At 41.2% G+C, this 72,089-nt stretch overlaps 3 protein-coding genes and 1 long non-coding RNA gene across 4 annotated transcripts; all 4 read left to right on the top strand.

Moving 5' to 3' along the window:
• Positions 1–18,224: 18,224 nt before the first annotated feature.
• On the top strand, positions 18,225–21,542 carry LOC119732528. Its single transcript, XR_005271562.1, has 3 exons — positions 18,225–18,357; positions 19,324–19,513; positions 21,482–21,542. It is a non-coding gene; the product is annotated as an uncharacterized LOC119732528 (long non-coding RNA).
• Positions 21,543–22,639: 1,097 nt separating this feature from the next.
• Positions 22,640–24,321, top strand: LOC119732527 (galectin-3-like). The gene is made up of 2 exons (XM_038206083.1): positions 22,640–22,761; positions 23,895–24,321. Exons 1-2 carry the CDS (start codon positions 22,744–22,746, stop codon positions 24,207–24,209), a joined length of 333 nt encoding a protein of 110 aa, XP_038062011.1. The 5' UTR covers positions 22,640–22,743; the 3' UTR covers positions 24,210–24,321.
• An 8,398-nt stretch (positions 24,322–32,719) lies between these two features.
• On the top strand, positions 32,720–35,099 carry LOC119732354 (glutenin, high molecular weight subunit DX5-like). The gene is made up of 3 exons (XM_038205812.1): positions 32,720–32,794; positions 33,245–33,376; positions 34,809–35,099. Exons 1-3 carry the CDS (start codon positions 32,720–32,722, stop codon positions 35,010–35,012), a joined length of 411 nt encoding a protein of 136 aa, XP_038061740.1. The 3' UTR covers positions 35,013–35,099.
• Positions 35,100–58,356: 23,257 nt separating this feature from the next.
• On the top strand, positions 58,357–63,861 carry LOC119732353. Its single transcript, XM_038205811.1, has 5 exons — positions 58,357–58,413; positions 60,917–60,976; positions 61,631–61,732; positions 62,789–62,920; positions 63,395–63,861. Exons 1-5 carry the CDS (start codon positions 58,357–58,359, stop codon positions 63,671–63,673), a joined length of 630 nt encoding a protein of 209 aa, XP_038061739.1. The 3' UTR covers positions 63,674–63,861.
• The last annotated feature ends 8,228 nt before the right edge of the window (positions 63,862–72,089 follow it).

The raw sequence follows: 72,089 nt of genomic DNA, 5'->3' as shown, positions 1-72,089 counted from the left end.
GCATAGTCCCTATAGCCATGATGTGTCCCGAAGAGTGACGTCATGGTGACGTCATCAAGTGATTTATTATGGATTTATGAATAATAAATTTTTCTCAGAGAATTACTATGAGAAGGAAAAGAAATCGTATTTTTTTACGCCTGTCATTTGATTGAAAATATTCCCAAGAGTTAGAATAGCAAGTAATATTTTGTAAAAATGTTTCAGTTTAATTTAAAGGTACAGTTTTTCTGCTGTGGGATTTTTAACCTATTGACTTTTCCCCTTTTTTAAGCCACCATTTTCATAATTTGGCGATCTGGAATCGTCATCAAAGTTACAGCCAAGGAAGACCCTCATACAAAAATTATGCCAAGACTATGACGTCACGATGACGTCATCATCAAGTGATTTATTATTGGTTCATGAATAATTAATTTTTCTCATAGACTTTGTACACAGCTTTTTCCACAAGTCTTTTTCTATACAACACTGATATATCTTACTGAGTAGTTCTGAACTTCGGCCAAGAATTACTGTGAGAAGGAAAAAGAAATCGTATTTTTTACGTTTGCCATTTGATTGAAAATATTCCCAAGAGTCAGAATATCAAGTAATATTTTATAAAAATGTTTCAGTGTAAAGGCAAATCACGTATTAAAAGGTGCAGTTTTTCTGCTGTGGGATTTTTAACCCATTGACTTTGTACACGTTTTCAAGCCACCATTTTTATAACTTGGCGATCTGGAATCGTCATCAAAGTTACAGACAAGAAAGACCCTCATACAAAAATTATGCCAAGACTATGACGTCACGATGACGTCATCACCTAATTTTTTTATTGATTTTTGAAAATTTACGTACATAATTGTGAAGTCTTATATCTACAGAAATGTAAGTCCGATTGGGTTGAAACTTGGTATGTGGCTATACCAGGATGTGTTATAGATTAAAAATGAGGTGACGTCATGATGACGTCATCCTGAGATTTTATATGAATATTTATTTTTTGGACCTGTTAGCCATATCTCCCGCATGCAACATGCAAAATGCAAAATTCTTTATTGCATTTGGTCTGTTATGTAATAGCTATTCGCACAAAACTTGAAAAATGTGTGACGTCATCATGACGTCATCAAAATGCGATTTTTCAAAACTCATATAGGGAAAGGTCCAATTGTCATGAAACTTGGTGGGTCGGTAGTTAATCATACTAGTATGCAAAGTTCGAAATGACGTCACAGTGACGTCATCAAAAATTTAAAAATAATTGTCGATTTTCAAAGTGCGTTTTCGACTCTTTGCCAGTAATTTATTTAGATCACTCTTTGTTCAAGCAAAGACCTTGTACACACGCACATACATCGTATTGCCGAGGTTTAATATTGGGTTGATCAACCGTGTTTAAATTGCTGGTTGGGCACTGCATTCGATTAGATAGCGGTTCAACCAGCATTTGGAAGTTGAGGTCTACCACTGGCTTTCCTCCACTAACAACTCCGGACAACACTGGTAAATACATATTTCATTCAGAGCTGATTTGTCGATACATATGTCCGGTTTGGCCTTCAGATAATCTGAGGCTTGTTCACTGTAAACAATCGGAATACAAACTCAAACGCAAGCGCAGCCGTCGGTATAGTGGACGTGACCATGGAGCTAAAAACAACGGAGGTTTAGGGCGTGTCATGCGACCAACCTAGTACGCGCTGGACCATGCAGGGATGTAGGACTGTCGTTTATACAAGACCAAATGACAAAGTGAAACACTTTAAAGTAGGATGTTTTTGAGGCTTACGTGAATAATCCACTACTGCAGTAGCCACGCAGGCTATTTCCTGCCTTTAAGGGTGTACACTGCTTTTATTAAACAAGTCAGGTGTGTTTACAAACACAAATGCCCCGCAACCATGACTGTTCCCACGACATTACACCACTCTTTTAACATCAACTTATGTACCTTGGTCACATGGAACGTTCATTGACAGCATTAGTGTCTTCTGTAGGTTTTATATGAATTAATCCCTAATCCCTTTTCTCTCAGAATAAATACAATATTTCTATTGTTTTAGCCACTGTGACCTTGACCCTTGACCTTTCGACCCCAATGCAATAGGCCTATTTGGATTACCAAGAACGATCCACAAACCAAATTTGAAGTTCACATATTAAGTATTTCTCAAGTTATCGCGCTGACAAAATTCCTTTTGTTTTAGCCAATGTGACCTTGACCCTTGACCTTTTGGCCCCAAAGTGTCGATTTATCAGAAATTTGATTTTTAGCCAATGTCTCGGCCAATATTGCAGCTAATGTTGACAGAAGGGTTTTTGATAAGCAATAATGATCAACGTTTATTTTAAGCCATCATATTCAAAATAAACTGTAATATTGGCTGAAATTGAACATAATTTGGCTGAAAATCATTTTTTTGATAAACCGGCAATTTAGAATATACATATTTTCATGCCAAAGACACACATAGTTACTTCGTGAATGGTCTTCTAATGATACCTGACCCTCAAAACATGGGTTTAGACACCTTACTTGTGTAGTTAAGTGTAATATTGGCCGAGATATTGGCTAAAAATCAAAGAGCGGATACACCGACACTTTATTATTTACATCTTTTCATGCCAAAGACACACATAGTTACTTCGTGAATGGTCTTCTAATGATACTTGACCCTCAAAACATGGGTTTAGACACCTTACTGGTGTAGTTATGTGCTATATTGGCCGAGATATGCCAAAAACATGATTTTCCGGTATTAGCGGCACTAATTTGCATATTCCTATGCCACAGACACATGTGGTCACTTCCAGAATAGTTTAATTGTGATCTCTGACCTTGAAAACATGGGTTTAGACACCTAGTTCGTTCAGTTATCTGCAATATTGGCTGAGATATAATTAAAAATAGATTTTTCGGTAATGGCGGCACTTATTTGCATAAAAACAATACGTGGGACATTTTTTGAATTTCTTAACATAGCAAATCGTTTTCTACGCATTTTTTTCTGACCTAGAAACGTTGATTAGAAATTGATTTCCGAGGGTGCACGATACCCCCCTTTTCCGACTAAACTAGTAAATTTGTCAAATACATTTGTAAGAGTAATTTGTAAATATAAAGGATATAGTTCATTTGTCTTATTGTGAGAGTCCCGGCAAATGTGACAGTCAGGCTTTGAACATTCTTCTCCGTATTGTGCGTGGCGTTATTACTGAACACGAACAGAATGCATGGAAAGCACTTAACGATCCTTACCTGTAAGCCCGCGCACCTGACCTGGACTTTGGGATTGGTAGACAATGCAGTCGTATTCTATACACATTGCCATCAGCTTTTGGTTGCTGCCCACTTTAACTGTTTATATGTTTAGAGGAACAAAATAAAGACACTATAAGATAGGTGGAAATGGTAAAAGTGTACCAAATATCTCAGAAACAAGACAAGGTCAGCCCATTTGCCTTTGCAATTTGCCTTTCACTAAAGTATCCTTAAGAATGACTTCAAATTAACGTTTATATTTTTTGGGTATAGGTAGTTTACTATTCATAATCACTCTTGAAGGTCCATTGCAGTAAGGAGTGCACCAGAATCCTAAAACTGTAGTTTTCCATGATGTAACGTGGACAGAAAAGAAAGTGGACCCCAAATTAAGAATGAATCAATTAGGAAAACAAATATGGCGGTGATGAGTAAAAGTCATAGACCTACTCGTGTTACTTGGAAACTCGCATATCCCGGTTTTTATTGTACTGAATACATTGCATTTGTACTTTTTCGTCAGTTGTTATGTTGCGGATCTTCTTTTAGGGGAAACACAGGATTGTGACGAAAATGTCCTTAAAGGGAGTGTACAACATTTGCTTTTGCTTCAATTTTTAGAAACAAATGGATTTGGAGGATTAGTATGTTACAGCAAATATTGTTAAAATGACTTGTTTCACGTTTTGGGCTTGTAGATGCTGGAAAAACCAAGAAAATCATTCATTTTGTTTGGTTCCCTGACCCCACTTAAGATGAAACGGAGAATTTATAGACTTTGGGGGAATTCTAAGTTCAGAGAATCAGTCTAGCAGGCTTGTACCCCTTCACAGGTGTGTAATCAATTGCAAATAGTTTTTGCAGTTTTTGCAGTAAAGAGTTTGCAAGCAGTATTTGAAAAAAAAAACAGTTTTCTCCAACGCTGGTCGGCCGACCAGCGTTGGAAAAATACAATTTTTCTTGAAAATGTTTGCACACCAGGAGCCACAATTTTACAGGATGCTCTCATTCCCTAACAATCCAGTAAGTTATTTTGTGATTATTTGATCATTTGGTTTTGAGATGTTTGCAAATTTTGTATCTTCCCTTTAACACCCTTGCGTGCGCACTATAAAGATTAACATGAATTATTTTAATCATTAACCAAAAGGTTATCAAAGCTGCGCTGGTATAAAGGTAAAGGTTAGCTGTGACGCAGAATCCACTACGGTGCGGGAGGTATGTGCATGCGTTTAGAATTGGGGTGATCCACATTGCCAAAATTGCTGTGTTCGATCAGATAGTGGTTTCACCAGCATTGGGAAGTTGAGGTCCAGCACAGGCCTTCCTCCACTAACAACTCCGGACGTCATTAGTAAAACAAAGGCCTATTTCATTTACAGATGATTTTTTTTCCATCATTATATTATGTCCAGTTGGCACCTGGGATATTTTGAGCCTGGTTCACTATTTAAGCGGGGCACGCAGCTCAATAGGAATGTAAAATCATACGTGGCTATGTTCATGGAGCTAAAACAAGGGAGATATAAGCCCACCGCACACAAGAGCTACGTGCTAAGCAAAAAGTCATTCGAGGCCGTTTGCTCAGCACGTAGCTCACGAAATATCCCCGTGTGCGGTAAATTTTTGCTGAGTTTTCTGCCTCGCGAGGCCGTGACCCAAACTTCTATCCTGATTGATTTCTTTCGCCTCGCGAGGCGAAAAACTCACCGTGTGCGGACAACTTGAGCTACGTGCTGAGCTAAAAAGATTAACTAGCCAATGAAATCCCGTACTTCTCTGTACACGTGATTTTAAGATATTTTTGTGCAACTCTTCTAAAGCCTACTGGCGTTGATCCATATTTTTTTTAAATCGCGCGACCGACAAACAAGAATTATGTGCTTTCATTGTTTAGTTAACCCTTTTAGCTCAGCACGTAGATCCACTTGACTGCACACGCCGAGTTTCTCGTCTCGCGAAGCGAGAGAAATCAAACATGGGCCTTGCAAGGCAGACAATTCTGCACAAATTCACCGCACACGGGGATAGTTTATAAGCTAGGTGCTGAGCAAACGGCCTCGAATGACTTTTTGCTCAGCATGTAACTCTCGTGTGCGGCGGGCTATAGGGTGTGTCAGATCATGCGACCAACCTACGCGTAGGACCATGCAGGAATGGAAGACCGGTGCATGTGCATGACCAAATGAAAAAGTGAAACACTTTAAAGTACCATTTTTTTTAAAGCGTGACTATTCAAAGTGAGTGAGTCAGTTAATCAATGGGTCGTATGAATAAAAACTAGTACATGCTAGGAAGTTTAAGCAAAAAGTAAAAGCATTCACTTTGGAGTACAATCATTAAGAAAAAGCAAATGCTTGATTTCGTATGAATTCAAGTTTTCCTTTACTGTTCAGCATTTACTAGACAACAGGTAGCAAATGCTTTTTACTGTTGGATTGTTTTCATGGACGAATGATTGCCAACAAGAGGGTCTTGTATTTAAAAATCCGCAGTTTACACACAGCTTGGGATTACGGTGAGTGCTGAGCTCAAACGTTCGAGATGGCCGCCTACAAAGTTTTGATGAAGACGGTCGGAGCCATTCACATCGTTGATGGAATACTGTTGTCTATTTTTTGGGGTGCCGGTTTCGCCTTTCCCGATACATACTACAGTGCAGTCGGCGCACCAGTGTGGTGCGGTATCCTTGTAAGTATTCTAAAATCGGTACTTAAACCGACCTGTGGGGCGACCCGCAGGCCGACCCACCGGCCGACCCATCAGCCGACGCAACGGCCGACTCACCAGCCGACCCACCGGCCGGGCTGACTCTTTATCCGAACGCAGCGGATATAATCTCTTGGCAGATTGGAGTTATAGGGCCAATGACATAAACTTAAGTTGGTCACATATTTTGTGTAACTTTATTTCTACTCCTCTGAAATGTATGTATGTATGGGACCAGATCAACGTTGCTCCACATCTTTTGAGGACACCCACTGTTGGGTTAAAGAAAAAAAAGGTTCATGTAAAATATGTTGTATATGTACCCCTATTCAGGAGAATAGGCCCAATTTAAGGAGGGGGTAGTGTAACGGACAGTCTATGCACACTTTTGTTGTCATTGCTTTCTAGCACTAGTGCTCCGGCAAAGGGGCTCCGGCGGCGCGCACCTGACCTGGCTTTTGGTCTGGCTAGCGCGTGCTCCGGAAATAGGCTCTACAAATAGGTTGGCTAAGTGGGGTTCTTTTGTTCAATTGCGCGGGAAGAACTTGGCTGGATTCAAGGGTTGGGTAAAGTTGCTACATTTGTATACATTTGTTCAGATTGTGTGTATGTCTAAGCTGGGAATTGATCAGTTGCAGTTCTGGTAGCGGTGCAAGTTGCCCGCAGACTCCGCTTGGCCAAATTGCAAACATCAGTATTGATGAGCTTCAAATTCACAATGTTACTCACTGGTACAGTTACCCTCAGACTATTGTCCACCAAATGGAATCCTATAACATCTCCATACTATAGGCGTCACAGAAGCCCGACTAGTTGGTAGTGCTACTAACCAGTCGAAGGAGGCCACATTCTTGCACTCGGGCGGTTCTACATAGACAGACGGGGTAGGTCTCTTTATACAGCTATCACCAAATGGCAGGCTGTTCGAGAAAGCGTTTTGAGTCGATTCTAGGCCCTTTCAACTCTGGCACAATTAATGACATCTCAAAAAGGCTTCTCTCCTTCTATGCCTCAAAAATACCCATCACCGGTAGTTGGTTCCACCGTAGAAACGTCCATACAATGACCTGGATTGCCAATGAAGGTCGCACACAAAAATAGCTTGACCACATTTTGGTAAGACAACGCAGCATAGTCAAGTCCTACAGAGTTTACAGAGGTGCAGAAGCCCCAGTAAAACACAGACCATTAGCTACTCATTGCAAGGGTGGCAATCAGCCCATGCTTACACTCTAAGAAGCCTCCTAAGCCCCAGCATGACGTTGAACGTGTCACCCAGGACAAGACACTCTCATCATAAAAACTTTGTTGCAATCCATACTAAATTTCAAATCCTAGGCGACCTCTCAGACGATGTAGAATCTGCCTGGTCCTGCATATCCTCAAGCATCCGTGAAACAGCTGGTGTATTTATCGGGAGGAAAACAACGCCCAAACGAGGAAACCCTCCGAATCCTGGAAGATAAGTCAAAAACCAGATTGACAAATCGACACTCAGAATAAAGACGTCTCCGAGGGTTCTTCTGAGCTAAAGCAAAGCGAGACAGAGAAGTTTATCTCGAGAATCTCTCCAAGAGCATCGATAATGACTTCTCCTATCATAATCTGAAATCTGCATAACGAGTGATGAAAGAACTCCGCCCAAAATCAGTTCACAGCGTGAGTTCCACCATCATCAAATCCAACCGACGGCACTACTTGCATGTCGGACACAGAGACACTCAATAGATGGAGACAACATCTTGGAGTCGCTCTCAACCATCCGCCTGCTCCACCCTGCATAGCTATGGACACCCCCCCACAGACTGAGATATCTTCCAACATTGGAATTGGTGAAATCAGCCATCAGTAAGTTGAAGAATGGCAGAGTGGCTGGTCCTGGCAACATCCACCCGCAGCTTCATGAAGCTGCGGGTGGTCCGATCAGCTGATCCGATCAGCGCCGTCTTTCATGAGCTCTTTCTCCGTGTCTGGCATTCGGGCAAAGTACCAGAAGACTGGAAAGAGGGCTTCATTGTCGCTCAGTATAAAGGGAAAGGTTCTCGCTCTGAATGCAGAAGCTATCGGCCCGTCACCCTTCTCTCTGTGCCTGGAAAAGTCTTCTCCAGCACACATACTCCTGGCCGGCTAAATTCATTCTTAGTCAAGCACAGGCGACCAGAGCAATCTGGGTTCACAGCTGGTCGCTCTACAATGGATGCCATCCTCGCCCTCCGCCTTTTGTCTGAGCTTCACCAAGAGTTCAACCAACCAACCAACCATTATCCGTGGCTTATGTCTATAGGGCCACTGCAGGTTCAGGTATCACTATCGGCCAGAACACGTTTTCCGACCTGAATTATGCAAATGACGTCGCTCTACTCAGTCAAGACCGAAGGCCTGACGGATGCTCTCGAGTCATTTGAGAGTGAAGCTGCAAATCTCGGCCTTAACATCCCCTGGCAGAAAACAAAGATCCAAATGCAGAAGTCAAGTCACATGCACATCAACCCCCGTCCCACGTCTTGGCCAGTGGTCAACCTGTGGATTGCGTCGATGACTTCATGTACCTTGGCAGTAAGATCTCCAACTCAGGGCAAAGTGGACCTGACATCCTCAGACGGCTCGGTCTTGCATCATCTTCCATGAATAGCTTTCGCAGTGTCATGGAGGCTGAAGAAGCTGAAACTGACCACCAATTTCAGCAACTACCGGACGTGTGTCATCCCTGTCCTACTACACGGGTCAGAAACCTGAGCCCTTCTCAAAAGCGATCTTAGTCGGCTTGAATATTTCCATATGAGGTGTCAGAGATACCCTTCACCTACATTTTAGCCCAATTTACGGACACCTCGCTTTATCATTATTCACATGATTTTCTATAAGGTTTTTAAATAGGGTAACTGCACCAGTAAGCAACATGGTGAATTTGAAGTTCATCAATACTGATATTTGTCAAGACTACTTGATGGTCTCTGAAGAAATGCGCGCAACTTTAGAGTATAATAGTAGCCATTTTGGATTGCTTCTATGTCTTCATAATTTTTCAGTTACGTATATGCTTTAGAAAAATGTCACTGAAGTAAGGAAGTGTAAGTAGAATCACCAAAATAATTTTTTTTTTAAATATTATAATAAAAAATATACCCAAATATGGGAACAAATATATTACACGACAGGTATTAAAGATTTATGCAAATTAGGCATAAATTCCAATCACAATCCAGCTTGGTGTCCATCATTTTCGGATTTCCCAAACCTAGGTCAAATAGCTATGTTACCTAGCGAAAAACGCCGACACTATTAGGGGTTTTCTGATCCCAAAATATGCTCATTAAAAACATCTGTGAGAAAATCTGGCTCATTGGCTTACTGCAGTGTACTGACACAGCGACTAATCACTAAAGAAAAGAAAATTTTCGTCATCAAAATATCCAAAATTCTAGCAAATGTTGGTGCTGAAATAGCTGTAACGTTGAGATTTCTGCCTGAAGTGAGATCACACTTTTGCTCATGAATATTGAAATTCGCATCAGCAAAAAAACCAAAAAGGCACCGAATGCCCTTCAAAATGGCAATATGAAAATTGAAAATAAGGTAAAATGGGACAAAAAGGAGCATTTTCGTTTACTTGGGAAAAATACATTTTTCTTTGAAAGACGTTTTGAATCACTTTTTTTCACCCTCAGTTCTTCATTCCTGCCGGGATCCTTGGAATAATTGCGGGCAATACTGGCAACCGCGGAGTGGTAAATATTAGCAACAGGTTAACGCAACGTCGACATTTTTATGTGCTGCAATTGAAATGTTTGGAACAATTTGGTTCGGCATAACTTTCGAACGCCGGTCTCGACAAAAATTAAGCGTTGTTACTAGTGTGCAAAATTGGAAATAATGTCAAGATGACGTCATCGACTGATTGGTCACAAATGCTTAAAATTATATATTTTTGGCTACTAGCAAAATTTTACATAAGATGCACTTTGGACACGAAACTATCATTCACGTGTAAACTCATTGAAGAAATCATCATGCTGTCGAACAGACTCAAACCTCTAGTTTACTTCCCATTTCTTCTTTTTCTTTTATCAAAATCCAACAGACTTCATACATGTTTCATTCTGTGGTGCAATCTGCGATGAAATGTTAGCGTATGTAAAATACGTTTAAATGCTTTTACACCTTTGACAGGCGATCGCATCTCTGGTGCCCAACGCTATTGGCATCGTTGCCGCGATTATTGTCCTCATCTTCGGTGTAATGATTACCTACGCGGATCTATGATATCTGGACTATTATGTAAGTCATAAGAACAAAAGATCAAACATTTCTGCTGTTGAACTTCCAATTGATTTACAGGTACGGGTTTTTGAAATTAAATCGATTCAAGCAGACAGATTTGGGAAAGTTGTGGTCAAATATCAAGTATCTGATCTAGATTGGTGTTGGGGGTTGGCTTCCCCTCCCCCCTTCCCCGATTCAGCCGGTGACGTATGCTATATGATGCTAACAAAAAGAGGGGTATTACTAAAAATGATACTAATCAATTTTTGTATGTGTAAATTATTTTCCTTTTGCTGAAATATCTCTTACCTTTTTAATCCGTGAACAAAGTTACGAAACTATGTTCGAGTTTAAAAGTCCATAACTTGAAAAGTACATGGGCGATATAAACGATTCTTTTGTTAAGCAAAACATATTTATTGGGCTTTTACATCCTAGATCTTGAATGCGCTGTTGGCACAACTTCTTTCAAAGTAGGAGGCACCATTTGGGTTTCCTTCTCTCTTTTTTTTTTGGATTCACCCTGTATTGTGTTTTGTGTGTTTGTGTTCCGAGCAGTACGTCGGTGATGTGGCTCTGGACGTCCTTATCATTCTACTCGCTCTCTTAGAGCTCTTACTGTGTAGCGTTGGGAGTACGTACTCTATTCACATCATCCAAAAACCTACTGCAATGCAGGCTTCCACTGTGGTAAGTCATGTTGGTCGCGGCAGTTACGTACATATCAACTGATTCCCTTAAACCCCCCCCCCCCCCGCATTGGTTAAAAACCAATCTCTGTGACTAAAATCCTCAAAGTTGGGCTTTAAAAACGCGACATTACCTACGTCAGCGGGGTACGTTATTATTGCATTACACAAACATGTAACATACAATCATTAGCGTCGCAAACATAATGTAGAGAAATTATGGCCCTAAGTTAGGACGCCCTCTTGTATTTAATTTATTCATATATGCCGTGACGCATGCATACCACGCGGCTATATAAAGCAGTGCGCGGCGGCGGGAAAGTCACCTCTATGGCGGGGAACAGTTCGAGTAAGTCAAAGTCCTATAATGCACTATACAAATATAACATGGTTGGAGGGTGGACAGTCGATATTCGCTCCCCGAGGTATTGGAAGTTGACAAACTAGTTCCCTCGGCTTCGCCTCGGGAATACCGAGGGGAGCTAATATCAGCTGTCCACCCTCAAACCATGTTATATTTGTTTTACTATACCTCACATATTCAGCGCCAATTTTTTTTCGTTGTGCAGTATGCACCTCAAAAAAGTTCTTTTGAAAAAATTCTCTAGTGCACCAAAAGCTTCGTATTGCTCAAATTTATTAGTTCAGTTCGTTTACAATACAGTGCAGCTGCACTGCGAAGTACTGTACGTATTTCAAGTCGTGTCTATTCAATGTACGCTACACGTTGTGTGTGTGGTACATAATACACACAACACCAACACAAAAATGTTGTTTCTTATACACGTCCGCAGAACACGAACCACTGTGCGGCTGGATCAAAACTATACTACTAAACAGCTCGCTCTTTCGGGGGACAAAAACAATGTGACCCCCGAAATTCATTCTCGCATGTTTCTCGCAAGAATGAAACAAATGTCCAAGTTTTTAAAGGATAGTTGTGTGGACGTCTATATTCTACTTTTAAATGCTCTTTTTATTAAATATCTTTTGGTTTAAAACGCGTTTTGTAGTCCAATTGGGCGCATTCCAGACCGAAATGTCCCTTTAAGGCACGCAGGACCATTTGCAATTACGTGGAAACATACCTACAAATTTAACAAGAAAATCCTTGCTCAAAGTGAAGACAGGACTGGTATCAAATTACCCCGACTGTAATGGTATCATTCGGAAGAAACAATCATTGAAGTTGGTTTCAGAAAATGTACCCGCGGGTATTTTTTTTTTTTACATGTAGGCCTATAAGCGTTAGCAATATAGCAACGAAATCCAGTTATGTGACCCCACAAATTGTACAAGCGTTTTCTCTGCCTTCGCTAATGAGCGAATGTTCCATATACCTTTAAATTTTGTCAAATTCCTACAGTCTAACTATGGATTTACTTGTGACAGGACTTGTGACTAGACTTAATTGTGATGGACTCGTCTGCAACACTCTAGGAACAACACTGATCTATTTGTTATCTCTCCAATGATACACAGGTTTACGGTGTTGGTGGGGTAGCCAACCCAGGAATGCAGAACCCGGGAGCACAAGTCCAAATACAGAACCCAGCTCAGCCAGTTCAGGGCCAGTACCCAGGCCCGGCCCAGGGGCAGTACCCAGGACCACCAGCCCAGGGGCAGTACCCACCACCCCAAGAGCAGAAGTACTAAGCACTGTGTAATGTGTCCTGGGTCCAACTTAAAAAAGCTTTGCCCCGACAATGCTTAACATGAATTGAAATAAGTTGAATTGAAATAAGTTGAATTTGGATTTCTAAAACGTTATGATTATGACACTAACGTCTATTTTTGTGTGATAAAATGTCATTTGTTAACATCCCGTGCTAGCTGCTAATGTTTTCACCTTTCAATCGTATCAAATTTGAAAAGCTACTTGAAAGTTGTTTTAGTCAATGATGTGCAGCAATAGTAATTATTCATCGAATTGTTTACTTCCAATTATGTAGTACCTTAATGTTTCTATGGTACCTAAATGTTTTTATGGTACCTGGATGTTTCTGTGGTACCTGGATGTTTCTGTGGTACCTGGATGTTTCTGTGGTACCTGGACATTTCTGTGGTATACCTAGATAATGTTTTGTTGTAAGAACGTTCATTGTACAACAGCAAGCCCACAAGTGTAAAGCCTAGTTTCTATTTCGACGTAAGAAACACAAAGTAAAATGCAAACAGGACCAACAATACAGACATATGGAAACATTTCATCCGGAAGTGTCGCCAACAACTCAGACAGACGCAAACTACCTCGCAGCCGACTGTTCCGCGTACTGTCTGCGCAGTCTGCATAGTCTGCGCGATAAGCTGCACGTCGATACGGAAACTAGGCTTATTAAGTAAAAGCTGTCTTTTATTAAGCACACACATGAGAGCTTGATAAATAACCTTTAGGTTGGACAGTATGAACCGAAATTGCCAGGCTGATCTTTCTCGAAAATGTTTAGCATGATTTTGACTTTGATTTACTTTTTGTGCTATTTCTTTATCGATGTTTCTCTTTTATAAACTGTTATTGTACTCAGATGTCTTTTTGCTCAATTGGTTCATATGCACATTAATTTCAGGCTTACATCATTTCAAATTGACAAAAAGCTGTTAAAGTTGTCATGGGAGGTCGATGATAGCAATTATCAATAATTGATGATTACTGAATGTTGTTGATTGCTAAGAGCGCAGCCATTAAGGATTCAAAGTAACAAATTGAATGATGTGGGGATATGGATATTAAGAACTTAATACATTTTTTGCCTCGAGTTTGTTTTACAATAATAAAGGTGGTGAAGGTAATGATGATAATGATGTCATCATGACGTCACATCATTATTTTTACCTATAACATATTCCTGTTTATGTAAATACATTTGTCGAGTTCCAACCCCATCGGTGCATTTACCTTTTCCCCAGATATCATCAAGTAGTCTTGCCAAACCTCAGTTTTGGTGAGCTTTAAATTCACAACGTTACTAACTGACACACTTACCCTAATAAAACTATACGAAAAATCAAGTGAACAATGATAACATCATGACAGTAAGTCCAAAAAGCAAACATGAGGAGAAAAAAAAGTTCCCACAAATTGGGCTAAAAATTACATGAGGGGTTGCCTAACATGGGGGACTTCAACAAGTTCAAAGAAATCCCCCCCCCCCCCCAAATAAGAGATTATGGTTGTTTACACTGATGTCAATGCCAACAGTTTTCTGACAGGGATTGCTCTGAACTGATTCAAGCCCCCACATCAGGCAAGCCTTCGCCTTGTTTTAGCCCAATTTACGGACACATCTTTTCTTTTTTTCTCTTGGGAGATTTCCCCACACAAAGCGTGCATGCATGCCAAACTTACAGACTTGTACGACATGTGACTCGAGTTCTTTTTTTTCCGTTACTCAGACTCGGACTCCAGTCAAGATGACAAATGATTTGGACTCTACCCTGCGGTCTCGAATTGGACTCGGATTCTAACAGCGTGATTCGGGACTCGACCAAAATTAACACAAAATCAATTATTTATTTCAACAATATATTATTTTGAAGACGATCGTCTCCTGAGCGAGCGATAAACTATGTGCGGTGCAGAAAAAAACGCAGCTAGGGACTCGAACTCGGGAGAGGTGACTCGGACTTGGACTCGATGTTTGGTGACTCGAATACAAGTCTGCAAATTTGGCGCTTTGGAGTAGTCGGTAACGATTCCGCCCATAAGCCACCTGACTATTATGAAACACTGTCAATTTAAAAGCACAGCCACAAACACATACACCCATAGATGTTATCACAGTGAACTGCACCCCTGCACTTCAACCCCACGTTTCGACTAATCAATTAATAAGGGTCCAAAGTGTGACCTTTATCTGTCCATGTTAAATTGGTACGTCTGCAATTTGCCTTTTACTAAAGTATCCTTAAGAATGACTTCAAATTAACGTTTATATTTTTTGGGTATAGGTAGTTTACTATTCATAATCACTCTTGAAGGTCGATTGCAGTAAGGAGTGCACCAGCATCCTAAAACTATAGTTTTCCATGATGTAACGTGGACAGAAAAGAAAGTGGGCCCCAAATTAAGAATGACTCAATTAGGAAAACGAATATGGCGGTGATGAGTACAAGTCATAGGCCTACTCGTGTTACTTGGAAACTCGCATATCCCGGGTTTTATTGTACTGAATACATTGCATTTTTACTTTTTTGTCGGTTGTAATGTTCTTTTAGGGGAAACACAGGATTGTGACAAAAATGTCCTTAAACACCCTTGCATGCGCACAATAACGATACATTTGAATTATTTTAATCATTAACCAAAAGGTTATCAAAGCTGCGCTGGTATAAAGGTATAGGTTAGCTGTGAAGCAGAATCCACTACGGTGCAGGAGGTATGTGCATGCGTTTATTGCGTGAATAGGGGTGATCAACATTGCCAAAATTGCTGGTGTGGTGCTGTGTTCGATCAGATAGCGGTTTCACCAGCATTGGGAAGTTGTGGTCCAGCACTGGCCTTCCTCCACTAACAACTCCGGACGCCATTGGTAAAACAAAGGCCTATTTCATTTACAGATTATTTTTTGATCCATTATGTCCAGTTGGCACCTGGGATATTTTGAGTCTGGTTCACTATTAAAGCGGGGCACGCAGCTCGATCGGAATATAAAATCATACGTAGCTCCAGAAATATCCCCGTGTGTGGTGAATTTTTGCTGAGTTTTCTGCCTCGCGAGGCCGTGAGGCAAACATCTATCCTGATTGATTTCTTTCGCCTCGCGAGGCGAAAAACTCACCGTGTGCGGACAACTTGAGCTACGTGCTAAGCTAAAAAGATTAATGAAATCACGTACTACTCTGTACACGTGATTTTAAGATATTTTTGTGCACTCTTCTAAAGCCTACTAGCGTTTGTCCATATTTTTTAAATCGCGCGATCGACAAACAAGAATTATGTGTTTTCATTGCTTAGTTAACCCTTTTAGCTCAGCACGTAGATCCACTTGACTGCACACGCTGAGTTTCTCGTCTCGCGAAGCGAGAGAAATCAAACAGTATGTATTTAGTCAGCGTACAGTAAGTAGTTATCTGATATTCAACATAGAGTCGTCGGATCTCCGCTCGAAATTTGCTAAAACGGTTAACAAAATGGCGGCCTTGTGATGCCATTTTAGGGGAAAACAAACTCTCATTGGACTGTATAGCTACTTTGAAACTTAAACTTAAATATTCCAGGCTAATTCATTATTATTCGATGAATTTTCTATTTACTGCTTTACACACATTGCCTCGGTATTATAATATCGTTTATGTAATGTTTATGGCATAAAACTGGGACTCTTCTTATTTTGCGATGGCCACCAGACACGTGGTATTAACTTGCGACGTGTTTTAAGGCGTTGTCAAGGAGTTTACGACGCGTTCAACACATCGCATGTTTCGTGAAATGGATGAAACGACGCATTGCGAGTTGCGACGTGTTATTACACGTCGTAACTCGAGTCGCAAAGCGTCGCAGCGCTTCGTGAAATCAGGTGCTGGCCTTATTTGACTTGTTACATGTATTTCCAGTTCATTAAATTAGAGAAAGCTATGAAAAGATGGAAACATTTACACTGCGAGGTTTCAGCATTACCTCAAATTTACTTCCATATATATTAAATGTGACTCGTAACTCGGACTCGGACCCGACCTGCATGACTCGGGACTCGGACCCGACCTGTATGACTCGGCACTCGGACTCGGACCCGACCTGCATGACTCGGGACTCGGACCTGACCTGCATGACTCGGGACTCGGACCCGACCTGCATGACTCGGGACTCGGACTCGGACCCGACCTGCATGACTCGGGACTCGGACTCGGACTCGGGAGAGGTGACTCGGAATCGAGGTTTGGTGACTCGAATACAAGTCTGCAAATTTGGCACTTCGGACTAGTCGGTCACGATTTCACCCATAAGCCACCTGACTATTATGGAACATTCGCTCGTACCCCCCGCCCATAAAGCTCATCTGCCCGTCCCAGCGCCCTGTTTGCAGGGCGGGGGTACGAGCGAATATGACACACACATAGATAATTTCATAGTGAACAGCACCCCTACACTTCAACCCCATGTTACGAATTAATTAGGTCATTCGATAAATTTAGGTTCCAAAGTGTGACCTTTATCTGTCACACTTTGGAAGTTATAGGTATTCATCATCACTCTTGGAGGACGATTAAGTGCATTAGAAAGTGCATCATAAATGTAGTGCAGATTGCATCATAAGTGCATCAGAATCCTAAAACCATAGATGTCCATCATCTTGTTTGACTTGTTATATAATACATGTATTTCCAGTTCATTAAATTAGAGAAAAACTCTGAAAAAAATGGAAACATTTACACTTCAGGTTTTAAGCCTCAAGGGTACTTCCAAAAGATATTATATGTGACTCGTGACTCGTGACTCGGACTCGATCTTTGTGACTCGTGACTCGGACCCGACTCCCTGCATGACTCGGGACTCGAACTCGGGAGAGGTGACTCGGACTTGGACTCGATGTTTGGTGACTCGAATACAAGTCTGCAAATTTGGCGCTTTGGACTAGTCGGTAACGATTCCGCCCATAAGCCACCTGACTATAATGAAACACTGTCAATTTAAAAGCACAGCCACAAACACATACACCCATAGATGTTATCATAGTGAACTGCACCACTGCACTTCAACCCCATGTTTCGACTTATCAATTAATGAGGTCATTCTAATCAATTAATAAGGCCCAAAGTGTGACCTTTATCTGTCCATGTTAAATTGGTACGTCTGCAATTTGCCTGTCACTAAAGTATCCTTAAGCATGACTTCAAATTAACGTTTATAGTTTTTGGGTATAGGTAGTTTACTATTCATAATCACTCTTGAAGGTCGATTGCAGTAAGGAGTGCACCAGAATCCTAAAACTATAGTTTTCCATGATGTAACGTGGACAGAAAAAGAAAGTGGACCCCAAATTAAGAATGACTCAATTAGGAAAACAAATATGGCGGTGATGAATACAAGTCATAGGCCTACTCGTGTTACTTGGAAACTCGCATATCCCGGGTTTTATTGTACTGAATACATTGCATTTTTACTTTTTCGTCGGTTGTAATGTTGCGGATCTTCTTTTAGGGGAAACACAGGATTGTGACAAAAATGTCCTTAAACACCCTTGCATGCGCACAATAACGATAAATTTGAACTATTTTAATCATTAACCAAAAGGTTATCAAAGCTGCGCTGGTATAAAGGTATAGGTTAGCTGTGACGCAGAATCCACTACGGTGCGGGAGGTATGTGCATGCGTTTAGAATTGGGGTGATCAACTTTGCCAAAAATGCTGGTATGGTGCTGTGTTCGATCAGAGAGCGGTTTCACCAGCATTGGGAAGTTGTGGTCCAGCACTGGCCTTCCTCCACTAACAACTCCGGTCGCCATTGGTAAAACAAAGGCCTATTCATTTACAGATGATTTTTTGATCCATTATTATGTCCAGTTGGCACCTGGGATATTTTGAGTCTGGTTCACTATTAAAGCGGGGCACGCAGCTCGATCGGAATATAAAATCATACGTAGGTCCAGAAATATCCCCGTGTGCGGTGAATTTTTGCTGAGTTTTCTGCCTCGCGAGGCCGTGAGGCAAACATCTATCCTGATTGATTTCTTTCGCCTCGCGAGGCGAAAAACTCACCGTGTGCGGACAACTTGAGCTACGTGCTAAGCTAAAAAGATTAATGAAATCACGTACTACTCTGTACACGTGATTTTAAGATATTTTTGTGCACTCTTCTAAAGCCTACTAGCGTTTGTCCATATTTTTTAAATCGCGCGATCGACAAACAAGAATTATGTGTTTTCATTGCTTAGTTAACCCTTTTAGCTCAGCACGTAGATCCACTTGACTGCACACGCTGAGTTTCTCGTCTCGCGAAGCGAGAGAAATCAAACAGGGGCCTTGCAAGGCAGACAATTCTGCACAAATTCAGCGCACACGGGGACAGTTTATAAGCTAGGTGCTGAGCAAACGGCCTCGAATGACTTTTTGCTCAGCACGTAACTCTCGTGTGCGGCGGGCTTTAGGGTGTGTCAGATCATGCGACCAATCTACACGTAGGACCATGCAGGAATGGAAGACCGTTGCATATGCATGACCAAATGAGAAAGTGAACCACTTTAAGTGCGATTTTTTTAAAGCGTGGCTATTCAAAGTGAGTGAGTCGGTTAATCATTAAGTCAGTCAGGTGCAAAGGGGTCACCGTGTAGCCTGGCTCTCGATGGAGGGGTAAAAAAAAAATTCAGAAATGGAGTAAGACAATGTACAGATGAAATTTGCGATGCGCATAGGAAGTCAAGTTTTAAATGCGAAAAAATAACATTCTTTATATCTTGTATTGAAAAATCCGCAGTTTAAACACAGCTTGGGATTACGGTGAGTGCTGAGCTCAAACGTTCGAGATGGCCACCTACACAAAAATGATGAGGACGATCGGAATCAATCACATCGTTGATGGAATACTCTTGCCTATTTGTTGGGGCGCCGGTATCGCCTTTCCCTTCAACAGTCCAGTCGGCGCACCAGTGTGGTGCGGTATCCTTGTAAGTATTCTAAAATCGGTACTTAAACCGACCTGTGGGGCGACCCGCAGGCCGACCTACCGGCCGACCCATCAGCCGACGCAACGGCCGACTCACCAGCCGACCCACCGGCCGGGCTGACTCTTTATCCGAAGCGCAGCGAATATAATCTCTTGGCAGATTGGAGTTACAGGGCCAATGACATAAAACGAAGTTGGTCACATATTTTGTGTAACTTTATTTCTACTCCTCTGAAATGTATCATAATTATTTGATATTCTGTTTTGGTTAAATTTATCGAAAAGTGCTTTTTAATTTTTTTTTTGAATTTCCATGCTTTTCTTAACAAATGAGGGCGCTGTTGCTGTGATGTCATTTCAGGAAGACACTGTCAACTTAAAAGTCTAGGCGATATTTTTAAAAAGGGCTCATTTAGGGCAAAAAGATCCATTTTTTGGAAGAAGTTGGTAACCTAGCTATTTTACCTAATCTTGGGGTGCTGAATCCGACGGATACCAAGCTGGATTTTAATTGGAAATTTGCCTAATTTGCATAAATATTTGATACCTGACGTGTAATATATTTGTTGCCATGATATTTGGGTATGTTTTTTTATTATTTCTTTTTGAAAAAGTCTATTTTGTGATTCCTCTTCCTTAAATCAATAACATTTTCTAAAGCATATAAGTGACTGAATAATAATTATGAGGACATAGCAACAATACAAAAGGGCTACTCTTATTTCCTGAAGTTGCGCGCATTTACTTTTCCTCACAAATCATCAAGTAGTCTTGCCAAGCATCAGTATAGATGAGCTTCAAATTCACAATGTTACTCACTGGTACAGTTACCATAAGACAAATGATAATACTTGACATTTAGGACAAAAAAAGAACACACGGGGAAAAACAAGGTGTCCGTATATTGGGCTAAAAATTAGGCGAAGGGTTGCCTAACGTGGGGTCACTTGAACAAATTCAAGGGGCCCCTAAAATAAAAAAAAATTAAAGTTGCTTACACTGATTGTCCTATAAACACAACTTACAGCACCAGGATTAGTCGGCTTGAATATTTCCACATGAGGTGTCAGAGATACTCTTCAGCTACATTTTAGCCCAATTTACGGACACCTCGCTTTATCATTATTCACATGATTTTCCGTAAGGTTTTAAATAGGGTAACTGCACCAGTAAGCAACATGGTGAATTTGAAGTTCATCAATACTGATATTTGTCAAGACTACTTGATGGTCTCTGAAGACACCGTGAATGCGCGCAACTTTCGAGTATAATAGTAGCCATTTTGGATTGCTTCTATGTCTTCATAATTTTTCACTCACGTATATGCTTTAGAAAAATGTCATTGAAGTAAGGAAGTGTAAGTAGAATCACCAAAATATTTTTTTTAAATGATAATAAAAAATATACCCAAATATGGGGACAAATTTATTACACGACAGGTATTAAAGATGTATGCAAATTGTCCATCATTTTCGGATTTCCCAAACCTAGGTAAAATAGCTATCTTACCTAGCGAAAAAACGCCGACACTATTAGGGGTTTTCTGATCCCAAAATATGCTCACTGAAAACATCTGTGAGAAAATTTGGCTCATTGGCTTACTGCAGTGTACTGACACAGCGACTAATCACCAAAGAAAAGAAAATTTACGTCATCAAAATATCCAAAATTCTAGCAAATGTTGGTGCTGAAATAGCTGAACGTTGAGATTTCTGCCTGAAGTGAGATCACACTTTTGCTCATGAATATTGAAATTCGCATTAGCAAAAAAACAAAAAGGCACCGAATGCCCTTCAAAATGGCAATATGAAAATTGAAAATAAGGTAAAATGGGACAAAAAGGTGCATTTTCAAGGATTGCATTAAGAAAATACATTACATTGGTCCTTTAAAATCACTACAAACGTGTACTTGGGAAAAATACATTTTTCTTTGAAAGAAGTTTTGCACCAATTTTTTTCTCCCGCAGTTCTTCATTCCTCCCGGGATCCTTGGAATAATTTTGGCTACTACTGACAACCGCGGAGTGGTAAATATTAGCAACAAGTTAAAGCAACGTCGAAATTTGTATGTGCTGCAATTGAAATGTTTGGAACAATTTGGTTCGGCGTAACTTTCGAACGCCGGTCTCGACAAAAAATTAAGCGTTGTTACTAGTGTGCAAAATTGGAATAATGTCAAGATGACGTCATCGACTGATTGGTCACAAATGCTTAAAATTAGATATTTTTGGCTACTAGCAAAATTTTACATAAGATGCACTTTGGACACGAAACTATCATTCACGTGTAAACTCATTAAAGAAATCATCATGCTGTCGAACAGACTCAAACCTCTAGTTTTCTTTCCATTTCTTCTTGTTCTTTTATCAAAATCCAACAGACTTCATGCATGTTTCATTCTGTGGTGCAATCTGCGCTGAAATGTCAGCGTATGTAAAATACGTTTAAATGCTTTTACACCTTTGACAGGCGATCGCATCTCTGGTGCTCAACGCTATTGGCATCGTTGCCGCGATTACTGTCATCATCTGCGGTGCAATAATTACCAACGAGGCTCTAAAGTTTTTTAGCTATTATGTAAGTCATAAAAACAAAAGATGAAACGTTTCTGCCGTTGAACTTCCAATCGATTTACAGGTACGGGTTTTTGAAATTATTTCAAGTCGAGCGGACAGATCTGGGAAAGTTGTGGTTAAATATCAAGTATCTGATCTAGTGGGGTTTTGGGGGTTGGCCCCCCCCCCCCCCCACGGTTCAGCCGGTGACGTATGCTATATGATGCTAACAAAAAGGGGGGTATTACTAAAAATGATACTAATCAATTTTTGTATGTGTAAATTATTTTCCTTTTGCTGAAATATGTCTTACCTTTTTAATCCGTGAACAAAGTTACGAAACTATGTTCGAGTTTCAAAGTCCATAACTTGAAAAGTACATGGGCGATATAAACGATTCTTTTGTTAAGCAAAACATATTTATTGGGCTTTTACATCCTAGATCTTGTATGCGCTATGGGCAGAACTTCTTTCAAAGTAGGGGGCACCATTTGGGTTTCCTTCTCTCTTTTTTTTGGACTCACCCTGTATTGTGTTTTGTGTGTTTGTGTTCCGAGCAGTACGGCGGTAATGTGGCTCTAAACGTCATTATCATTCTACTCGCTCTCTTTGAGCTCTCAGTGTGTATTGTTGGGACTGTGTACTCCGCGCGCATCATCCACAAACCTACTGCAATGCAGGATTCCACTGAGGTAAGTCATGTTGGTCGCGGTTATGTACATATCAACTGATTCCCCTACACCCCCCCCCCCCGCATTGGTTAAAAACCAATCTCTATGACTAAAATCCTCACATTGGGGCTTGAAAAACGAAACCAAACCGCGACATTACCTGCGTCAGCGGGGTACGTTAATATTGCACTACACAAACATGTAACATGTTATATTTGTTTTACTATACCTCACATATTCAGCGCCAATTTTTTTTTCGTTGCAGTATGCACCTCAAAAAAGTTTTTTTGAAAAACTTTTCTAGTTCACCAAAAGCTTCGTACTGCTCAAATTTATTCACAATACAGTGCAGCTGCACTACAAAATACTGTACGTATTTCAAGTCGTGTCTATTCAATGTACGCTACACGTTGTGTGTGTGGTACATAATACACACAACACCAATACTAAAACGTTGTTTCTTATACACGTCCGCAGAACACGAACCACTGTGCGGCTGGATCACACAACTATAGCACTAAACAGCTCGCTCTTTCGGGGGACAAAAACAATGTGACCCCCGAAATTCATTCTCGCATGTTTCTCGCAAGAATGAATCAAATGTCCCAGTTTTTAAAGGATAGTTGTGTGGACATCTATATTCTATTTTTAAATGCTCTTTTTATTTAATCTCGTTTGGTTTAAAACGCGTTTTGTATCCCAATTGGGCACATTCCAAACCGAAATGTCCCTTTAAGGCACGCAGGACCATTTGCAAATACGCGGAAACGTACCCACCAATTTAACAAGAAAATCCTTGCTCAAAGTGAAGACAGGAATTACCCCGACTGTTATGGTATCATTCGGAAGAAACACTCATTGAAGTTGGTTTCAGAAAATGTACCCGCGGGTATTTTTTTTTTAACATGTAAACCTATGAGCGTTAGCAATAGCAACGAAATCCAGTTATGAGACCCCAAAAATTGTACATGCGTTTTCTCTGCCTTCGCTAATGAGCAAATGTTCCATATACCTTTAAATGTTGTCAAATTCCTACAGTCTAACTATGGATTTACTTGTGACAGGACTTGTGACCGGACTTAATTGTGATGGACTCGACTGCAACACTCTAGGAACAACACTGATCTATTAGTTATCTCTCCAATGATACACAGGTTTACAGTGGTGGTGGGGTAGCCAACCCAGGAATGCAGAGCCCGGGAGCACAAGTCCAAATACAGAACCCAGCTCAGCCAGTTCAGGGGCAGTTACCAGGCGCCCCAGACCAGGGGCAGTACCCAGGGCCACCGACCCAGGGGCAGTACCCAGGCCCACCAGCCCAGGGGCAGTACCCAGGCCCACCGGCCCAGGGGCAGTACCCAGGTCCACCGGCCCAGGGGCAGAACCCTGGCTCACCGGCCCAGGGGCAGTACCCAGGCACCACATTCCAGGTGCAGTACACACCAACCCAAGCCTGGCAGAAGTACTAAGCACTGTGTAATGTGTCCTGGGCCCAACTTAAAAAAAGCTTTGCCCCGAAAATGCTTAAAGGGAAAATACAACATTTGCAAACATCGAAAAATAAAACTACCAAATCATTTTGAAATACCTTGCTTGACTGTTAGTGAATGACAGTGTAAAAGCATCCTATAAAATCATGGCACCTGGTATTCATGTACTGTCATTTTCAAGAAAAGTGGTATTTTTGTATCAATTTCCAACGCTGGTCGGCTTTTTTTCAAATACTGGTCCCAATTGACCATCGCGCTTGTTTGCAATCGATTACACACCTATGAACGGGTACAAGCCAGCTAGACTGGTTCCCTGACCTGACAATTCACCAATGTATGTAAACTGCTCTGTTTCTTCTTATATGGAGTCGGGGAACCAGACTAAAGGAAAATGATTGTTTTTCTTGCTTTTTATAGCATTTTCGAACCCAAATTCTCAAAAAAGTTAGTAACTATATTTGCTATATATTTCAAACCCCCCAATTCCATCCATTTCTGAAATTAAGGCAAAAGCAAATGATGTAAATTCCCTTTAACTCGAAAGCATGAATTAAAATAAGTTGAATTTGTATTTCTAAAAGGTTTATTATGATTATGATACTAACGTCTATTTTTGTGTGATAAAATGTCATTTTGTTAACATCCCGTGCTAGCTGCTAATGTTTTCACTTTTCAATCCTATCAAATTGGAAAAGTATTTAAAAGTTGTTTCAGTCAATGATGAGCAGCAATGGTAATTATTCATCGAATTGTTTACTTCCAATTCTGTAGTACCTAAATGTTTCCATGGTACCTGGATGTATCTGTGGTACCTGGATGTTTCCATGGTACATGGATGTTTCCATGGTACCTGGATGTTTCTGTGGTGCCTGGATGTTTCTGTGGTACCTGGATGTTTCTGTGGTACCTGGATGTTTCTGTGGTACCTGGATGTTTCTGTGGTACCTGGATGTTTCTGTGGTACCTGGATGTTTCTGTGGTGCCTGGATGTTTCTATGGTACCTGGATGTTTCTGTGGTACCTGGATGTTACTGTGGTACCTGGATGTTTCTGTTGTACCTGGACATTTCTGTGGTATACCTAGATAATGTTTTGATAATGTAAGAACGTTCATTGTACAACAGCAAGCCCACGAGTGTGTAAAGCCTAGTTTCCATTTCGACGTAAGAAACACAAAGTGAATTGCAAACAGGACCAACAATACAGACATATGGAAACATTTCATCCGGAAGTTTCGCCGACAACTCAGACAGACGCAAACTACCTCGCAGCCGACTGTTCCGCGTATTGTCTGCGCAGTCTGCGTAGTCTGCGCGATAAGCTGCACGTCGATACGGAAACTTGGCTTATTAGGTAAAGCTGTCTTTTATTAAGCACACACATGAGAGCTGGATTAATAACCTTTGAGTTGGACAGTATGAACCAAAATTGCCAGGCTGATCTTTCTCGAAAATGTTTAACATGATTTTGATTTTGATTTACTTTTTGTGCTATTTCTTTATCGATGTTTCTCTTTTATAAACTGTTATTGTACTCAGATGTCTTTTTGCTAAATTGGTTTATGTGCACATTCATTTCAGGCTTACATCATTTCAAATTGACAAGGTAAGCTGTTAAAATTGTCATAGGAGGTCGATGATAGCAATTAGCAATAATTGACCGATGTTGAAAGAGAAGTTTGTTTCCGTTTACGTGTCTGGACAGCAAAGGTTTTTGGGTTCATATAACTTGCTCCAAATTGCAGTTTTATTTGTTTTAAACACGTTATAATATATAACCCATGCACTCACAACAATTTTTATTAAAACTCTTTGTTTTCAATTTTATGTAACAATTATGTAAGAAGAATACAACCTTGTCTTCATAGCAAAATACCGTTCCTCTGTTATGTGTGATGATTATTGAATGTTGTTGATTGCTAAGAGCGCAGCCATTAAGGATTCAAAGTAACAAACTGAATGATGTGGGGATATGGATATTAAGAACTAAATACATTTTTGCCTTGAGTTTGTTTTATAATAATAAGGGTGGTGATGGTAATGATGATGCTGATGTCATCATGACGTCACATCATTATTTTTACCTATAACATATTCCTGTTTATGTAAATACATTTATCGAGTTCCAACCCCATCGGTGCATTTACCTTTTCCCCAGATATCATCAAGTAGTCTTGCCAAACCTCAGTTTTGATGAGCTTTCAATTCACAAAGTTACTTACTGACACACTTACCCTAATAAAACTATATGAACAATTAAGTGAACAATGATAACATCATGATAGTAAGTCCAAAAAGCAAACATGAGGAAAAAAAAGATTTCCCGTAAATTGGGCTAAAAATTAGACGAAGGGTTGTCTAACATGGGGGACATAAACAAGTTCAAAGAAATTCCCCCAAATAAGAGATTATGGTTGTTTATACTGATGTCAATGCAAACAGTTTTCTGACAGGGATTGCTCTGACTTTATTCAAGCCCCCACATCAGCAAGCCTTCGCCTAGTTTTAGCCCAATTTACGGACACATCTTTTCTTTTTTTCGCTTTGGAGATTTTCCCACACAAAGCATGCATGCATGCCAAACTAAGACTTGTACGACATGTGACTCATGTTCCTTTTTTTCGGCTCGGACTCAAGTCACGATGACAAATGATTTGGACTCTATACCTTAAGGTCTCGAATTTGGACTCGGATTCGACCAGCGTGATTCGGGACTCGACCAAAATTAACACAAAATCACTTATTTATTTCAACAATATATTATTTTGAAGACGATCGTCTCCTGAGCGAGCGATAAACTATGTGCGGTGCAGAAAACACACAGCTAGGTAGGTGTATTGTGCATGCACAGCGCGTGCTTCTGGCTTTTGCCCTTGATATATTGATTGGGAAGTCAATGCACTGAAACAGGTACCAGCGTTCACACTTGATACTGCGTAAATGCAAGCTTGATAGTGTTTGATATCAGACTTTCCTGCCTGGCCTTATTTGACTTGTTATATAATACATGTATTTCCTGTTCAAAAAATTAAAGAAAAACTCTGAAAAAATGGAAACATTTACACTTCAGGTTTTAAGCCTCAAGGGTACTTCCAATACATATTATATGTGTTCTCGTGACTCGTGACTCGGACTCGATCTGTGTGGCTCGTGACTCGGATCCGACTCCCTGCATGACTCGGGACTCGAACTCGGGAGAGGTGACTCGGACTTGGACTCGATGTTTGGTGACTCAAATACAAGTCTGCAAATTTGGCGCTTTGGACTAGTCGGTAACGATTCCGCCCATACGCCACCTGACTATTATGAAACACTGTCAATTTAAAAGCACAGCCACAAACACATACACCCATAGATGTTATCATAGTGAACTGCACCCCTGCACTTCAACCCCATCTTTCGACTAATCAATTTATGAGGTCATTCTAATCAATTAATGAGGGTCCAAAGTGTGACCTTTATCTGTCCATGTTCAATTGGTACGTCTGCAATTTGCCTTTCATTAAAGTATCCTTTAGAATGACTTCAAATTAACGTTTATATTTTTTGGGTATAGGTAGTTTACTATTCATAATCACTCTTGAAGGTCGATTGCAGTAAGGAGTGCACCAGAATCCTAAAACTATAGTTTTCCATGATGTAACGTGGACAGAAAAGAAAGGGGACCCCAAATTAGAATGACTCAATTAGGAAAACAAATATGGCGGTGATGAGTAAAAGTCATAGACCTACTCGTGTTACTTGGAAACTCGCATATCCCGGTTATTATTGTACTGAATACATTTTTCGTCGGTTGTAATGTTGTGGATCTTCTTTTAGGAGAAACACAGGATTGTGAAAAAAATGTCCTGAAACACCCTTGCATGCAAACAATAACGATTAACATGAATTATTTTAATCATTAACCAAAAGGTTATCAAAGCTGCGCTGGTATAAAGGTATAGGTTAGCTGTGACGCAGAATCCACTACGGGTGCGGGAGGTATGTGTGTTTAGAATAGGGGTGATCAACATTGCCAAAATTGCTGGTGTGGTGCTGTGTTCGATCAGATAGCGGTTTCACCAGTATTGGGAAGTTGTGGTCCAGCACTGGCATTCCTCCACTAACAACTCCGGACGCCATTGGTAAAACAAAGGCCTATTTCATTTACAGATGATTTTTTGATCCATTATTATGTCCAGTTGGCACCTGGGATATTTTGAGTCTGGTTCACTATTAAAGCGGGGCACGCAGCTCGATCGGAATGTAAAATCATACGTAGCTCACGAAATATCCCCGTGTGCGGTGAATTTTTGCTGAGTTTTCTGCCTCGCGAGGCCGTGAGGCAAACATCTATCCTGATTGATTTCTTTCGCCTCGCGAGGCGAAAAACTCACCGTGTGCGGGCAACTTGAGCTACGTGCTGAGCTAAAAAGATTAATGAAATCACGTACTACTCTGTACACGTGATTTTAAGATATTTTTGTGCACTCTTCTAAAACCTACTAGCGTTTCTCCATATTTTTTAAATCGCGCGACCGACAAACAAGAATTATGTGTTTTCATTGCCTAGTTAACCCTTTTAGCTCAGCACGTAGATACACTTGACTGCACACGCTGAGTTTCTCGTCTCGCAAAGCGAGAGAAATCAAACATGGGCCTTGCAAGGCAGACAATTCTGCACAAATTCACCGCACACGGGGATATATAGTTTATAAGCTAGGTGAAGAGCAAACGGCCTCGAATGACTTTTTGCTCAGCACGTAACTCTCGTGTGCGGCGGGCTTTAGGGTGTGTCAGATCATGCGACCAACCTACGCGTAGGACCATGCAGGAATGGAAGACCGGTGCATGTGCATGACCAAATGAAAAAGTGAAACACTTTAAAGTACGATTTTTTAAAGCGTGACTATTCAAAGTGAGTGAGTCAGTTAATCAATTAAGTCAGTCAGGTGCAAGGGGGTGACCGTGTAGCCTGGCTCTCGATGGATGGGTAAAAAAAAAATCAGAAATGGAGTAAGACAATGTACAGATGACATTTTCGATGCGCATAGGAAGTCAAGTTTTAAATGCCAAATATAACATTCTTTTTATCTTGTATTGAACAATCCGCAGTTTACACACAGCTTGGGATTACGGCGAGTGCTGAGCTCAAACGTTCGAGATGGCCACCTACAATGTTATGATGAGGGCGATTGGAGTCATTCACATCATTGATGGAATACTGTTGCCTATATTTTGGGGCGGCGGTTTCGGCTTTCCCGGTTCATACTACAGTGAAGTCGGCGCACCAGTGTGGTGCAGTATCCTTGTAAGTTTTCTAAAATCGGTACTTAAACCGACCTGTGGGGCGACCCACAGGCCGACCCACCGGCCGACCCATCAGCCGACGCAACGGCCGACTCACCAGCCGACCCACCGGCCGGGCTGACTCTTTATCCGAAGCGCAGCGAATATAATCTCTTGGCAGATTGGAGTTAGAGGGCCAATGACATAAACCTTAGTTGGTCACATATTTTGCGTAACTTTATTTCTACTCCTCTGAAATGTATAAAAATTATTTGATATTCCGTTTTGGTTGAATTTATCGAAAAGTGCTCTTTTTAAGTTTGTTGAATGCCTATATAGCTATCTTACCTAGCGAAAAAACGTCGACACTATCAGGGGTTTTCTGAAAACATCTGTGAGAAAACTTGGCTCATTGGCTTATTGCAGTGTACTGACACAGCGACTAATCACCAAAGAAAAGAACATTTACGTCATCAAAATATCCAAAATTCTAGAAAATGTTGGGGCTGAAATAGCTGTAACGTTGGGATTTCTGCCTGAAGTGAGATCACACTTTTGCTCATGAATATTGAAATTCGCATAAGCAAAAAACCAAAAAGGCACCGAATGCCCTTCAAAATGGCAAGATGAGAATTGAAAATAAGGTAAAATGGGACAAAAAAATGCATTTTCAAGGATTGCATTAGGAAAATACATTACATTGGTCCTTTAAAATCACTACCAACGTGTACTTGGGAAAAATACATTTTTCTTTGAAAGAAGTTTTGAATCACTTTTTTTCACCCTCAGTTCTTCATTCCTGCCGGGATCCTTGGAATAATTGCGGGTAATACTGGCAACTGCGGAGTGGTAAATATTAGCAACAAGTTAACGCAACGTCGAAATTGTTATGTGCTGCAATTGAAATGTTTGGAACAATTTGGTTCGGCGTAACTTTCGAACGCCGGTCTCGACAAAAATTAAGCGTTGTTACTAGTTCGAAAATTGGAAATAATGTCAAGATGACGTCATCGACTGATTGGTCACAAAAGCTTAAAATTATATATTTTTGGCTACTAGCAAAATTGTACATAGGATGCACTTTGGACATGAAACTATCATTCACGTGTAAACTCATTAAAGAAATCATCATGCTGTCGAACAGACTCAAACCTCTAGTTTACTTCCCATTTCTTCTTGTTCTTTTATCAAAATCCAAGAGACTTCATGCATGTTTCAAATGTTAGCGTATGTAAAATACGTTTAAATGCTTTTACACCTTTGACAGGCGATCGCATCTCTGGTGCTCAACGCTATTGGCATCGTTGCCGCGATTATTGTCATCATCTTCGGTGCAATAATTACCCACGTAGATCTAACGTATCTGGACTATTATGTAAGTCATAAGAACAAAAGATCAAATGTTTCTGCCGTTGAACTTCCAATTGATTTACAGGTACGGGTTTTGAAATTATTTCAAGTCGAGCGGACAGATCTGGGAAAGTTGTGGTTAAATATCAAGTATCTGATCTAGTGGGGTTTTGGGGGTTGGCCTCCCCCCCCCCCCGGTTCAGCCGGTGACGTATGCTATATGATGCTAACAAAAGGGAGGTATTACTAAAAATGATACTAATCAATTTTTTTATGTGTAAATTATTTTCCTTTTGCTGAAATATCTCTTACTTTTTTAATCCGTGAACAAAGTTACGAAACTGTGTTGGAGTTTAAAAGTCCATAACTTGAAAAGTACATGGGCGATATTGTAACGTAGAACGAATCTGGGGTTCTCACACGCCAGACGAAGGAAACCACAGACACTATTCTTCAGGGTCATTTATTTTTTCCAATTTCTTTACACGAGGCTCTCACTTTATACAACTCACAACCAAAAGGAACGCTATACAAAAGTCACACTACTGAGTCGGCGCAGTCTGGCAACGGGTCTCCCTGACCCAGCAGCAGGGGTCCCAACGCTACGGTTGCACCGTGGGTCCGTGCTGGCGCCCTCTGCCGGCGGCCCGGCACCGCCGTTACACAGCCCCCTCCGAGGACCCTTGTTCGTCCCCGAACAAGGCGGCGCCTCCGCTGGGGTATCCGCTTGGGTCTCCTGGTCTCCTCTGTGGTCTCCTCCAGGGTCACCTCTGGGGTCTCCTCTTGGTTTTCCTCTGGGTTCTCCGCTTGGATCACCTCTGGGATCACCTCTGGGTTCTCCTCTGGGCCCACCCCGGGGTCTCCTCTCCATTGACTCCTGTGTGGAGCAACTCCATCGGCTCCGCTCCATTGAGTCCCGTGCGGAGCAACTGCGCCGGCTCCTCTCCATTGACTCCCGTGCGAAGCAACTCCACGGGCTCCACTCCATTGACCCGTGCGCGGAGCAAGTCCACTGGTCCCGTCCCATAGAGTCGTGCAGTGCGGGCCTGCTCCGAGTGGAGGTCAGGACTCGCCGTACTGCGATAGTGGGGATTAATGTACTGCTGGGGGAGATCCACTCCCGGTCGTGCCGCCTGAGGCGCGCTCGGACGGTTTCCCGCCCCCGGTATATGGGCAAATCCAGGCTGGGGGCGCCCCGAATGGGAGGCCGCACCAGTCGTATCCATTTAAGCACCGAGTGGCGCTTCCATGTAGGGCCTTATGAGCGTAGGGGTTGTGTGTTGCCCCAGGACGAAAACCCGCCCCCGCTGCATCAACCAGCACAGCTTGGAATCGCTCCGAATGGAACGAGACGTCTGCTGCGCCAGCGTCTACAGCACGGGGCGGCCCTCGCGGGACCTGGCATATGCCGCTTTATTATTACCAACAGACTTGGGTATGTCCCGACGAAGCCCCGCCCCCGCCGCATCGGACAGCACAAATCGGAATCGCTCCGAATGGAACGAGACGTCTGCTGCGCCAGCGTCTACAGCACGGGGCGACCCCTCGCGGGACCTGGCACGTGTGTTGATGCGGGGTGTCTCCGGACAATCAAGCCCGGCCAGCCCTGCTTTATTATCAACAGGCACAACTCGGCAGTGTTCCGAGTGGAACAGAGCGTCTTTGGCGCCGTGGTGCACAATGCGGCGCGATTCCCCATGGGTTTTAGCATGTGGGCGTAGCTGGCTCCCCGAAACCCTGAACAAGTCCAACTCCGAGTCATCCAACGTGACGAACGCTTTGCTGGCCATCTCAACAGGTGGGTTTACGCTCTGCGAGGCCCCGATCCAGCGAGTCGAGTCGGACGCCAGACTAACTCGACCCGGTGTATTCATGGCGACGAAAAAACACTGCAAATTCTTCCTGTTTTTCCTCCATCAGACATGCCACGGCTGCCACCAATGTAACGTAGAACGAATCTGGGGTTCTCACACGCCAGACGAAGGAAACCACAGACACTATTCTTCAGGGTTTCGGGGCTCTCTGGCCATTTATTCTTGCCACTTTCTTTACACGAGGCTCTCACTTTATACAACTCACAACCAAAAGGAACGCTATACAAAAGTCACACTACTGAGTCGGCGCAGTCTGGCAACGGGTCTCCCTGGCCCAGCAGCAGGGGTCCCAACGCTACGGTTGCACCCGTGGGTCCGTGCTGGCGCCCTCTGGCACCGCCGTTACAATATAAACGATTCTTTGATTAAGTAAAGCATATTTATTGGGCTTTCACATCCTAGATCTTGAATGCGCTACGGGAAGAACTTCTTTAAAAGTAGGGGGGCACCAATTTGATTTCCATTTCTTTTCTTTTTTTGGACTCACCCTGTATTGTGTTTTGTGTGTTTGTGTTCCGAGCAGTACGTCAGTGATGTGGCTTTTGACGTCGTTATCATTCTACTCGCTCTCTTTGAGCTCTCACTGTGTATCGTTGGGACTGTGTACTCAGCGCGCATCATCCAGAAACCTACTCCAATGCAGGCTTCCACTGTGGTAAGTCATGTTGGTCGCGGTTATGTACATATCAACTGATTCCCCTACACCCCCCCCCCCCCCGCCGCATGGGTTAAAAACCAATCTCTATTACTAAAATCCTCACACTGGGGCTAGAAAAACGAAACCAAACCGCGACATTACCTGCGTCAGCGGGGTACGTTAATATTGCACTACACAAACATGTAACATATACAATCATTAGCGTCGCAAACATAATGTAGAGAAATTATGGCCCTAAGTTAGGACGCCCTCTTGTATTTAATTTATTCATATATGCCGTGACGCATGCATACCACGCGGCTATATAAAGTAGTGCGCGGTGGCGGGAAAGTCACTCTATGGCGGGGAACAGTTCGAGTCAGTCAAAGTCCTATAAAGCACTATACAAATATAACATGGTTTGAGGGTGGACAGTCGATATTCGCTCCCCGAGGTATTGGAAGTTGACAAACTAGTTCCCTCGGCTTCGCCTCGGGAATACCGAGGGGAGCTAATATCAGCTGTCCACCCGCAAACCATGTTATATTTGTTTTACTATACCTCACATAAACTTTTCTAGTTCACCAAAAGCTTCGTATTGCTCAAATTTTTTAGTTCAGTTCGTTTACAATACAGTGCAGCTGCACTGAAAAATACTGTACGTATTTCAAGTCGTGTCTATTCAATGTACGCTACACGTTGTGTGTGTGGTACATAATACACACAACACCAATACAAAAACGTTGTTTCTTATACACGTCCGCAGAACACAAACCACTGTGCGGCTGGATCACAACTATAGCACTAAACAGCTCGCTCTTTCCGGGGACAAAAACAATGTGACCCCCGAAATTCATTCTCGCATGTTTCTCGCAAGAATGAAACAAATGTCCCAGTTTTTAAAGGATAGTTGTGTGGACGTCTATATTCTACTTTTAAATGCTCTTTTTGTTTAATATCGTTTGGTTTAAAACGCGTTTTGTAGCCCAATTTGGCGCATTCCAGACCGAAATGTCCCTTTAAGGCACGCAGGACCATTTGCAATTACGTGGAAACGTACCTACCAATTTAACAAGAACATCCTTGCTCAAAGTGAAGACAGGACTGGTATCAAATTACTCCGACTGTAATGGTATCATTCGGAAGAAACAATCATTGGAGTTGGTTTCAGAAAATGTACCCGCGGGTATTTTTTTTTAACATGTAAACCTATGAGCGTTAGCAATAGCAACGAAATCCAGTCATGAGACCCCAAAAATTGTACATGCGTTTTCTCTGCCTTCGCTAATGAGCAAATGTTCCATATACCTTTAAATGTTGTCAAATTCCTACAGTCTAACTATGGATTTACTTGTGACAGGACTTGTGACCAGACTTAATTGTGATGGACTCGACTGCAACACTCTAGGAACAACACTGATCTATTAGTTATCTCTTCAATGATGCACAGGTTTACGGTGTTGGTGGGGTAACCAACCCAGGAATGCAGAACCCTGGAGCACAAGTCCAAATACAGTACCCAGCTCAGCCAGTTCAGGGCCAGTACCCAGGCGCCCCAGACCAGGGGCAGTACCCAGGCCCACCGGCCCAGGGGCAGTACCCAGGCCCACCGGCCCAGGGGCAGTACCCACCACCCCAAGAGCAGAAGTACTAAGCACTGTGTAATGTGTCTTGGGTCCAACTTAAAAAAGCTTTGCCCCGACAATGCTTAACTCGAAAGTATGAATTGAAATAAGTTGAATTTGTATTTCTACAACGTTTATTATGATTATGATACTAACGTCTATTTTTGTGTGATAAAATGTCATTTTTTTAACATCCCGTGCTAGCCGCTAATGTTTTCACTTTTCAATCGTATCAAATTTGAAAAGTACTTGAAAGTTGTTATAGTCAATGATGTGCAGCAATGGTAATTATTCATGGAATTGCTCACTTCCAATTCTGTAGTACCTAAATGATTCTATGGTACCTAGATGTTTCTGTGGTACCTGGATGTTTCTGTGTTACCTGGACATTTTTGTGGTATACCTAGATAATGTTTTGTTGTAAGAACGTTAATTGTACAACAGCAAGCCCACGAGTGTAAAGCCTAGTTTCCATTTCGACGTAAGAAACACAAAGTGAAATGCAAACAGGACCAACAATACAGACATATGGAAACATTTCATCTGGAAGCGTCGCCAACAACTCAGACAGACGCAAACTAGCCGACTGTTCCGCGTACTGTCTGCGCAGTCTGCGTAGTCTGCGCGATAAGCTAAACGTCGATACGGAAACTAGGCTTATTATAAAGTAAAAGCTGTCTTTTATTAAGCACACACATGAGAGCTTGATAAATAACCTTTAGGTTGGACAGTATGAACCGAAATTGCCAGGCTGATCTTTCTCAAAAATGTTTAGCATGATTTTGACTTTGATTTACTTTTTGTGCTATTTCTTTATCGATGTTTCTCTTTTATAAACTGTTATTGTACTCAGATGTCTTTTTGCTCAATTGGTTCATATGCACATTAATTTCAGGCTTACATCATTTCAAATTGACAAAAAGCTGTTAAAATTGTCATGGGAGGTCGATGATAGCAATTATCAATAATTGACCAATGTTGAAAGAGAAGTTTGTTTTCTTTTACGTGTCTGGACAGTAAAGGTTTTGGGGTTCATGTAACCTGCTCCAAGGTAGCAGTTTTATTTGTTTTAAACACATTAAATAGCCCATGCACTCACAACAATTTTTATTAAAACTCTTTGTTTTCAATTCTATGTAACAATTATGTAAGAAGAATACAACCTTGTCATCATAGCAAAATACCGTTCCTCTGTAATGTGTGATTATTATGTTGTTGATTGCTAAGAACGCAGCCATTAAGGATTCAAAGTAACAAATTGAATGATGTGGGGATATGGATATTAAGAACTTAATACATTTTTTGCCTCGAGTTTGTTTTACAATAATAAAGGTGGTGAAGGTAATGATGATGATGATGTCATCATGACGTCACATCATTATTTTTACCTATAACATATTCCTGTTTATGTAAATACATTTGTCGAGTTCCAACCCCATCGGTGCATTTACCTTTTCCCCAGATATCATCAAGTAGTCTTGCCAAACCTCAGTTTTGGTGAGCTTTAAATTCACAACGTTACTAACTGACACACTTAACCTAATAAAACTATATGAAAAATCAAGTGAACAATGATAACATCATGACAGGAAGTCCAAAAAGCAAACATGAGGAGAAAAAAAAGTTCCCATAAATTGGGCTAAAAATTACATGAGGGGTTGCCTAACATGGGGGACTTCAACAAGTTCAAAGAAATCCCCCCCCCCCCCAAATAAGAGATTATGGTTGTTTACACTGATGTCAATGCCAACAGTTTTCTGACAGGGATTGCTCTGAATTTATTCAAGCCCCCACATCAGGCAAGCCTTCGCCTAGTTTTAGCCCAATTTACGGACACATCTTTTCTTTTTTTCGCTTGGGAGATTTTCCCACACAAAGCATGCATGCATGCCAAACTTACAGACTTGTACGACATGTGACTCGAGTTCTTTTTTTTCCCGTTACTCAGACTCGGACTCAAGTCACGATGACAAATGATTTGGACTCTACCCTGCGGTCTCGAATTTGGACTCGGATTCGACCAGCGTGATTCGGGACTCGACCAAAATTAACACAAAATCACTTATTTATTGCAACAATATATTATTTTGAAGACGATCGTCTCCTGAGCGAGCGATAAATTATGCGCGGTGCAGAAAAGACGCAGCTTGGTAAGTGTATTGTGAATGCACAGCGCGTGCTTCTGGCTTTTCCCCGAAAGTGATTAGGAAATCAATGTACTGAAACAGGTACCCCAACGTTCACACTTGACACTGCGTAAATGCAAGCTTGATAGTGTTTGATATCGGACTATCCTGCCTGGCCTTATTTGACTTGTAATATAATACATGTATTTCCAGTTCATTAAATTAAAGAAAAACTCTGAAAAAAATGGAAACATTTACACTTGAGGTTTTAAGCCTCAAGGGTACTTCCAATACATATTATATGTGTTCTCGTGACTCGTGACTCGGACTCGATCTTTGTGACTCGTGACTCGGATCCGACTCCCTGCATGACTAGGGACTCGAACTCGGGAGAGGTGACTCGGACTTGGACTCGATGTTTGGTGACTCGAATACAAGTCTGCAAATTTGGCGCTTTGGACTAGTCGGTAACGATTCCGCCCATAAGCCACCTGACTATTATAAAATACTGTCAATTTAAAAGCACAGCCACAAACACATACACTCATAGATGTTATCATAGTGAACTGCACCCCTGCACTTCAACCCCATGTTTCGATTAATCAATTAATGAGGTCATTCTAATCAATTAACGAGGGTCCAAAGTGTGACCTTTATCTGTCCATGTTAAATTGGTACGTCTGCAATTTGCCTTTCACTAAAATATCCTTTAGAATGACTTCAAATTAACGTTTATATTTTTTGGGGTATAGGTAGTTTACTATTCATAATCACTCTTGAAGGTCGATTGCAGTAAGGAGTGCACCAGAATCCTAAAACTAAAGTTTTCCATGATGTAACGTGGACAGAAAAGAAAGTGGACCCCAAATTAGAATGACTCAATTAGGAAAACAAATATGGCGGTGATGAGTTAAAGTCATAGGCCTACTCGTGTTACTTGGAAACTCGCATATCCCGGTTATTATTGTACTGAAAACATTGCATTTTTACTTTTTCGTCGGTTGTCATGTTGCGGATCTTCTTTTAGGGGAAACACAGGATTGTAACGAAGATGTCCTTAAACACCCTTGCGTGCGCACAATAACGATTAACATGAATTATTTTAATCATTAACCAAAATGTTATCAAAGCTGCGCTGGTATAAAGGTATAGGTTAGCTGTGACACAGCATCCACTACGGTGTGGGAGGTACGTGCGTTTAGAATTGGGGTGATCAACTTTGCCAAAATTGCTGGTGTGGTGCTGTGTTCGATCAGATAGCGGTTTCACCAGCATTGGGAAGTTGAACATGAATTATTTTAATCATTAACCAAAAGGTTATCAAAGCTGCGCTGGTATAAAGGTATAGGTTAGCTGTGACGCAGAATCCACTACGGTGCGGGAGGTATGTGCGTTTAGTATTGGGGTGATCAACTGTGCTTAAATTGCTGCTTGGGCGCTGTGTTCGATTAGAAAGCGGTACAATCTGCATTGGGAAGTGTGGGTCTAGCACTGGCCTTCCTCCACTAACAACTTCGGACGCCACTGGTAAATACATATTTCATTCAGAGCTGATTCTTCGATACATATGTCCGGTTTGGCCTTCGGATAATTTGAGTCTTGTTCACTGACAATCGGAATACAAAATCATACGCAAGCGCAGCCGTTGGTATAGTGGGCGTGACCATGGAGCTAAAAACAACGGAGGTTTAGGGTGTGTCATGCGACCAACCTAGTACGCGCAGGACCATGCAGGGATGTAGGGCCGTCGTTTGTACAAGACCAAATGACAAAGTGAAACACTTTAAAGTAGGATGTTTTGAGGCTAAAGCCCCTGTCACACTTTCGCGTATCCTAATTCCTTATGAGTTCCTTATCAAAATTTTTCAATACGCAGCCGTACGCTCAAAACGTCGAATTTTTGACTTATGTGCGACGCACATCTAGCGTACAAGTACCGAATTCAGCGCATGCATTGCGTATGAGATGCGTATGAGTTGCGTATGCGGTGCACAACATTATTTTTCGGGCTGCGAATAGGTCAGTATGCAGTGCGTATTCCGGACGCACCCGACTTATGCCGACCGCATGCTTGACGCACTTTTGAGCGTATTCCCGCCGCATTTCCACCACTCGCCGTTCAGCGTGCGTTGCATCTGCGCTGCAAGTACGCTATGTATAAGTCCAATACAGGCGACTCATATGATGACGGGGTGCGTCACGAACACATAGCGTACTCGTAACGCACTCGACCGATGCGGGACCGATGCGCTGCGTATTTTTAACTTATGACCTGCGTAACAGCGTACGCAGCTAAGTTTTGTGCATGCCCAAAACTTTCCTGCGTACTGGACCGTACCATGCGTATATCTGCGTACATAAAAACGATAGAGATGCATATGAGGTGCGTATTGTGCGTACGACTGCGTATGAAAAAAAGTAAATGCGCAACTCATAAGGAATTAGGATACGCAGAAGTGTGACAGGGCCCTTACGTGAATAATCCACCACTGCAGTAGCCACGCAGCCTTTAAAGGTGCACACTGCTTTTATTAAAAAACGTTACCTACCCATTTACTATCAAAAAAGCTAATAACAGGATTAAAAATCGTAGGCCCTACTGCTACTAGCCTAAGCGCACTGTGAAATTGTTCCATCTAGCTTGCTGTCATTTCAAGAAAAGTAGGCCTAGGTGATTTGCAACGATCAGTCAATTGCAGTCAATTGAAGTCAATTGATTGTTTTTATCGGAAATGAAACAGTAGACAAATTCGTGTTTCATGTATCAAAAGGTTGTATACGGATTCACACTGTCTTCTCAAAAAGTGTAATATTCACTGAGCTTGAACTTAAAAAAAGGTCAGGCTTTGAACATTCTTCTCTGTATTGTGCGTGGCGTTATTACTGAACACGAACAGAATGCATGGAAAGCACTTAATGATCCTTACCTCTAAGCCCGCGGGTGTGTCTTTCCCTGGACTTTGGGATTGGTAGACAACGCAGACGTATTCTATACACATGGTCATCAGCTTTGTGTTGCTGCCCACTTTAACTGTTTATATGTTTAGAGGAACAAAATAAAGACACTATAAAATAGGTGGAAATGGTAAAAGTGTACCAAATATCTCTGAAACAAGACAAGGTCAGCCCATTTTGTTTTCATTTATTTTCGTTTTTCACCGATATCATTTCAGTATTGTTATTTCTCTACCCAACATATGATTTATAAGTATTTCCCGTTGTGTTAAACTCAAGCGTCTCATATACACGTACAAACTGAACATTGTTTGCCTTACATTCTCAATGTTTTGTTACACCCATGATGTTTGTGTTTAAAATCCTGTGGAAAGTCCCAGTTAATGTTTTTCTCGAGATCCATACCGCACAAGCTTAGCTTATTTGTGGATTCCGCATTTCTATAGACAAATCCGGTGTCATGTGAAAATCCGACTCCTATGAAAATCGGACCCCTTTTTAAGAAGCGTGCAGAATGCGCGTGAGTTCTACCGCAGTAAAAGCTTCCAAAAATATTCTTGTTGCCGAATTACACTTAACATTGTATAAATTATCTGCTTATTACTTTGTATACTTGTGCTAACTCAGAGATGAAATAAAGTTCAGTTCAGCTCAGTTCAGTTCAGTAAAGCTGGTCTCACAGCGCACACAATTCTATTCAATCGGCTCCGTCAGAAGGGCTTTTTACTGGATGACTTTTCATGCATAATATTTTTCACAAATACAATTGTGTAAACACAACCGGGAATCCTTGTTCAAGTTTTTTTGTGTTGGACCAGGATGAAGCTTAAACAAGTCTAATTAATAGGTTACAATAGGTGAGAGAGTCAGTGAAGCATTGAGTCAGGTACAAAGGTTGCGGACATTAGCCGGTGTAGCGTGCATATCCAAATAAATTATTGAGCAATTCGCCCTAAAACTCCGATTTCTTTGGGGGTTTTTCAGGACACGCTGTATATTGAAAAATCATCAGAGCTTCGAAGTACTTTGAGTGCTGACCGAAAAAGTTCAAGATGGCCGACTACAGGTGTCCGATGATAACAATCGGTATCATTCACATTATTGATGGGGTACTGCTGCCTATTCTATGGAGCCTTGGCTGGTTTTTCGAAGGTTTTGTATCTTTATATGCCGCACCAGTGTGGGGTGGTATCGTTGTAAGTATTTCAAATTCGATTCTTGAATCAACCGACCGACTGACTGAACGTTTAGTAGTAAAGTCTGTCACGGGCCCACATGGCCTATGACGCAAGTCTATGTCAACGATCTTCAGGCCATGAAAATAAAGATCAGATGTGAAAGCAAATACAATATTCGACCTTTAGTGACCTGCCAGAGGTCAATGACCTTTGTATACATATTTATCGTTTTTATGATTTGCTCTTTGTATAAACCCCAACTTTTTCAAGACCAAGTCTAAATGTTAGGTATTCATGCTATGATTTTTGTTTGAGTTGGCTCTTTGTGACATGAAAAGAATTTTCAGATATGGGGACATCATATCTGACCTTTGGTACCCTTTCATAGGTCAAAAATGAACTTTATATACCTTATTTTTCGCTATGTTTCATATTTATTCGCCAAAATGCCTTTGTTTTGGTGACCCAAGCCTCAATATTGCAAAAGAAAGGTATTGCACCTATTATTATACAGTCATGTAATGAATTCAAATCCCACAAAAACGTTTGGGGTGACATCTGACCTCCATTTCCCTTTTTTAATTGGCAGACGCAACATGTTGCGACTGGGCTAGAAGACTGTTGGGATTTCTTCACAATGTAATATTCACAAATGTCTAACAATAGTCACTCTTGTGTGCTTGTGTACACTCTGTGGTATCTAGATGGACTTGGGTCACCACATTTTTAACCTTTTTACCAAGCCCACTGGTCACTGTTACATTATGATTCTTGTCCAATGTACCTCTTGTATTCTGGTGCGCCCCTGTCTTCCCTTCAAAAAGGGAAATGGAGATCAGAGGTCATAAAAAAATTGTCTTTGGGGTCTGAATTCATGACATGCTGTAGAATAATACTTAAAATACACTTGTTTTGAATTATTTAGGCTTGGCTCATGAAAAAGTGGCATTTGGAATATTAAATATGATTAAAAGCGGCAAATAGGGTATGCAAAATTTATTGACCTCTTAAAGGTCACCAAGGGTCAAATATGAATGTCACACATCTCACAATTCTGGTCATGTCCCGGAGTGCCAACTTTTAGACGTGGGTCATAAAAAGTGGGGCTTTAAATAGTAAATATCCAAAAATCAACAATTGGGAATACAAAGTTCATTGACCTCTCGAAGGTCACCAGAGGTCAGATATGAAATGCCCTTCATATGATAATGCTCTTCATAGCATGAACACCTAACTTTTAGACTTGGGTCTTGAAAAAGTTGTTGTTAAAAGTTTAAATCTTATAAATAACTATAAATACTGTATTTTTAGGTCTTTGACCTCTGAAAGGTCATCGGAGGTCAAGTATGATTGTTTTTTTTACATCTGATAATTATTTCCATGGCCTGAAGACTTATGACAGACTGGGGTTATAGGAAAGTGATGGTGCTTTCAAGCACAATAATTATAAATAGTGTATGTAAAGGTCATTGACCTCTCAAAGGTCACCAGAGGTCAAATATGAAATGTCTCCATATCCATAAAATTCATTTTCCTCATCAGTTCTTGATTCCGGCCGGAATCATCGGAATAAGGGCGAGCAGTGGCAACAATCGTGGAGCGGTAAGTAAGAGCATTTCCTCACGTAACACACACAGTCGTGTTTTACAAAACGCCTGTGGACAATTAACATACAGGGCGAGTCAAAAAAAAAGCGAAACCCAAATGTCGGGACTATTGTTTTAGTGAAGTTCTGCATGTAGCACTTTCTAAATCTAGCCTATGAAAGCCCACTTCATAAGCCTTATTTTATATTACTAATGTACTATTAGGGAGACACCTAGGCGTCATTTTCTCGATACTAGGGAAACATCACTTAATAGGCAGACACATAACTGTCTCCCTAATGGCACAGCCCCCTTTATAGGCAAAATTTTGTTGACGCAATTGAGTTATATTATTTGTTGCTCGTGGTCTAAGAACGAGTAGCATAAACTACTCGCGAGTACTCGAGTAATCGAGGTACTCGCCCAGCGACGTAACTACGACAGATCCAATAAAGTTACACTGAGTATATTGCAGTTTTTTAAGAGAGATGTAGCTAGCAGGAATTCATTTCATTATGAACGATAACAAGTGATCATGAGAAGCGCTACACCATCAACAAATTCTCCCCCATTTTGTAGACCTGCTCTGAAAGATTAACATACGTGGAATAACGTCTAGTTCTACAATGCAAAATTATTGGGGCTTTTTTTATATTTTACCTTTGATAGGCGATGGGATGTCGAATATTCAACAGCGGTGGGGCCTTTGCTGCGGCCGCAATCATCATCACTGCTGCCATCATCACCTCTACCAATTTATTAACCGACAGTGTAAGTTAAAATCTCTAGGACACTTTTTTGGGAGGATTTGAACTCGTAAACCGAGTAGACCATTTGTAATTTTGTGCGTTTGTTTCGTTTGAACCAACAAGAGTGCTCGAAATCGCAAGACAGTTGCTTAATAACTAGACTTGGCCCAAGTCTGGGTTGCGCTCGGTCTGTGCCTACAGTAAATCCAAGCATAGTGCATACGTACGTCCGTACAGTATAACGCGCGCCCTCATGCGTCGAATCCGGACCATCATGTTAAAAACGTACATGTAATACATTGTATTTTTTAAATGATGCAGCAACCCAACTTTTGCACCTCATATATGCACATGTTCTGTACATGCACACACACATGTACGTATAATACGCGTATTGTACGATGCACATACAGTGTGCGGCACCGTTAAACGGCACTGAAGTGGAAGGTGCTGAAGTGTACCTTGTCGTGCTTCTGGAAAGATGTAAACTAAGTGATTTTTGTGACTTTTTTAAACTTATTTTTTAAGATACCAACTTGAAGCAATTCCGACTTGAGTCAAGTCTACTTAATAACTAACCTGATGAAGTTTGAGCTCTGTGAATGGTGTATATTTCGAGAAAACAGAACAAACCCAAACACAACATTCTGGTTCTCGATTTCAATTCCAACATTACTGAGTCACATTTTGAATTGCGCCCTCTCGTGACACAATCCCGAAATCAGCATCCGAGAAAGATTCCCATTGAGCCGTTTTCACCGAATTCGCCCAATTGCAAACCAACTACAAAAATTAGAACGCATGGGGCGGATTCACGGAAATTTCCAAATATGTCACACTTGGCACATTTTTGGAATCGACCTACTTTTGTTCAAAACGACAGCATACCAAAAGGAATAATTTCCCAGGGAGTATAGTGTCATTACTATCCTTAAACCAAGTAAGCTTTTTCACAATAATTTAGTCGGTTAATTAAAGTTTTGGATAGCTGCAAATGGTCCACTCTATCTTCAAGCAATTAACGGGATATTTTTTTCTATTGAACTTACGATACATTTTAAATGGTACAGGATTGGTATACATTGGAATTATTTCTAGTCGGGATGTTGGATTATGGAAGAGTTCCGGTTAATATCCAGCATTCGTCGAAGCTTATGAAACTTTTAATTGATTTGGCATTTAACAGAATATACGCGTGTTAATTAGGCCAAAGTTAGCTTTGATCTGTTAGATATGCTGGACACAAAGACCTTTCTACGCTTTTTGGCAAACCAGTTGGCTATCAAGAGCCTTAAGAACAACAAGGCGGCTGGACCTGATGGGATCCCGGGCGAGATCTACAAATACGGTGGAAACCTGCTCCTTCATCGTCTGCACTGCTTCATCTGCGACGTCTGGGCGGCTGAGTACCTTCCACAGCAGAAGAAGGATGCTAACATCATCACTGTGTACAAGAGGAAGGAGGACAAGTCCAACTGTGGCATCTCTCTCCTGGCCGTCACTGTGAAGATTCTGGCCCGGATTATGCTCTCCCGTCTCCTTTCCTCTGTCTCCAACGTTGTCCTCCCTGAATCACAGTGTGGCTTCCGTAAGGACAGGAGCACCACAGATATGTTATTCGTGGCTCGTCAGCTGCAAGAGAAGTGCAGGGAGCAACACCGCGAATTCTATGCCGCCTTCGTCGACCTTACCAAGGCATTTGACACCATCAACAGGAGCCTACCCTGGACTATCCTCACCAAGTGTGGCTGTCCCCCAAGGTTTGTCAGGATCCTTCAGGAGTTCCACACAGGGATGTTTGCCCGTGTTGTGGTCGGGGGCCTGGAGTCGGAGCCCTTTGAGGTCAAAGCTGGAGTGAAGCAGGGCTGTGTCCTTGCGCCGGCCCTCTTCAACATATTCCTAGTGGCTGCGACTCTTCTTTCCAGACACCAGCTCCATCTGGATGACGGCATTACCTTCCGGTATCGGCTCAATGGCAGCCTCTTCAATCTGCGACGACTGCAAGCCAAGACTAAGACCAGGACTAAGACTATTTTCGATCTGAAGTATGCTGATGACGCCGCCTTTGTCAGCCATTCGGCAGCGGGCCTCCAAAGGATCCTCGACACCATGGCCGACGCCTACACCAGCGACGGACTCGTCATCCGGGTTCCGCATCTCACCATCCTCCAAACAGCCAGCTGTCTCAGTGTCGAGGCCCTCATTATCCAAGGGCAACTCCGCTGGGTCGGACGCGTCTACCGGATGTCTGGGGACTGACTTCCTCACACGCTGCCCTACGGTGAGCTCTCCACTGGACACCGAACCGTTAGTGGACAGATGGAGCGGTTCAAGAGCCATCTTGGTGATGTTGAAGAAGTGCGGGGTCTCACCCTCCAACCTGGAGCAGCTTGCCTCAGATCGGAACACATGGCAGTCTGCATGCCATGGGTCAGTGGATCTCTTCGAGGCTGCACGCACCCGCGAAACAGAAAAGCCTCCGAGTTTGTGCTCCGTAGCCACCAGAGGAGTCATCAGAGGCGCCCGTATTATCGCCATTAATTTTTTTCTTTTTATTAATTTCCTTTGTGCATCGGGGGAGAGGTCGTCATCGTTTCGATGGACACCCAACTAACATTCTGCCAACCACGGATTGCAAAACGAGGGAAGGTCCGACAATGCAAAAACGTAGAAGAGTTACAGATAACGACAATATTATTTGATACCTGGAAATAAATGCATATTTTCAACAAACTTACAAAATAATTCCAATACATGCATTTGTACTATGTATTGAAGGCGTTATGAGGACGTGTTTCTGGAAAAATAATGGCCAACCACGGCTTCAATTTATGCGTTTGCGGCAGCCCATATAAAATGGCGCCAATGTTTACAAACAAAAGAAAGATCTATAGGAGAGCGCTGTTTTGAATGGGTACATTCTTTCAAATAATAATGATGGACAATTGAGACAGGCGATGTTGAAACCAGACACCTGGACAAAACTTACTAGACATAGAACAGTTGGTCGCTTCCTAGGCTCAGTGGGTGGCGGAAAAGGACCAGTGCTCGAAGACTAGTCCTGCATATACTTTGCATAAATTAGGAGGAAATTCTCCTAATGACTATATTCCTAGTCTATTACTTCGCTCGTACCCCCCGCCCCGCAAACAGGGCGCTGGGTACGCCGATGAGCTTCACATAATCTTAAGAAGGAAGTGGGGATGGCATTCTGGGTAACTTATCGTGACCTGTGTATAAAGCATCTGACTGCAGCTACGTTAGCCAATGCTGAAATGTAATTTCTTTTTCATTGCGGACCATGTGGACACAATTTTGAGCGTCGCATAATATGCCATTATTTTGATCCAACGTGAATTCGAAACGGAGCCTGAGCAAGTGACAAGAATTGGAATTTACAAAACAGACCCGTTTTACAGATTTTCCAACTCTGTTACGCTTTTCAACGAAAAAAAACCCACATTTATGCATGGGAATAAACGAGTGATGACTCAGTCTTAACGGCCGATTGAAACCTTGCTAGGTCGTGGCCGTGACGACTTGCAGGTCACAGGTCATGCAAAATCTTTCTAATAAGAGCGTGAATTCATCGGCGTATCCCAGCGTCCTGTTTCCAGGGCGGGGGTACGAGCGAAGTCTATTACAAGTTACCGGTCCCTACATTCGACGTCCGAAGGACAATGGAGGGCAGTCTAGCGTGCTCTAAACTAGGGGTAATAATTTTTGGTCGTGTGTGTTTCAGGCCGTTGTTGCTGTGGGATTAGCAATTGCCACCATTGTACTCGGTGTTCTGGAGCTGATTCTTTGTTTCCTTGCGGGTTTGTACTCCTCGCGCATCCTGAACGGCGCTGCCGCAATGGAGGCTGCTACTGTGGTAAGTCACGTTGATCGGCCGTTATGCATCTATCAATTGTGCTCCCCCTCCCCGGGCTGCCCAACCAAACATGTGGAAATTGCCAATTTGAAGTGACAAAATCCCCACCCTGGGGAAAAATGTCTGCGTCCATTTCCAACATGCATGCATGTGGCACCCTGAACCGATTGCCTGTCCATCTAGTGCGCCAATGGTAAAAATGTTCGTGAGTGACAGAATCCGCCCCAATCCCCGTGGGGGGGGGGGGACAACAGTGAGTAAGCTCCGACATAAGACCTAGGGGCAGCGGTGGAGGGCCGGGGTCAGGGAAATGTGCATTACATAAACAAACATGAAAAAATTTAGTCCACGCTCCTTTGTATACAACAAGGTGTAGTCGATGTTACCAGGGGCGAGCGCGTGTCGACTCAGATGCGCATCAATCAAAGACCGAAGTACTGGGATCTTCCATGTATGATATGGGTATCAAAACAAAAATCCAGTCCATCCCAAACGGTCAATCACAACTCCAGCACAGTCCTCCCGTCCATAGTCAAATCACAACTTGTTTAAATAAACTCTTATCAAGGCGATCCTATTTGAATCCCTTGTTACTTGTGGCTAGACTTATGATCGGATTAGTGATTAACGTGTGACCGGACCTGTGATGGACTCGACAGCCACACTAGGAAAAACACTGATCTATTAATTATGTCTCCAATGATACACAGGCTTACAGTGGTGGTGGGGTAGCCAACCCAGGAATGCAGTACCCGGAAGAACAAGTCCAAATACAGTTTCCAGCTCAGCCACCTCAGGGCCAGTACCCAGGCGCCCCTGACCAAGGGCAGTACCCTGGCCCACCGGCCCAGGGGCAGTACCCAGGCCCACAGGCCCAGTACCCAGGCCCACTGGCCCAGGGGCAGTACCCAGGCCCACAGGCCCAGTACCCAGGCCCACCGGCCCAGGGGCAGTACCCTGGCCCACAGGCCCAGTACCCAGGACCACCGGCCCAGGGGCAGTACCCAAGCGCCCCGGTCCAGTACCCACCAACCGAAGAGCAGAAGTACTAAGCACCGTGTTATGCGTCCTGCTGGGCCCAATTTCATATATAGAGCTATAGCCTGGGTAAATTTATGTAGCTGAGTAAAAATCAACAGAGAACCAATCACTGGCAACTTACTTTGTATGATATAGTTTTGCGGGTAACCTGTTTTGGCCAAGTGGTTTTTTTTCTAAGCTGAACAGGTTCCTGTGGTAAGCGAAAGTATATGAACTGAAATAAGCTGATATTGTTTTTCTAAAACGTTGTTATCATAATGATACTACATAATGATGTTTCTATTTTTGCATTATAAATATCATGTTTTAACATTCCGTGCTAGCTGTTGATGTAGGCCTAGTCACTTTTAAATTCTACTTAATTAAAGTCCTTTCAAATTTGACAAGGTACTTGAACGTTGCTTATAGTCAATGCATGATGCGAAGCAATCGTTCCTTTCAATCTGATTGTATGTACACGTGACTGTGGTACCTGGATGTGTTTGTGGTACCTGGATGTGTTTGTGGTACCTGGATGTTACTGTGGTACCTGCATGTGTCTGTTTTTGTGGTACCTGTTTTTTTGGTTGTTTGTTTTTGGTGGTACATGGATGTTTCCCTGGTATATGAATATTGTTTTGTTAGAACTGTCATTGTACAAAGCCAGTCAGCCCGCGAGTGCAAAAAAAGTCTCTTTTTAAGGCACAAACCGTGTGAGCTGGAAGTAGGAACTGAAATTACCAGGCTGATATTTTTCGAAAATGTTTATTACGATTTTTGAATTTGTTTTAACTTTAGCGCTTACAATAGTTCATATCCATGTTTTTCTTTTATGATATTTTATTAATCTCAGACGCCATTTTTGCTAAATTAGTTTATATGTACTGTAACGAACGCTCTAGAAGCTGTATGATTGTGCAATTTAGTGAGGTGCAGCTCCGGAAATGAGCCCCGGGAAAAGGTTCTATAAATAGACTGCTCGGGGTTCTTTGGTTTAGTTCCGCGGGAAGGTTTTTGTCAGACGCCAAGACGGGTTAAATGTAATACATTGTATAAAAGTTGTTGACTCTGTTGTTGACAGAAGACATACTGTTTGAGTTCAGTGAAAGAGCATCGAGAAAAGATGCTGATGCTGAAGCTTCTACCTACATGGTTTCATATTGCACACTCTTTTTGTTTGCGTTTCCCCACGATGGAACGAAAAGGTCCAGGCATAGGCGTGCGTTACAGTATATTAATTTTAAGATTACATTATTCCAAATAGACAAAACGAGCTGTTGAAATAAATATATATAAATATACGGAAATTAAGGAACTTATAACACTTTTGCTTTGTTTCGTAGTCTCTCGATGTTGTTTTTCTTATTTTGTACAGTACGTTATGGTAAAACTTTAATTGAACATCATTTTACTTCTTTAAAGTTTGTGAAATTTTGAGGAATTACTTGATTCGATAATTAGTTCTTTGCTGTAGTTGCTTTACCATTAGAGCCTTATTTGTTAACAGGTTGTATTTCTTTCATCCACACATCTTTTGAAGTATTCAAATCAAGGCAAACTAATGTGAAAAAAATTGCAATTACAGGCCTGTTTTAATTCGCTCTCTCTCTCTCTCTCTTTATTTTGCCCCTCTGTTGCCCCTCTATTACTAAGGTTATTAATTTTATGGAACAATTATGTAAGAAGAATACAACCTTGTCACCATAGCAAAATACCGTTCCTTTGTTATGTGTGATGATTATTGAATGTTGTTGATTGCTAAAAGCGCAGCCATTAAGGGTTCATGGTAACAAACTGAATGATGGGGATATGGATATTAAGAACGATGACAAATGACTCGGACTCGACCCTGCGGTCTCAAATTTGGACTCGGATTCGACCAGCGGGATTCGACCAGCATGATTCGGGACTCGACCGTTTGAAGACGATCGTCTCCTGAGTGACCGATAAAGTATGTGCGGTGCACAAAAAAAACGTAGCTAGGTACGTGTATTTTGCATGCACAGCGCGTGCTTTTGGGAAACAGGTACCCCAGCGTTCACACTTGACATTGCGTAAATTCAAGCTTGATAGTGCTTGACATCAGACTATCCCGCCTGGCCTTATTGGACGTATTATATAATACATGCGTTTCCAGATCATTAAATTAGAGAAAAGCTCTGAAAATGGAAACATTTACACTGTGAGGTTTCAGCAGTGCCTTAAATTTACTTCCACTATTATATTAAATGTGACTCCGGACTCGGACTCGGACTCGGAAGAGGTGACTCGGACTCGGAGTTTGGTGATTCGAATACGAGTGTTGAAAATTTGGCGCCGTGGACTAGTCGGTAACGATTCCGCCAATAAGCCACCTGACTATTATGAAACACTCCCAATTTAAAAGCACGGCCACAAACACACTCAAATACATACCGATGTTTTCATAGTGAACAGTACCCCCTGCACTTCAAATCCATGTTTCGAATAACGTATAAATGAGGTCTTTCTATAAATTTAGGGTGCAAAGTGCGACATTCATCTGTCCCTGTTTAATAACTTAACACGTCAGCAATTTGCCATTCAGGTATCCTTAAGAATGACTCTTGGAGGACAACCGCATTAACGAGTGTATCAGAATCCTAAAACCATACAGATGTCCATGATGTGACATGTAGACAGAAAAAAAAGTGGACCCTAAATTAGAATGACTCAATTAGGAAAACAAATTTGGCGGTGATCAGTAAAGGCGTAGGCCTACTCGTGTTGCTTGAAAACTCGCATATCCCGGTTATTATTGTACAGAATACATTCCATTTTGACCTTTTGGTCTGTTGAAATGTTGCAGATCCTCTTTTAGGGGGAGAAAACAGGATTGTGACGAAAGGTGAAACACCTTTCGTTAACTTTTAAACACTCATACATGCGCACAATGATGATTTATAAACCTGACCTATTTTATAAACCTGACCTATTTTAATCATTAACCAAAATGTTATCGAAAGCTGCGCTCTGTATGTTCTGTGTATACAGATATATGTTAATGTACGTAGAATCCAGGATGCGGAAGCCTGTGCGTTTAATATTGGGTTGATCAACCGTGCTTAAATTGCTGGTTGGGCGCTGCATTCGATTAAATAGCGGTTCAACCAGCATTTGGAAGTTGAAGTCTACCACTGGCTTTCCTCCACTAACAACTCCGGACACCACTGGTAAATACATATTTCATTCAGAGTTGATTCTTCGATACATATGTCCGGTTTGGCCTTCAGATAATTTGAGGCTTGTTCACTATAAACAATCGGAATACAAACTCAAACGCAAGCGCAGCCGTTGGTATAGTGGGCGTGACCATGGAGCTCAAAACAACGGAGGTTTAGGTAGTGTCATGCGACCAACCTAGTACGCGCAGGACCATGCAGGGATGTAGGACCGTCGTTTGTACAAGACCAAATGACAAAGTGAAACACTTTAAAGTAGGATGTTTTGAGGCTTACGTGAATAATCCACTACTGCAGTAGCCACGCAGGCCATTTTCAGCCTTTAAAGGTGGACACTGCTTTTATTTTAAAAAAAGTTACCAACCCATTTATTATCAAAAAAGTTAATAACAGGATTAAAAATCGTAGGCCCTACTTCTACTAGCCTAAGCGCCCTGTGAAATTGTTCCCTCTAGCTTGCTGTCATTTCAAGAAAAGTAGGCCCAGTGATTTGCAACGATCAGTCACTTGCAGTAAATTGAAGTCATTTGATTGATTTTTTTTCGGTTATGAAACAGTAGACAAAATCATGTTTCATGTATCAAAAGGTTGTATACGGATGCACACTGTTTTCTCGAGAGGTGTAATATTCACCGAGCTTGAACTTAAAAAAAGGTCAGGCTTTGAACATTCTTCTCTGTATTGTGCGTGGCGTTATTACTGAACACGAACATAATGCATGGAAAGCACTTAATGATCCTTACCTCTATTAAGCCCGCGGGTGTGTCTATTCCTGGACTTTGGGATTGGTAGTCAACGCTGACGTATTCTATACACTTGGCCATCAGCTTTTTGTTGCTGCCCACTTTAACTGTTTATATGTTTAGAGAAACAAAATAAAAACACTATTAAATAGGTGGAAAAGGAAAAGGTTTACCAAATATCTCAGAAACGAGACAAGGTCAGCCCATTTTGTTTTCATTTATTTTCGTTTTTGACCGACATCATTGGCTGTTTCGGCACTTTTGCCGAAACAGACTTTGTTTTCGTTAAGATTTATATTTTTGGCTGTTTCGGCACTTTTGCCGAAACAGCCTTTGTTTTCGTAAATTTTCTTCTTTTTTTTCTTTTCCCCCCCCCCCCTTTTTTTCTCTCCTTTTTCAGCCATTCCTCGTAGCATTTGTACACGTTTTTACAGTGGAAGGCACTTTGGGCAATATTTCAATCCGATTGAATTTATACTTGGCACACACTTAGATCAGCATCTGAAGTTGTGTGCCGAAGATTGACGTCATGGTGACGTCATCGACTAATTTATTATAGATTTTTGAATATTTAATTTTTCCCATAGACTTTGTACACAGAAATTTAAAAAAAATTGTCGCTTTTCAAAGGGCATTTTCAACTCTTTGCCAGTAATTCCTTTACACCACTCTTTGTCCAAGCAAAGACCCTAATTCAAACAACATTGTGGAATGATGACGTCATGATGACGTCATCCGGTGTGTATTTATAGGCAATTAAATTGTGACACTTCTAATATTTAAAAATGCATAAGAAATCAACCGTACGCGTCCGCAGCATTCTGTTGCCGGCAAGTGGTGGAGTAGGTTGAGGTCTTTATTTCATTCAGTGTGCGTGAAATCACGTGACCCTTGCTTCCGGTCAAAAAAGGCCCAAACCGGAAGTGGCTTATTATTTGAAAGTGGTAATAGAAATGAACTTGCTTTTAACGGTGTTAGTCTCTTAGCCGATAGTATTCTTCAAATCATCTACCGATGACGTTATGCAATCTTCGAGCGCCCTCTAGCGACAGGTTGAAAATTAGCAAAAATGTATTTTGAATAGATGTCTGTGGCGAAGTTTGTCGGAATCGCCTAAATATTGGTGTATATAATGACCTTGACCACCTTAAGACGTGTGCGAAGTTTTAGGCGAATGACGTCATCAGACCGGAAGTTATAATGAAAAGATCCTTTTTCATTTGAAAATTCCTGAAAAATCAACCATGGCAGTTTTTTATATTTGTTTTTACTTTAATTGTTGATTGAAGGGTAGGTCTAAAACATTTCAAAGTTTCGAGGCGATAAGCGAACTCGAACATACCCTGCGCACGCTTAAAACTTCACGTTGACAATACCTCTGCTTCAAAACATGCACAGGACAGGACGTCCACAATGTACATGTACATGTACATGTACATGCACGTACGTTGTACATAGGCACATACATCGTACGTCAGCCAGCCTGCAGCGCACGTGTTGCTGAGGTCAAATCCTGTCCACAGTGACCGTTTTAGCCGATTTTCGGCTAACTTTGACATATTTTATGTTCATGCATGCAGTGACGTATTACAGCACTTTTGGCATTAATCTTTGTCAGATATCATTGAAAGTTGGCATAAGCATAGTCCCTATAGCCAAGATGCGTCCCGAAGAGTGACGTCATGGTGACGTCATCAAGTGATTTATTATGGGTTTATGAATAATTAATTTTTCTCATAGACTTTGTACACAGCTTTCTCCACAAGTCTTTCCCTATACAACACTGATATATCTTACTGAGTAGTTCTGAACTTCGGCTGAGAATTACTATGAGAAAGAAAAAGAAATCGTTTTTTTTTACGCCTGTCATTTGATTGAAAATATTCCCAAGAGTTAGAATGGCAAGTAATATTTTATAAAAATGTTTCAGTTTAAAGGAAAATCACGCATTTAAAGGTGCAGTTTTTCTGCTGAGGGATTTTTAACCTATTGACTTTTCCCCTTTTTTAAGCCATTATTTTCATAACTTGGCGATCTGGAATCGTCATGAAAGTTACAGCCAAGTAAGACCCTCATACAAAAATTATGCCAAGACTATGACATCATGATGACGTCATCATCAAGTGATTTATTATGGATTCATGAATAATTAATTTTTTTCATAGACTTTGTACACAGCTTTTTCCACAAGTCTTTTCCTATACAACACTGATATATCTTACTGAGTAGTTCTGAACTAGTTCTGAGAAGGAAAAAGAAATCGTATTTTTTTACGTTTGCTATTTGATTGAAAACATTCCCAAGAGTCAGAATATCAAGTAATACTTTATAAAAATGTTTCAGTTTAAAGGCAAATCACGTATTAAAAGGTGCAGTTTTTCTGCTAAGGGATTTTTAACCCATTGACTTTGTGCACGTTTTCAAGCCACCATTTTTATAACTTGGCGATCTGGAATCGTCATCAAAGTTACAGCCAAGGAAGACCCTCATACAAAAATAATGCCAAGACTATGACGTCACGATGACGTCATCACCTAATTTTTTTATTGATTTCTGAAAATTTCCGCACATAATGTGAAGTCTTATATCTACAGTCCGATTGGGTTGAAACTTGGTATGTGGCTATACCAGGAAGTGTTATAGATAAGAAATGAGGTGACGTCATGATGACGTCATCCTGAGATTTTATATGAATATTAATTTTTTTGTACCTTTTAGCCATATCTCCCGAACGCAACATGCAAAATGCAAAATTCTTTTTTGCATTTGGTCTGTTATGTAATAGCTATTCGCACAAAACTTGAAAATGTGTGACGTCATCATGACGTCATCAAAAAGCGATTTTTCAAAACTCATATTAGGAAAGGTCCAATTGTCATGAAACTTGGTGGGTAGGTAGTTAATCATACTAGTATGCAAAGTTCGAAATGACGTCATCAAAAATTTAAAAATAATTGTGGATTTTCAAAGTGCGTTTTCGACTCTTCGACTCAGTAAATTAATTTAGATCACTCTTTGTCCAAGCAAAGACCTTGTACACACGCACATACATCGTATTGCCGAGGTCAAATCCTGTCCACAGTGACCGTTTTAGCCGATTTTTCGGCTAACTTTGACAGATTTTATGTTCATGCATATTCAGGGCATATTATTGATTAAAAAAAATCATAATGCGGAAAAGCCCTATGTTCTGTTGCACACAGACATAGACCTCTAGTTTTTTTTTCTTCTCCTTTTTCAGACTTTTTCTCCTTAGGTTTAACACACGTTTCTTCTGACAGTCCACTTTGGCACTTTTTTAAATCCGATTGATTTCAGACTTGGTACATACTTAGACCACCACCCACAGATGGTCCTAAAAGAAATTCGTGATCGTGACGTCATCAAGTGTCGGGTTACGTCACATTAAAGATGCATTTTTTCCCCATATGTATTGTACACGTTTTAATACACTCCAGTTTGGCATCTTCGTAAATCCGATCGACTTTAAACTTAATTCATACCTAGACCACCACCCACAGATGGTCCTAGAAGAAATTCGTAACCGTGACGTTATCAGGTGTCGGGTTACGTCACATTAAAGATGCATTTTTCCCCATATGTTTTGTACACGTTTTAAAACACTCCACTTTGGCCTCTTCGTAAATCCGATCAACCTCAGACTTGATAGATACTTAGACCATCACCCACAGATGGTCCTAGAAGAAATTCGTGATCGTGACGTCATTAGGTGTTAGGTTACGTCACATTAAAGATGCATTTTCCCCATAGGGTTTGTACACGTTTTAAAACACTCCACTTTGGCACTTTCGTAAATTCGATGTACTTTAGACTTGGCACAAACACATTTCTAGTCTTTTATTCTTTTTTTCCTTCTTTTTCAGCCATTCCCCATAGCATTTGTACACGTTTTTACAGTGGAAGGCACTTTGGGCGCTCAACTCAATCTGATTGACTTTATACTCGGCACACACTTAGACCAGCATCTGAAATTGTGCCCCGAACATTGACGTCATCATGACATCATCACGAGTCACATGACGCCACATAATATGCGATTTTTCTATTGTGACCATTTTCTAGCAGAATTCGGCTAGATCTGACAGATTGGGTTATATCTCCAGAACTACAGGTCCGATTGGGTTAAAAGTTGGTATGTACTGAGACCGGGATGTCTTACAGATGAAAATTAACTTGACGTCATGATGACCTCATCACGTGACATATGACGTCATATAAAATAAACATATTTCGAAGGCCTATATCTCCTGAACTACAGGTCCGATTGGGTTGAAAATTGGTATGTACCTAGACCGGGATGTGTTATAGATGAAAATTGAAGTGACATCACGATTACGTCATCATGAGTTACGTGACGTCACGTTAAAGATGATTAGATCTTTGAAAATCCATATAAATTCAACCGTGAGAGACCTGAACTTGACGTTTGCAGGAATCGATAGAATAATCAAGGGTTTTAATTTTCATATATTATAAGCAAAATCACTTGACCCTCCCTTCCGGTCGAAACCGGAAGTGCCTTGAAATTTTTAATTGGTGAAAGATGTGAACTTGCCTGCAACGATGTATGCTATGGCTTTTAAAGTTGTTATTTACAAACAAAATAAAGTTATACGTGAAAATTGTTGTGACGTCATCATGACGTCATTACGTCACATGTGACGTCATAATTCAAAACCCTATGGGAATGTAATCACATATTGTATGCCACCAGTTATTATCAACAGAACTACACATTCTTCCTGGATGGAACTTGTACTTCAAACTTTACATGTCACATGTCACAAAAAATACAGAAACAGCCCTATGTTTGTCCACAAACATAAGTCTAGTTTCAGTATTGTTATTTCTCTACCCAACATATGATTTATAAGTATTTCCCGTTGTGGTGAACTCAAACGTCTCATATACACGTACAAACTGAACATTGTTTGCCTTACATTCTTCACGTTTTGTTACACCCATAATGTTTGTGTTTAAAATCCTGTGGAATGTCCCAGTTAATGTTTTTCTCGAGATCCATACCCCACAAGCTTAGCTTATTTTTGTGGATTCCGCATTTCTACAAACAAATCCGGTGTCATATAAAAGTCCGACTCCTATGAAAATCGGACTCCTTTTTCCAATTATTGGTTAATCCCTCGCACATGACAGGTCACTGTCCTATAAATATGCCTATTTATAGGCTATTACCATGCTTACGCATGCGCAATACTACAAACGAGTCCACAGTTCCTGGAGTCGAATATTCACGCTACACCGGCGGCAGCCATTTTCTGCGATGGCGCAAGACTCGCGTGAGTCGCCCTCAGGTAGTACGCACGCACTGCGGGCTCCTTCGACCAATACAGATACCAAATTGCGCGTGCGCCTCATCTTTAAGAACGTGTGCAGAATGCGCGTGAGTTCTACCGCAGTAAAAGGTTCCAAAATTATTCTTGTTGCCGAATTTCACTTTGCATTATATTAATTATCTGCTTATTACTTTGTATACTTGTACTTACTCTTATATGAAATAAAGTTTAGTTAAGTAAAGCTGGTCTCAAAGCGCACACAATTCTATTCAATCGGCTCCGTCAGAAGGGCGTTTTACTGGATGACTTTTCATGCATTATATTTTTCACAAATACATTTGTGTAAACACAACCGGGAATCCTTGTTCAAGTTTGTTTTTTTTTGACCAGGATGAAGCTTAAACAAGTCTAATTAATAGGTGACAATAGGTGAGAGAGTCATTGAAGTATTGAGTCAGGTACAAAGGTTGCGGACATTAGCCGGTGTAGCGTGCATATCCGAATAAATTATTGAGCAATTCGCCCTAAAACTCCGATTTCTTTGGGGTTTTTTTTTCAGGACACGCTGTATATTGAAAAATCATCAGAGCTTCGAAGTACTTTGAGTGCTGACCGAAAAAGTTCAAGATGGCCGACTACAGGTGTCCGATGATAACAATCGGTATCATTCACATCATTGATGGGGTACTGCTGCCTATTCTATGGGGCCTTGGCTGGATTTTCGACGGTTATGTATCTTTATATGCCGCACCAGTGTGGGGTGGTCTCGTTGTAAGTATTTCAAATTCGATTATTGAATCAAACGACCGACTGACTGAACGTTTAGTAGTAAAGTCTGTCACGGGCCAACATGGCCTATGACGCAAGTCTATGTCAACAATCTTCAAGCCATGAAAATAAAGATCAGATGTGAAAGCAAAAACAATATTCGACCTTTAGTGACCTGCTACAGGTCAATGACCTTTGTATACATATTTATCGTTTTTATGATTTGCTCTTTGTATAAACCCCAGTCTAAATGTTAGGTATTCATGCTTTGATTTTTGTTATCATTATGTAGGGCATTTCATATCTGACCTCTGGTGACCTCCAAGAGGTCAATGACCTTTGTATCCCCTATTTATATATATTAATAAGATGTATTATTCAAAACCCAACTTTTTCATTATCCAAGTCTAAAAGTTGGCTCTTTGTGACATGAAAAGAATTTTCAGATATGGGGACATCACATTTGACCTTTGGTACCCTTTCATAGGTCAATAAACTTTATATACCATATTTTTCGATATGCTTCATATTTATTCGCCAAAATGCCTTTTTTTTTTGGTGACCCAAGCCTCAATATTGCAAAAGAAAGGTATTGCACCTATTATTATACAGTCATGTAATGAATTCAAATCCCACAAAAACTTTTGGGGTGACATCTGACCTCCATTCCCCTTTTTTAATTGGCAGACGCAACATGTTGCGACTGGGATAGAAGACTGCTGGGCTTTCTTCACAATGTAATATTTACAAATGTCTAACAATAGTCACTCTTGTGTGCTTATTACACTCTGTGGTATCTAGATGGACTTGGGTCACCACATTTTTAACCTTTTTACCAAGCCCACTGGTCACTGTTACATTGTGATTCTTGTCCAATGTACCTCTTGTATTCTGTTGCGCCCCTGTCTGCCCTTCAAAAAGGAAAATGGAGGTCAGAGGTCATAACAAAATTGTCTTTGGGGTCTGAATTCATGACATGCTGTAGAATAATACTTAAAATACACTTGTTTTGAATTATTTAGGCTTGGGTCATGAAAAAGTGGCATTTGGAATATTAAATATGATTAAAAGCGGCAAATAGGGTATGCAAAATTTATTGACCTCTTAAAGGGTCACCAAGGGTCAAATATGAATGTCACACATCTGACAATTCTGGTCATGTCCCGGAGTGCCAACTTTTAGACTTGGGTCATAAAAAGTGGGGCTTTAAATAGTAAAAATCCAAAAATCAACAATTGGGAGTACAAAGTTCATTGACCTCTCGAAGGTCACCAGAGGTCAGATATGAAATGCCCTTCATATGATAATGCTTTTCATAGCATGAACACCTAACTTTTAGAGTTGGGTCTTGAAAAAGTTGTGGTTTAAAGTTTAAATCTTATAAAAAAAAAATACTGTATTTTTAGGTCTTTGACCTCTGAAAGGTCATCGGAGGTCAAGTATGATTGTTTTTTCACATCTGATAATTATCTCCATGGCCTGAAAATGTATGACAGGCTGGGGTTATAGGAAAGTGATGGTGCTTTCAAGCACAATAATTATAAATAGTGTATGTAAAGGTCATTGACCTCTCAAAGGTCACCAGAGGTCAAATATGAAATGTCTCCACATCTGAAAATTTTCTTGGCGTGAAGAACCAATATGTGAAGTTTCATGCTTTAGTCACAAAGTGCATTATTGTAGCATATATTTGACTTTAACAGCCCCACTAGTACATTTCCTCGGCATGGAACGACTGAGAATATTTTATATTTTCCCTGGATGGCATGCTAGTTCATTGCAGGTACTCCCCGGCTAGTGCCAATTCTCCTATTTATAGACAAATCCAGCGGCAGCCATTTGCTGCGATGGCACTAGGCTCGCACGAGTCGCGCTCAGGTAGAACAATTGCACTCTAGGGGCTCCTTCGACCAAAAGGAATACCAAAAGCGCGTGCACCTCGCCTTTAAGAACGCGTGCAGCATGCACATGATCGTGACACCACCGCAGTAAAAGCTTCTCAGATGGTTCGTTAGTAAAAACGTCATACACGTGCGCGCTGATTACTTGCGCCCAATGGATAAACGCTCAAGGTGCGATAACTTCCGGTTCCATTCGTGCTATGCCACACACCGTATGATGTAAACATGGTTGAATAATTGAGATGGCGTCACACTAACGAACCGGATAAGGAGAGAGGTAAGTTGGGGTGAAGAGGCCTTCCCAATGACGCAACATTGTTACCAACTGCTGATTCAAACCTCTTCTGATCACGAGTCACCAACCCTAACCATTAGCCCACACACACCACACTGACCAAACGAGCGCACTGAACACCTTTTCTTGGCTGATTTGACTTGACGGACATGGCTATCTTTCGTCATTACGGGCACTGAAATACACATTTTTTTTAATTCCCAAAATTCATTTCCCTCATCAGTTGTTGATTCCGGCCGGAATCACCGGAATAATTGCGAGCAGTGGCAACAGTCGTAGAGCGGTAAGTAATAGCATTCCCTCACGTAACACACACAGTCGTGTTCTACAAAACGCATGTGGACAATTTACATACAGGGCGATTCAAAAAAAGCGAAACCCAAATGTCGGGACAATTGTTTCAGTGAAGTTCTGAATGTAGCACTTTCTAAATCTAGCCTATGAAAGCCCAATTCATAAGCTTTCTTTTATATTACTAAAATGTACTATTAGGGAGACACCGAGGCGTCATTTTTTAGATGATAGGGAAACATCACTTAATAGGCAGACACATAACTGTCTCCCTAATGGCACAGCCCCCTTTAGAGGCACAATTTTGTTGACGCAATTGAGTTATATTATTTGTTGCTCGTTGTCTAAGAACGAGTAGCATAAACTACTCGCGAATACTCGAGTAATCGAGTTACTCGCCCAGCGACGTAACTACGACAGATCCAATAAAGTTACACTGACTTTATTGCAGTTTTTTTAAGAGAGATGTAGTTTGCAGGAAATCATTTCATTATGAACGATAACAATTAAGTGGTCATGATAAGCGCTACACCATCAACAAATTCTCCCCCATTTTGTAGACCTGCTCTGAAAGATTAACATACATGGAATTCAGTTTAGTTCGACAAGGCAAAATGATTGTTTTTTTATATTTAACCTTTGATAGGTGAATGTATGTATATGGTTCAACAGCTTTGGGTTCGCAGCTGCAGGCGCAATCATCACCTTTGCTGCCATCATCACCTCCACCAATATAGTAACCGACAGTGTAAGTTAAAATCTCTAGAACACTTTTTGGGGAGGATTTGAACTCGTAAACCGAGTAGACCATTTGTAATTCTGTGCGTTTGTTTCGTTTGAACCAACAAAAGTGCTCGAAATCGCAAGACAGTTGCTTAATAACTAGACAAGACAGTTGCTTAATAACTAGACTTGGCCCAAGTCTTGGTTGCGCTCGGTCTGTGCCTACAGTAAATCCAAGCATAGCGCATACGTACGTCTGTACAGTATTACGTGCGCTCTCATGCGTTGAATCCGGACCGTCATGTTGAAATCGTACATGTTCATGTTATTTTTAAATGATGCAGCAATCCAACTTTTGCACCACATGTATGCACATGTTCTGTACATGCACACACACATGTACGTATAACACGCGTATTGAACAATGAACATACAGTGTGCGCGCATTGTTATACGCACTGAAGTGGATCGCGTGCTGAAGTGCACCTTGTCGTGCTTCTGAAAAGATGTAAACTAAGTGATTTTTGTGACTTTTTGAACTTACTTTTTAAGAAACTAACTTAAGTATCTGGCTGCAGCTACGTAACCAATACGCGAAAATGCTATCCGAAAACGTTACATAAAAACATGCCATACCTGATGTAATTTCTTTTTTCTAATTTCATTTCGGACCATTTGGACAAAATTTTGAGCGTCGCATAATATGCCATTTGACCCAACGTAAATTCAAAATGGAGCCTGAGTAACTGACAAGAATTCAAATTTACAAAACAGACCCTTTTGACAGATTTTTCTACTCTATTACACTTTTCAACGAAAAAAAAAAGCATTTATGCATGGGAATAAAAGAGTAATGAATCAGTATTAACGGCAGATTGGAACCTTGCTGGGTCATGGCCGTGATGACTTGCAGGTCACAGGTCATGCAAAATCTATCCAAGCAGAGCTTGAATGTATCGACGTATCCCAGCGTCCTGTTTCCAGGGCGAGGGTACGAGTCATTCGACGTCCGAAGGACAATGGAGGGCAGTCTAGCGTGCTCTCAACAAGGGGTAATAATTTTTGGTCGTGTGTGTTTCAGGACGCTGGAGCTATAGGAGCAGCAATTGCCACCGTTCTACTCGGTGTTCTGGAGATGATTCTTTGTTGCATTGCGGGTACGTTCTCCTCGCGCATCCTCCGCGGAATTGTCGCAATGGAGGCTGCTACTGTGGTAAGTCACGTTGATATGCAGTTATGCATCTATCAATTGTGCTCCCCCTTATTAATTTAACACCATTCGGTATCTATATAAGACAAAACCAGTAAAATGAACACCAGATGGTCCCATGTAGATGCCAATGGTATAAATTTAATAATGCAGTTTTTGCAGAGTACCAGGGGCGAGCTCGCGTCAACTCGGATACGCATCCATCAAAGACCGAAGTATTGGGATCTTCCAGGTATGATATGGGTATCAAAACAAAAATCCACTCCATTCCAAACGGTCAATCACAACTCCTTCACAGTCCTCCTGTCCATAGTCAAATCACAACTCTTATAAAGGCGAACCTATGTTAACCCCTTGTTACTTGTGACTGGACTGATGATCGGACGAGTGATTAACGTGTGACCGGACCTGTGATGGACTCGACTACCACACTAGGAAAAACACTGATCTATTAATTATGTCTCCAATGATACACAGACTTACAGTGGTGATGGGGTAGCCAACCCAGGAATGCAGAACCCGGAAGCACAAGTCCAAATACAGTACCCAGCTCAGCCACCTCAGGGCCAGTACCCAGGCGCCCCAGACCAGGGGCAGTACCCAGGCCCACCGGCCCAGGGGCAGTACCCAGGCCCACCGGCCCAGGGGCAGTACCCAGGCCCACAGGCCCAGGGGCAGTACCCAGGTGCACCGGCCCAGGGGCAGTACCCAAGCGCCCCGGTCCAGTACCCAGCAACCGAAGAGCAGAAGTACTAAGCACCGTGTTATGCGCCCTGCTGGGCCCAATTTCATATATAGAGCTATAGCCGACAATATTGCTAGGTAAATTTATGTAGCTGAGTAAAAATCAACAAAGAACCAATCACAGGCTACTTTAATACTTTTTATGATATAGTTTTGCGGGTAACCTTTTTTGGCTAAGTATTTTTCTAAGCTCATAACAAGTTCCCGTGCTTAGCGAAAGTACATGAACTGAAATAAGCTGATATTGTTTTTCTAAAACGTTGTTATCATAATGATACTACATAATGATGTTTCTATTTTGCATTATAAATATCATGTTTTAACATCCCGTGCTAGCTGTTGATGTAGGCCTAGTCACTTTTAAATTCTACTTATAATTAAAGTCCTTTAAAATTTGACAAGGCACTTGAAAGTTCCTTATAGTCAATGCATGATGCGAAGCAATCGTTCCTTTCAATCTGATTGTATGTACACGTGACTGTGGTACCTGCATGTGTTTATGGTACCTGGATGTGTTTGTGGTACCTGGATGTTACTGTGGTTCCTGGATGTGTCTGTTTTTGTGGTGCCTGTTTTTTTTTGTTTTTGGTGGTACATGGATGTTTCCCTGGTATATGAATATTGTTTTGTTAGAACTGTTATTGTACAAAGCCAGTCAGCCCGCGGGTGCAAAAAAAGTCGCTTTTTAAGGCACAAACCGTGTGAGCTGGACACACACAAAAACTGTTAGCTGGAAGTATGAACTGAAATTACCAGGCTGATCTTTTTCGAAAATGTTTATTACGATTTTTGAATTTGTTTTACCTTTAGCGCTTACAATAGTTCATATCCATGTTTTTCTTTTATGATATTTTATTAATCTCAGACGCCATTTTTGCTAAATTAGTCTATATGTACTGTAACGAACGCTCTAGAAGCTGTATGATTGTGCAATTTAGTGAGGTGCAGCTCCGGAAATGAGCCCCGGGAATAGGCTCTATAAATAGACTGCTCGGGGTTCTTTGGTTTAGTTCCGCGGGAAGGGTTTTGCCAGACGCCAAGACGGGTTAAATGTAATACATTGTATAAAAGTTGTTGACTCTGTTGTTAGTTGTGTAGCCAGGGGCAGACAGAAGACAGACTGTTTGAGTTCAGTGAAAGAGCATCGAGAAAAGATGCTGATGCTGAAGCTTCTGCTTAGGCCTACATGGTTTCATATTGCACAATATTTTTGTTTGCGTTTCCCCACGATGGAACGAAAAAGGTCCAGGCATAGGCGTGCGTTACAGTATATTAATTTTAAGATTACATTATTCCAAATAGACAAAACGAGCTGTTGAAATAAATATATATAAATATACGGAAATTAAGGAACTTATAACACTTTTGCTTTGTTTCGTAGTCTCTCGATGTTGTTTTTCTTATTTTGTACAGTACGTTATGGTACAACTTTAATCGAACATCATTTTACTTCTTTAAAGTTTGTAACATTTTGAGGAATTACTTGAATCGATAATTAGTTCTTTACCTGTAGTTGCTTTATCATTAGAGCCTTATTTGTTAGCAGGTTGTATTTCTTTCATCCACAAATCTTTTGAAGTATTCAAATCAAGGCAAACTAATGTGAAAAAATTGCAATTCCAGGCCTGTTTTAATTCGCTCTCTCTCTCTTTATTTTGCCCCTCTTTTGCCCCTCTATTACTAAGGTTATTAATTTTATGGAACAATTATGTAAGAAGAATACAACCTTGTCACCATAGCAAAATACCGTTCCTTTGTCATGTGTGATGATTATTGAATGTTGTTGATAGTAACAAACTGAATGATGGGGATATGGATATTAAGAACGATGACAAATGACTCGGACTCGACCCTGCGGTCTCAAATTTGGACTCGGATTCGACCAGCGGGATTCGACCAGCATGATTCGGGACTCGACCGTTTGAAGACGATCGTCTCCTGAGTGACCGATAAAGTATGTGCGGTGCAGAAAAAAAACGTAGCTAGGTACGTGTATTTTGCATGCACAGCGCGTGCTTCTGGGAAACATGTACCCCAGCGTCCACACTTGACATTGCGTAAATTCAAGCTTGATAGTGCTTGACATCAGACTATCCCGCCTGGCCTTATTGGACGTATTATATAATACATGCGTTTCCAGATCATTAAATTAGAGAAAAGCTCTGAAAATGGAAACATTTACACTGTGAGGTTTCAGCAGTGCCTTAAATTTACTTCCACTATTATATTAAATGTGACTCCGGACTCGGACTCGGACTCGGAAGAGGTGACTCGGACTCGGAGTTTGGTGATTCGAATACGAGTGTTGAAAATTTGGCGCCGTGGACTAGTCGGTAACGATTCCGCCAATAAGCCACCTGACTATTATGAAACACTGCCAATTTAAAAGCACGGCCACAAACACACTCAAATACATACCGATGTTTTCATAGTGAACAGTACCCCCTGCACTTCAAATCCATGTTTCGAATAACGTATAAATGAGGTCTTTCTATAAATTTAGGGTGCAAAGTGCGACATTCATCTGTCCCTGTTTAATAACTTAACACGTCAGCAATTTGCCATTCAGGTATCCTTAAGAATGACTCTTGGAGGACAACCGCATTAACGAGTGTATCAGAATCCTAAAACCATACAGATGTCCATGATGTGACATATAGACAGAAAAAAAAGTGGACCCTAAATTAGAATGACTCAATTAGGAAAACAAATTTGGCGGTGATCAGTAAAGGCGTAGGCCTACTCGTGTTGCTTGAAAACTCGCATATCCCGGTTATTATTGTACAGAATACATTCCATTTTGACCTTTTGGTCTGTTGAAATGTTGCAGATCCTCTTTTAGGGGGAGAAAACAGGATTGTGACGAAAGGTGAAACACCTTTCGTTAACTTTTAAACACTCATACATGCGCACAATGATGATTTATAAACCTGACCTATTTTATAAACCTGACCTATTTTAATCATTAACCAAAATGTTATCGAAAGCTGCGCTCTGTATGTTCTGTGTATACAGATATATGTTAATGTACGTAGAATCCCGGATGCGGAAGCCTGTGCGTTTAATATTGGGTTGATCAACCGTTCTTAAATTGCTGGTTGGGCACTGCATTCGATTAGATAGCGGTTCAACCAGCATTTGGAAGTTGAAGTCTACCACTGGCTTTCCTCCACTAACAACTCCGGACACCACTGGTAAATACATATTTCATTCAGAGTTGATTCTTCGATACATATGTCCGGTTTTGCCTTCAGATAATTTGAGGCTTGTTCACTATAAACAATCGGAATACAAACTCAAACGCAAGCGCAGCCGTTGGTATAGTGGGCGTGACCATGGAGCTAAAAACAACGGAGGTTGAGGGCGTGTCATGCGACCAACCTAGTACGCGCTGGACCACGAAGGGATGTAGGACTGTCGTTTATACAAGACCAAATGACAAAGTGAAACACTTTAAAGTAGGATGTTTTTGAGGCTTACGTGAATAATCCACTACTGCAGTAGCCACGCAGGGTATTTCCTGCCTTTAAAGGTGTACACTGCTTTTATTAAAAACGTTACCTACCCATTTACTATCAACAAAGCTAATAACAGGATTAAAAATCGTAGGCCCTACTGCTACTAGCCTAAGCGCACTGTGAAATTGTTCCATCTAGCTTGCTGTCAATTTAAGAAAAGTAGGCCTAGGTGATTTGCAACGATCAGTCAATTGCAGTCAATTGAAGTCAATTGATTGATTTTTTTCGGAAATGAAACAGTAGACAAATTCGTGTTTTATGTATCAAAAGGTTGTATACGGATGCACACTGTTTTCTCAAAAAGTGTAATATTCAGCTTGAACTTGAACTGAGCTTGAACTTAAAAAAAGGTCAGTTTCACAGCTGATTCTGATTAAGCATAACTTTTCTTCATAATACGTTTTGCACTTTGATCACCTGATATATTTACGCACATTTTGAGTGTACCATTTCACATATAAATTAATAGTTTGATGCAACTATTCGCCTGGATATTAAGAGCATTATTTTGTGCATATACTCTTGTGTATTGCTGCACAGGTGCTGTTGTTTGGATGTACATGTATAATTTGTGAATATTGTGTATTGATGTATTGATGTAACCTGTGGTGTCCAGCTACATGTAGAGGTGTTCTTTGACTTAAGGGAATGTAGATTGTTGAATTGGTTGAGTTTAATATTTGTGAGAAAACCCCAGGAATTGTCATTCTATGTGATTTTGATTGAATCGTTGAATTGGATATTGACTTGAAGGTTTTGAATAGGAAAGTTTTAAGCAGCCAGTGATGTTTAGGTGAACACAGAACGGATTGTTAATAGTGTGGATTTATGGATTGAATTGTTAATAGTGTGGATTTATTATCCGGGTTGTTCATAGTGCAGATTTATTGATTGAACTGTTAATAGTGTGGATTTATTGCTAGGCACGTACATATATATACCGAATGCTGATACTGACCGTAGATATTTGATTGTAGATATTGAATTGGAAGTTGGAATCGGTCAGTTGAATTTGCTGTGAACAACGGAAAGTAGATTGCTAGATATTTTAAACAGTGAATTTACTTACCTGCTCTAATTCCATTGCATAAACTGAATTGATATTTTGAGGTGGTTTTATATGTACCTACAAGCTGACCATTAATACAATTTCATAACGAAGATTTCCCCGTGACATTTCTGAACGTACGATTTTGATGTTGTGTAAATTTGTCAAAAAAATTTGAAAGAGTAATTTGTAAATATCAAGGATATAGTTCATTTGTCTTATTGTGAGGGTCCCGGCAAATGTGACAGTCAGGCTTTGAACATTCTTCTCTGTATTGTGCGTGGCGTTATTACTGAACACGAACAGAATGCATGGAAAGCACTTGATCCTTACCTCTAAGCCCGCGGGTGTGTCTTTCCCTGGACTTTGGAATTGGTAGACAGACAACGGAAACGTATTCTATACACATTGCCTCAGCTTTTGGTTGCTGCCCACTTTAACTGTTTATATGTTTAGAGGAACAAAATAAAGACACTTTAAAATAGGTGGAAATGGAAAAGGTGTGCCAAATATCTCAGAAACAAGACAAGGTCAGCCCATTTGCCTTTGCAATTTGCCTTTCACTAAAGTATTAACGTTTATACTTTTTGGGTATAGGTAGTTTACTATTCATAATCACTCTTGAAGGTCGATTGCAGTAAGGAGTGCACCAGAATCCTAAAACTATAGTTTTCCATGATGTAACGTGGACAGAAAAGAAAGTGGACACTAAATTAAGATGACTCAATCAGGAAAACAAATATGGCGGTGATGAGTAAAAGTCATAGGCCTACTCGTGTTACTTGGAAACTCGCATATCCCGGTTATTATTGTACAGAATACATTCCATTTTGACCTTTTGGTTTGTTCAATGTTGCGGATATTCTTTTAGGGGAAACACAGGATTGTGACGAAAATGTCCTTAAACACCCTTGCATTTCCCCTTAAACGATAAAAATGAATTATTTTAATCATTAACCAAAAGGTTATTAAAGCTGCGCTGGTATAGTTAGTCCAAAAAGCAAACATGAGGAGAAAAAAGAGTTCCCGTTAATTGGGCTAAAAATTAGACGAAGGGTTGTCTAACATGGGGGACTTCAACAAGTTCAAAGAAATCCCCCCAACTAAGAGATTATGGTTGTTTATACTGATGTCAATGCCAACAGTTTTCTGACAGGGATTGCTCTGAACTTATTCAAGCCCCCACATCAGACAAGCCTTCGCCTTCTTTTAGCCCAATTTACGGACACATCTTTTCTTTTTTTCTCTTGGGAGATTTCCCCACACAAAGCATGCATGCATGCATGCCAAACTTAGACTTGTACGACATGTGACTCGAGTTGCTTTTTTTCCGTTACTCAGACTCGGACTCAAGTCACGATGACACATAATTTGGACTCTACCCTTCGGTCTCGAATTTGGACTCGGATTCGACCAGCGTGATTCGGGACTCGAAAACTCTGAAAAAATGAAACATTTACACTTGAGGTTATAAGCCTCGAGGGTACTTCCAATAGATATTATATGTGACTTCCAATAGATATTATATGTAACTCGATCTTCGTGACTCGGACTCGATCTTTGTGACTCGTGACTCGGACCCGACTCCCTTCATGACTCAGGACTCGAACTCGGGAGAGGTGACTCGGACTTGGACTCGATGTTTGGTGACTCGAATACAAGTCTGCAAATTTGGCGCTTTGGAGTAGTCGGTAACGATTCCGCCCATAAGCCACCTGAGTATTAGAAACACTGTCAATTTAAAAGCACAGCCACAAACCATCGTCGGTGGAACATATTTAAAAGTGGGCGGGGGCAAGGGCCAGTTACTGTTCCCGGAGCAGGATTAAAGCTAAATCAAAGCAAATGGGAAAAGTGTGAAGTTGGTCCGAAACGAAAGTGTGACCTACGTAATGTCTGCTAACATCTGCATGTGGACTATTCCTACCGTAATTTTCGGAATATAAGCCGCTGCTTGATTTTGCCCATGAAAATGTTTACTGCGGCTTATACACAGGGCGGCTTATACGCTGAGCCTTGAAGAATAAAAATAAGATTCACATGTGTAGTTAATGTACTGGTATAAGAAGAGAGGTGTTGCTGAAATGAATTATCAATTAAAAAGTCATTAACAAACCGAAACCAAGGTACCGAGCGGTAAAAAGTACAGTGAAAGCTGTCTTCGACGCTTGTGACCAGCCGTACGTGATACCATGGGTGGGGTGCAGCTAGCTGCATGCTTTCCCCAGTGGACCACACCATCTGTGGTAATGAAGGGGTGTACTTTCTTGGGAACAATAATTACCAATATTTCTGCATTTAAAAAAAACGAAAAAAGACGACTAATACTTTTAATGGTGTTCAAAACATTTCTTTACTAGATAATAAGTTGTTTAACGTCACAGTGTATATTTTTTTTCTTGAAACGAATTCAAGAAACGATGTAAAACTCAAAACAGGGGCTAAATCACCCCTTACAAAATTAATAGATTCGTCCATAAAAATGTCAGCATCGTTTCCTACGGCGCTAAAGGGTCTTTGGTTTTGACTATTTTTGAAGAAAGTTACAATCGAAACTTGAATTTTTTACGTCACTATTCGCTAGTAATCACAAAAATTTGAAAATTTTTGAGGTAAAAACGGACCTGTCTATTCCTTAGACAAAACAAGTCAGCATCTGTTGCCACAAAAGCAAGATTGTAGCGCTCCAGTCAGACAACACACGGTGGGTTGCATACTCTCTCAAGTACTACGGGAAAATGTTGTCATTCACCGGCGCGGCGCAGGCTGCCTGGCCGGCCATGCACTAACTTTTAAGGCCGGGGACCGACCGGGACGGGGCAGCCGGCAGCAGTTCCCGGTGTTTATTTCTCATCATCAATTTCCATATTTGTTTGTAAGAGTATCGATTGAAAATGATTTTATATAAATTTTGTGGCCCTTTTTATAGCTTCTGTAGTGTAACTGGAACTGGTTCAGAGCTTTTTGACTAGAATTTTTAGAGGCCTTACAAAATTGAAACCGCTGCGGTTGGTGCGGCTTATATACGTCGACTTCAGATCTTAATTTGCAGATTTTTGCGTCCTGCGGCTTATACACCGCGCGGCTTATATTCCCAAAATTACGGTACATCCCTATTTTTCGTATCATTTTTCTTATTTTGTGTCGCCATACTCACTTAGGGGTAATGCCTATTGTCAAATTTCATCCCCAACCACGGGTGTCAATCGCTTTTCAAAAGTGGGGGAACATACCTTGATCAGAAATGATGCGAGCGTGAAGCGCGAAGCCCTTGAGGCGTGTGGTTCGGGGCCCGCTTAAGGGCCCCGAAAAAAAAAATTGGATTCCAGACGCTCTGTGGTGCGATCTGAGGCAATTTCTGACCACTTTAACCAATATTTTCTGAGCAAAAGATACATTGTATTACATAATACTATTAATAGGGCCCTATAAATGAGACACGTGTTCAATTTTTTTTTTACCTCTTGTATCATTTTAATTAACCTCGTTTTTTAAAATCGCTCCTGGTAAAAAGTGGGGGGGGGGGCAAAATAGCTACCTATTCAAAAATGGGGGGCAACTGCCCCCTCTGCCCCCCCCCCCCCCCCCCCCTCGGTTCCGCCGCCGGTGCCACAAACACTTACACCCATAGATGTTATCATAGTGAACTGCACCCCTGCACTTCAACCCCATGTTTCGATTTATCAATTAATGAGGTCATTCTAATCAATTAATGAGGGTCCAAAGTGTGACCTTTATCTGTCCATGTTAAATTGGAACGTCTGCAATTTGGCTTTCACTAAAGTATCCTTAAGAATGACTTCAAATTAACGTTTATAGTTTTTGGGTATAGGTAGTTTACTATTCATAATCACTCTTGAAG

This window comes from Patiria miniata, unplaced genomic scaffold (genome assembly GCF_015706575.1).
Source record: "Patiria miniata isolate m_02_andy unplaced genomic scaffold, ASM1570657v1 HiC_scaffold_24, whole genome shotgun sequence".
Taxonomy (NCBI): domain Eukaryota; kingdom Metazoa; phylum Echinodermata; class Asteroidea; order Valvatida; family Asterinidae; genus Patiria; species Patiria miniata.
This window is presented reverse-complemented; position numbering and strand designations above follow the sequence as displayed.

What these genes read in the sequence shown, in the direction of transcription:
- LOC119732354 (XM_038205812.1), top strand. Translation starts at nt 32,720, where the DNA reads ATGGCGACGAAAAAACACTGCAAATTCTTCCTGTTTTTCCTCCATCAG. An exon ending in ACGGCTGCCACCAATGTAAC is followed by an intron (nt 32,795 to 33,244) that starts GTAGAACGAATC and finishes TGTTCCGAGCAG; the next exon opens with TACGTCAGTGATGTGGCTTT. An exon ending in CAATGCAGGCTTCCACTGTG is followed by an intron (nt 33,377 to 34,808) that starts GTAAGTCATGTT and finishes AATGATGCACAG; the next exon opens with GTTTACGGTGTTGGTGGGGT.
- LOC119732353 (XM_038205811.1), top strand. Translation starts at nt 58,357, where the DNA reads ATGGCCGACTACAGGTGTCCGATGATAACAATCGGTATCATTCACATC. An exon ending in GTGGCAACAGTCGTAGAGCG is followed by an intron (nt 60,977 to 61,630) that starts GTAAGTAATAGC and finishes AACCTTTGATAG; the next exon opens with GTGAATGTATGTATATGGTT. An exon ending in CCAATATAGTAACCGACAGT is followed by an intron (nt 61,733 to 62,788) that starts GTAAGTTAAAAT and finishes TGTGTGTTTCAG; the next exon opens with GACGCTGGAGCTATAGGAGC.